General features: G+C 34.6%; 3 protein-coding genes across 3 annotated transcripts; 2 read left to right on the forward strand and 1 right to left on the reverse strand.

The window, feature by feature from the left end:
- Nucleotides 1-12,508: 12,508 nt before the first annotated feature.
- Nucleotides 12,509-30,270, forward strand: LOC138318659 (sialin-like). The gene is made up of 11 exons (XM_069261238.1): nucleotides 12,509-12,640; nucleotides 15,737-16,368; nucleotides 19,120-19,353; nucleotides 20,101-20,188; nucleotides 22,778-22,873; nucleotides 23,251-23,378; nucleotides 25,968-26,117; nucleotides 26,457-26,589; nucleotides 28,271-28,421; nucleotides 28,978-29,068; nucleotides 29,363-30,270. The coding sequence occupies exons 1-11, from the start codon at nucleotides 12,622-12,624 to the stop codon at nucleotides 30,167-30,169; spliced, it is 2,529 nt and encodes an 842-aa protein (XP_069117339.1). The 5' UTR covers nucleotides 12,509-12,621; the 3' UTR covers nucleotides 30,170-30,270.
- A 4,651-nt stretch (nucleotides 30,271-34,921) lies between these two features.
- Nucleotides 34,922-47,049, reverse strand: LOC138318662 (uncharacterized transporter slc-17.2-like). Its single transcript, XM_069261253.1, has 11 exons — nucleotides 47,022-47,049; nucleotides 44,761-44,981; nucleotides 44,000-44,233; nucleotides 41,883-41,970; nucleotides 41,324-41,419; nucleotides 40,828-40,958; nucleotides 39,852-40,001; nucleotides 37,963-38,095; nucleotides 36,767-36,917; nucleotides 36,516-36,606; nucleotides 34,922-36,217 (listed from the first exon to the last, which is right to left on the reverse strand). Exons 1-11 carry the CDS (start codon nucleotides 47,035-47,037, stop codon nucleotides 35,987-35,989), a joined length of 1,542 nt encoding a protein of 513 aa, XP_069117354.1. The 5' UTR covers nucleotides 47,038-47,049; the 3' UTR covers nucleotides 34,922-35,986.
- A 1,024-nt stretch (nucleotides 47,050-48,073) lies between these two features.
- Nucleotides 48,074-52,162, forward strand: LOC138314387 (sodium-dependent phosphate transport protein 1-like). The gene is made up of 4 exons (XM_069254730.1): nucleotides 48,074-48,092; nucleotides 49,893-50,122; nucleotides 50,685-50,918; nucleotides 52,028-52,162. The coding sequence occupies exons 1-4, from the start codon at nucleotides 48,074-48,076 to the stop codon at nucleotides 52,160-52,162; spliced, it is 618 nt and encodes a 205-aa protein (XP_069110831.1).
- The last annotated feature ends 14,401 nt before the right edge of the window (nucleotides 52,163-66,563 follow it).

Consider the following 66,563-nt stretch of genomic DNA (forward strand, 5'->3'; position numbering starts at 1 on the left):
ACGTCGCGTCCAGTTTATTTTTCATATCGAGCATATATTACATCCTTAAGACAATGTCTGTTTAGCTTCTTATGCTGTATAGCATAACACTGTTCAATTTCAGTTCAGACTCCGATTTCTTGAACCAAAAATGGAGACTAAGTCAAAATAAATATTATTTTTGAAAGCGTGATTGCTGTTTGGTGATTTGACTCGTTTGTTGATTGGTAAATAGCTAATATCGCAAATACCGTTTAAAGTTGAGAGCACCAGAAAAACATAAACACCAGTTAATTGAAGAAACTAATCATAACAGTCATTTTTATGGCCAGTCGCCAAAAACTAACAAAAATTGATTGATACACATAAATCTGCGTTAATCATAACAACATGAAATAAGATCAATGGCCCACAAAGCAACGTGTCGCGTGATATATCCGATGGGGTGTACAAGGTTCTATCTATCATGTTCGTTTCCACAAGACGTATATAGTTACAGCTGATGTGTCAGATCGGTCTCAATTATCAAAAGGATAACATTAATTTTGTAATTGATCACGCTTACTAGAACAACATCGCCGCTATGTTATGGTATGAGTGATGGATGAACAATCATGTCACTCGCTGCTGCTAACTTGTATAATTGCATATTTCATATTAGTTAATCATGCGCTTTGATAATACTGATATCACCAACCGCACATGCATTACGGACTAATTGGTTTCATCACAGAATAACGAAAATCATATTCCATGTTTTCATATTTTCATGCGTGCTAAATAATCTTGCCGCATCCCATTATTTGTAGTCTTTCTGAACAGACCACACCGTATTCACTCTATGCCACGTTTATGATGCTAAAGACCAGAAGATACCATTGAATTTAAATATTTAATAGAATTTGTTGACTGGAGGTTAAGTTAAATAGGCTTGATTCAGGTTTTATTAATATTCTTTCTTGACACTGTCTCACTTTTGGCTTTCAGTTTAGTCCTCGCCCCAGGGTTTTGGGTGGTGTTCCCTTGTCGATATACACCATTGTCTATACTAGTAGTCGTTTTCTCCTGCTTAGCGCTCAGCATAAAAGAGTTGGACGAATTGCTTGCCCGTAGTCAGTATAATGTGATCGGGAGGTGTGTATTGCTTGGTGTCTTTGGTGATACAACACTATATAAGGGCACCAGTTCCACTAGGGAGACACATCACGAATACACCACTGCCTTTTTTTTTTTTTTTTTTTTTTTTTGCTGTTTTTGGAACGTTAATAATTTTGTTATTTTGTTAACGTCATATTAACAGCTATGGTCATGTAAGGACGGCCTCCCATGTATGCGATGTGGTGCGTGTATGTTGTGTGATGTGCGTGTTTAGGGAGAATGCGGTATATTCATGTTGTGCATTCTTGTATAGTGGAACTGTTGCCCTTTTTATAGTGCTATATCACTGAGGCATGCCGCCGAAGACACCAAACCCGGTCACATTATACTGACAACGGGTGAATCAGTCGTCCCACTCCCTGTATGCTGAGCGCTAAGCTGGAGCAGAAACTACCATCATTATAAACTTTGGTATGTCTCGGCCAGGGGACAGAACCCAGAGCCTTCCTAACAGGGGCGAACGCTCAACTCAAGGCCAAAAGTGAGGCAGTACCAAGGGAGACGTCTATTAGGAAAAATAAAGTCAATTAGGAAGAAGAGAAAAGATTAGATCATAAATTTAGTCGCCAAACCAAACCAGATCGAGATAGTACAGCTAAGCAGTTATCTAATTGAAAACTACCGAGGGAACTACTGGAGGTACACATTTACAGGGCAACGAACCCTTATCTCATTAGGGAATCTATTCGTATCATTAGCGTATTCCGTTGTAATTATCTTACTATTTTGACACCCAGTTTTAACTGTTAAGACGTTTCCAACAAAAAATTCTACTTGATGTATAAACTATGGCATCTTCTCTTATTAATTTCATCCACAGATGTATTCCCGCATGAGTGTCGCGTGTCAAAACGCCTCTCAATCATCTCAAATATATTTCCATTATTATTTGGCTCTGAAAATGACAGCTCTGCGGTTTGTTTGAATTAAATTGCAGGATGAAGCGACTTTGCCTTTACCCATTTAAGCTGAAGTCGCTTTACGAGTTGGACTTTGAAATGATGAATCGGACCTTGCGGAGTGCGTGGAGTGTGCTATGTCGCTTCTAAAGACACTCTTGAGCGAAACACACTCCTCGCAAATCACAGCGTTCACTCGTCGCGTTGATAAACGACCTCAGTTTTGACCTCGAGTTTAGTCGATATTGCTTCTCCGCTGTGTATTTTGTCTTATAATGAACGGAATGAATGTTTGCCAGAATATAGCACAATAGATTTCTTTCAGGTGAATCTGACATTGGCCCGGCAGAGCAACGACTCCCAATAGAAGCAATGAATGATTCTCCCGGCGGATGATCTGTCATCGGAAAACATGATACATGTAGCTTTGATTTCTGGTGCTGTAAAATGTGACAAACGAACGCCAATAAGTTACGATTACTGTGGAGGAAATCTGGATATGTTCTGAAACGTGGTACTAGATCTAGTTAAATCACTTGGCTGATACAAGGCATTTAATCAACTGATCAAACATCAAATACGTTATTCATTTTCACCGTCGGTGATATTAATCAAATCCAATATTTTTACATATGTACGTCTGTTTTACTTTGCAGTTTATTTTAATGAATTGATTTGTTTGTTTGTTTCATTGATTATTTAACTTCCGGAGTTACGAGTTTTAAAAAAGTAAATATGTGAAGTGAATTTGAATATGGAAGGGGACAATTTTTCCGTCACATGGTAAATATTTTATAACTATTTCATCGCAAATGTGAAATTATTTTATATTATTTTTTTCTTTTAATGCCAGTTGAAATGGCAAGCTGCCTTATATGTAATATAACGTTAAGTATTAGTGATGTAAATATTCTTACAATCAAGCATCTTTGGAAAACTTATAAATAAGGCATCAAGTCCAAACGTGTTTTTGTGTGTGTCTTTTCTTCCATTTTTCTGTGTTTATCAACATTTATTTATTTTGGTTATGCATGATATTGTCTCTGTACAACTTGAACTCATCTGAGTTCCTACACAGTGATACAAGTTCATCATCACTGTATCTACCATCCCTTATGCCACTAAATCTGGATGGTAGAAACGTTTATGGGCAAATCTAGTTCATTGATTTTCTCCTGCAAAACACTGGCTGCTTTGCCTGTTGATGCAGTTATCCTTACAAATTTTCTATTTTTCAAGACATTTGTAACTATTTTTGATAACAAAAATGTTTTTCCGGTACCCGGAGAACCTGTTATCAATAGATTGTGTCCTTTTTCGACCGCTTCTAACACACAAAGCTGGGCGCAATCCATGTGTTTGCATTTTCCTGTACTTTTCTTGACAATCCTCGTGACTTACCTTCACTTGATGCTTCCATTCCGAGAACACCCGAATGGCGTTTTATTCAGTCCGGGCCTGCATCTCGTTCGGGTCAAGGTCGCTGGCGACCCAAATCAAAATGGCCTGAAATGAGCAATGCACGTCCCGATTACAGTAGGTGTGAACACTGGTATGGATGAAAAAATTGAACCGTTATGAAGATATCGGTGTTATAATTACGTAGGAGGTGACGATTAAGTATGGAAATACCGAGATAGAAAAAAAATAGGTCAGATTTCTGGCAAGCGATCGATGAATCCCTTGTGTTTATTTATATGTATTTCTGGCTATTTTTTCATATAGAGACTATACATGGCCCTGTGTTCTCTGTGTGCTGAACGCTAAGCAGGAGCAGAAACTACAAATTTTATAGAAAATATTCTAAATTAAGTCGCCTCTTACGATCAAGCAATAGGGGCAACGGGTACAATTCTAACACCCCATATGTAAAATATTCATTGTTTCATGATGAATTAAAGTTATATTTATCATGGGAGATGAAAACTCATAAATTCTTCACGAGTGGGAACCTCCCTCGTGATAAACAAAGAATATATATAGCACATACTGTGCTTATTAATCAGTGATGGACCGAAACATAGTCTAACAATATTGATTCTTACTTGACCTATTATCTTCAAAATGGGAACCAATATATTTGCAATATTGTACAACGTAGGAATCGTAAATTGTCCTCTATGTAAGATTAACAAATGCTAGTATTTACCGAAACTGCATTTGATGTTCTTTCATTAGCCAAAACTGCGATGCAAGTACAATGGGAGGTAACTCTGGTTCATGTTCTATTAAAATTGCTCAACAAATAAGACTAATACGTTCTCTTTTCGACGTGTATCATCTTTTCTCTTTCAGAAGAGCGACACAATCTCAGCAATTTCTCTGATATTTGCTGATTTTATTATCTTGCATAGTATGTACTGTTGGGGGTTGTTGAATTCTATTTTTTAATGGAACAGCACATGGTTCATATAAACACATATTTGAAACACATGAGTAAGCATAAAAAACATTCAATTATTTACCTGAATTTGATATTCACGGAAACCAAATTATAATTAGTGTTTGATTAATAAAGCCGACATCAGTCCAAATTTCAAATCGGACTTTAATTTTTTACTCCTAGATACACAGCTTACATTTCCTTCATTTCATGTGCATATCTAATACCTTGACCCAGATTTGACCTGTGCTGTTTATATAGTTGAGGAGAACGCTTACACCCTAATACGTTTGGGTTTCCGACTTGTATGGTTTCGGAGGTTTTCATACAGATCACTATTATCATTACGTATTTTGCCAAAATGAAATCAGAGAATTCGGATAATGATTGCATTTCTTAACGGTTTAACGATGAGACATGCTAGTCAACCGAGACAGTCAGTCTATGTGGTGTATTTATAAAGAATATTCTTAACCTGTATAATATAAGTAAATTGTTATCTTAATTGCAGTGACATCCATGTTGTACTTGATTACTACAGTATATACGAACAATACGAGTTACCGCCCTTTCAATATGACAACATGTGTTGTTACTGACGTTCAGGTTATTTCTAAAGATATTTTTTCATTTTTAAAGATGCTCCACCGCCGACGAAAAGTACAGCTATACCGTTATTATTTAGCGAAACTTGTAACGGTAAACAGATTGGATTCCTTTGATCTCTCACACAGCTCGGCGACGATCAAAACGTTTCTGACTGGCCGACCAATTATGATAAGGGAACAGTATCGGCGTGAATGCGACACTTTGATTGATAATAGTTTTGCTTGAAGACGGAAGCAACGTCTGACTTTTATTTACAATTGTTTGGAAAATATTCAAATGTTAACATTCGCTTAACGCAGCGTGCAATTTGAAACCAACTTCTTTTTATGTGTAACTTAAAGCAGGGAAATATCATCTTAAGATATTTCATATACATTTATCAATTATTGAAAAAATAGTACACCAGGGGAAAATAACCTTTTTTAACAGTTATTAAAAATAGTTCAACCATTCATTTTTGTTGCTATGATATTAAAATTTGCAAATTTGGAACTTTCGAAATATTCAAAATATGATGGAATTTTAACTTTCGTTGTTTGTTTGTATGTTTGTTTGAGATTTACGGCTTATCTGAGGTCATTTAGGACAACACTACAAGGCAGGAATTAATATCGGGATACAAACAAGGACTCTAAAAGATCAGAATAAGAAAAGGACATTAAAATATCCAATATTTCGACAGTGATATTGTATATCTGCTAAGCATATTTCAAGCAGGGCTACAAAACATCCTATTTTAATTTTTAAAATACATGTATATATGTATATCGTTCCTGTTTGGTTACAGATTTCAGTTTACAAAACGATTTTTAAACAGGATGAATATCTAGCCTACATCTAGGCAGAAGGAAGAGAGAAAAAAACAATCAGCAAATCATTCAATTTCTGATATCGTTCAATTGTGTGTATCTTTGGTACAATTAAGGACGTGGATCAGTTATAAAGTCATTTTAAAAAAATGTGACGAACGGTTGCCCGGCCTTCTTCCCAAACTATTAATCAATCAAAGTGTTAAACTCACGCCGATACTGTTCCCTGATTGGTCAGCCAAGCAGAAAAAAATCGCAAACTGATCGTCGCCGATCTGTTTGGGAAATTAATGGGATCCAAACTATTTACCTTTACAACTTTTACTATAAAATGTAAATAATAAGCGGTGTCGCTGTATTTTTCTCTATCAAAAACATTGGCAGACGAATTAGTATTTTTCTTCAGTTACAAAAGTTACTTACTTTACACCATTACTATCATTGAAAAGTTCGAGTTTCTTTTTTCATTTGTTTGTTTGTTTGTTTGTTTGATTAATTAACGTCCTATTAACAGCTATGGTCATGTAAGGACGGCCTCCCATGTATGCGGTGTGTTGTGTGTATGTTGTGCGAGGTGCGTGTTTCGGGAGACTGCGGTATATTCATGTAGTGTCTTCTTGTATAGTGGAACTTTTGCCCTTTTTATAGTGCTATATCACTGGAGCATGCCGCCGAAGACACCAAGCAACACACCCCACCCGGTCACATTATACTGACAACGGGCGAACCAGTCGTCCCACTCCCTTTTTGCTGAGCGCTAAGCAGGAGCAGAAACTACCACTTTTATAGACTTTGGTGTGTCTCGGCCAGGGGACAAAACCCAGAGCCTTCCTCACAGGGGCAAACGCTCAACTCAAGGCCAAAAATGAGGCGGTGCCAAGGGAGGCATTAGGAAAGATAAAGTTAGTTAGGAAGAATAGAAAAGATAAGATCCTAAATTTAGTCGCCTTTTACGATCATGCAATAGGGGCAGCAGGTACAATTCTAACGCCCTACCTGCAGGGCAATTTTTTTTTTTTACTTCAAGATTAAAATATTATAAATAATTAATTGCATGCCGAAAAATTCTGTGGCACTAGGTCCTATAAGGAATGAAGTTCTGATCCATCATGCACCAAAAGCTTTTGTTTGTTTGTTTGATTGTTTGATTGATTAACGTCCTATTAACAGCTATTGTCATGTAAGGACGGTCTCCCATGTATGTGGTGTGTTGCGTATATGTTGTGCGAGGTGCGTGTTTTGGGAGACTGCGGTATATTCATGTTGTGTCTTCTTGTATAGTGGAACTGTTGTCCTTTTTATGTGCTATATCACTGAAGCATGCCGCCCAAGACACCAAGCAACACACCCCACCCAAAAGCAAAATGAATATTATATTTTCTTGTGTTAATTAGACATATAATATCCATGATTTAACACCAATTATTATTCAAATGATGAGAATAATCGATGTTCTGTCGGCGGTAGAGCATCTTTAAATATTGATCACTAACAGTGACAAAGCTAATTAGTAACAAATTTTATCAAAATATTTTTTCTGACAATGGATGTAAACTGTATATGATATTGACATTGTAACGATTGTCGGAATAATGACAACTTAACATAACACCACTTTAAACAAAACGAATCCTGGAAAAATTATGATTATCTGTATGTTTTGGGAGGCTGCGGTATATTATTGCTGTGTATTTTAGCAATAGTGGAAACTATGGCCTATTTTATAGTGCTATGTCATTGAAACATATCGCCAGAGACACCGGACAGCACACACCCCCAGCTACATTATACCGACAAGGTGCTAATGACTCCTTTTATGCTGAATGATAAATTGAAGTTTTGAACATAGGAGTTTATACAAAAGCTGACAAGGAATTGATGCTTATATGGTGACGAGTTTGAACTACTAGGAATCAAAGATACCTAGCTCACACTAGTTTTGATCATACAAACTTTTTAATCAAGAATATTAATGTTTAAAAAAGTTCTCTCTAAAACCGGCATACAAATCGAATGTGGGGTTGGGGGATGCCAGTGTACATTTCTAGTTAAAAATTCAAAACACGTGAAAAAGTAAAAACGAAAGGTCTAAAGTACGTAATGTTAAACTTACATGATTGTGTTAACAACAGTCGAACTTGATACACTTGATATTGTAACAGTGTGTATTTTGTTGTACTTACGGGTATCCGTTTACGGGTTATTGTGTCTGGTTGAGGCCGCAGCAAGTATGTTATCTGTGTGGTGATTGGCTAGCGTGAACGTGCATTGTATGTGAGCGGGTATTAGAGCAGGTGTAATTCGTGCACAGGTAAAGAGTGGATACCGGCACCAGTCGTGCTGTCACTCTCTCACCTGCTGTCTATACGTTGCTGTCCTGTGAATGTGCGTTGTCCTTAATCTAGGGATATTGTTATACTAATTTTGTAGTCATTTAGTTTGGTGTGTCGGGAGAATGAGTGCGTAAGTTGACCGTTGTCTCGTTTACTTTACTATTAGTTTTCATGTTTCATTAATAAATACTTATTTGTTTGTCCGTCTCTGTCTTATACGCTTACTTCAAATTCTTCAAACCTGAGGGACGAGAGAGATAACTAAACTATCCTCCTGTTACAATTTAATTATATATATATGAAGTGGAAATCTGAAAATTTTGAAGTTAAAAAGGTAAAATTTTGACTCTATAGAGTGTAAAAATATGACCGCCAAATGGGTCATTTCTTAACTGTTGTAGCGGAAAAGATATCACCTTCTGACTGACATTTCCGCTACTGCAAGGTCCCTCTATAAAGTTGTGGGAAACCAAATCAGGTACGACCGACCATCGATTATGTCTTGTCAAAAAACTATTCCGATCAAACACGGCTTGGACACATACCTGGATGTTAATAGGGGATGTTATTCTAGCTGTAGACGTCGAGTTTTTAACTTTATCACCATTATTTAATCAGGTAGATGCATTTGAATCTAATGTTGACAATTTCTCAGCTAAAATCGACCGACATTTTGTAAGCTGGCGCCGCGCATGCGCCAACCTCCAGGAACATTACCTGTGAGGCCCATATGGGTCATGATATTTCCATTACGTCTTGTATGCCTACAAATGTCCATGAAACACATGCAATGGATAGACAGACATTCTGCGTATAAACAGAAATTTAAAAAAATGTTAGAATGAAAAGAAAAATATTTTTGATTTATTATTTAAGCTAAAAATAAAAAATAAATTAATCTTTTTTATAAAAATTCATCAGTAGCATGTGTATTTTTTTAAATGTGTTTTTTAGAACTATTATTGATAATATTTAATAATCTCTTAAAGTGAACAGTCGGGCAAGGATGACTAAATTCGGTAAAAATGGTGTGAATGTATCCAGTATAATTTCTTATGAAATGGAAAAATAAAATCTCTCGTAAAAATCTGTCTGCGTACGAAGAAATAAATTTAAAGTATGGAAATTCTAAAACGTCCTCCCGGCTCACTATGTCCGTGGTTACATTTCCACGCAGCCTCGCTTTCAATGCTTTCAACTTTTCTTTACTTTAATGGTCAGAACTGGGAAACTAAGCAGAACTTGGTCGTCGTATTAATATGCGAGAACTTTTGGAAGGCTAATGAACGCATTTAGACTGGTTTTCTTTGCCCGACTATTCACTTTAAGGCCAATGTTGTTGAATTGGTTTTTATTTGAAATGTGTATTCATGTGTTAATTTTTTTTGAAAACTCCATATCCTTACAACATTAAAGTTGTATTTCTGGTAATTTTCACTGTAACGATATGTCGTTTTAACATTTGAGTTGTAACATGTAACTTGATGATTTAGCTCCCCAAAAGCATATGTCGGCCTATAAGGGAGCCGAAATCTAGGGATAATATATTCCTGGTTTTGAATAAAACACCTCCAATCTCCGCCATAATCAGTACCTTCGAGTTTTGTCGGAATTCCGAATCGTATCACGTGACTGGCGTCAACACGTCCTGCACGTGGAGATCCAGGTAACTAGCGTAAGCCCACATGTGTTTGTTTACGTTTTCCTTCTGGCTAATATGAGCAAATCGTGCTGGTTTATGTCCACAGAGCGATAATTTGAAACATCTCATTCACACATTGCCGTAATTCAATATTGTGTGTATCAAAAATCGTAATGTTTTAGCATTAATTTCTTTGTACATCCAGTCTGCTGAGGTCGACCACGTGTTTTGTTTACGAAAAATTGTTGACATTTTTCTTGGTTTCACAACTCTCGTATTACTTCGAGATTGTCGCGACGATGTTCGGAAGAGATCGGAATGATTCGGTATCTTTCGAGCCTATTTTTTTACGTGTACACGTTAAAAAGATTTTTTTACTTTTGTAATTAAAATACTCCCATTGCTGCAACTTTATAAAAAGTGGTAAAATTAGAAAGTTTAAACCTCGGACAGACGGAGAAAAATGTGTATAGCACCTATACAGTTTTTACTATGACAAAAAGAACGAAAGTGATAGACCATACAACTTTAAACTTGATAAACAAAACCAATTTATCAAGTTTAATGTTGTAAGGATATGGAGTTTTGAAAACAAAACCAATTTTGAGCGTTCGCCCCTGTGAGGAAGGCTTTGGGTTCTGTCCCCTGGCCGAGATACACCAAAGTCTATAAAAGTGGTAGTTTCTGCTCCTGCTTAACGCTCAGCATACAGGGAGTGGGACGACTGGTTCGCCCGTTGTCAGTATAATGTGACCGGGTGGGGTGTGTTGTTTGGTGTCTTCGGCAGCATGCTTCAGTGATATAGCACTATAAAAAGGGCAACAGTTCCACTATACAAGAAGACTCAACATGAATACAACGCAGTCTCCCAAAACACGCACCTCGCACAACATACACGCAACACACCGCATACATGGGAGGCCGTCCTTACATGACCATAGCTGTTAATTGGACGTTAATTAATTAAACGAACAAAACCAATTATAAAGTTTAATCTTGGCTTGATTTGTTGGTGATTTTTTTTGATGTCAAATTATGATTGATGAAGATGATTGGAATCTAATATTGACGTTTTCATCAACACACATGAACATTGTAAAGTTATTTGATATAATGTATCATTTATATCGACGGAAGAAATATACATGTATTTGCCTGGTATTTTCATTTATTAATTATAGAAATATATGAGATTAATTCAGATAATCAGGAATAAAGTTTTCTGATACTAGAATTTATAAAAATACATGAAACAAATTTCCATTCCTAAATGATTACATCATTCAAAATAAAAAAAAATAATAATAAAAATTATATTGCCAATGCAATTTACAATATATAGATACATAGTTATAAAAAAAAAAAAAAAAAAAAAAAAAGATAAATGAATAATAAATAGAAACCAAGGAAAATATGTCAAGACATCGGAAACAGGCAAGATAAAAGTTATAAAAGCGATGAAAAGAAATATGTTACAAATCTTTTTGTATAGGTATTTTTCATTTATTTTATTTATTATGCCTATAATTTCGTTTCTTAAATTTACAAAATTCCTTAACACCAATTTCATTTCTCAGAATGCTCATAGAAATTTTAATATTGTGTATTCATTGTAGTGATTTTACTATTTAATTTCATTTTTAAGATGATAGTCCTGATAAATGAATGCATCGCCAAAACACATGATTCACATTGTGCATGTCCCCATATGGGCCTCACAGGTAATGTTCCTGGAGGTTGGCGCATGCGCGGCGGCAGTTTACAAAATGTCGGTCGATTTTAGCCGAGAAATTGTCAACATTAGATTCAAATGCATCTACCTGATTAAATAATGGTGATAAAGTTAAAAACTCGACGTCTACAGTTAGAATAACATCCCCTACTAACATCCAGGTATGTGTCAAAGCCGTGTTTGATCGGAATAGTTTTTGACAAGACATAATCGATGATTTGGTTTCCCACACCTTTATAGAGGGACCTTGCAGTAGCGGAAAAGTCAGTCAGAAGTTGATATCTTTTCCGCTACAACAGTAGCTATTCTTAACATACAGGCAATACTCTTTCGCGTCAATTCCACGTGAAGAAATATTACCTGTGTATTCATATTAAGAATTGATTTCTTCTATACGAAGTCTTAACTGATTAAAAAAATATGTTCCAAATACCGATACATAATTAGACGACTTAATATCTTAAATGCGTTTCTACGGCATGACATGTGTTACAGACGTTCAAAATTAGATTAAAAACTAAAATTCAACAAACGTGTCAAAATATGAAAAGGCATCATATTTCCATGCATGGAACAATCTAACCTGGACTTAATACGCATATTTGTGCGTTTTTCTTCGTGAATTGGAAGGTCAATTTATGTTACATGTATACTTTCATTTTATAATCACAATGCAATCGCACAAAAAGTTTCATAAGTTTGTAAGAAAAAAAGCGGGTGAAGGGCGTATTTTACCAATCTGACTATCTACCTACATGTATGGCGCGCCCATGTAATGCAAATCTGAAAATTTAAACATGTTGATCAATACGATACTGAAACAGACTTTAAAAGTGTGTTATATATGTATACTCACGTGTAAGCTAGCAGTATTTGTAGGATGCAAATAAGCTAGCTTATTAATGAAGGAAAATTCCTTAACGCTGAAGCATCTCATTATGCAAAACCATACAGTATCCTATATGTTCACCCTTTATTGTGAAATTCGATTATTTCATAAGATTGGTGAATGGATATATATTAAATTGAGTGCTGATATGAAATCAAAAGGCTTTAGGTTAGTCTGCGTGTGAAGCCATGGGATCCTTACAACCAGGTAGGTTCATATCATCATGTGTTTGTTATAAATCGATTATTATCACTTATGAACCAAATATTTACATGGCATGTAATGCATTTGGCAGGATTTTTATTGGGAAACACTGAGCAATGAGAAAAAATAAATATAGATATATATATATGTTACTTAGATCTTTGTCGAAGGCTGTTACACATAGTTAACACAAAATGGCAACAGAATGACGCCTACATACTACACTTTGACCTGGTCGATGCTAACACTTTAAAAAAAATCTCGAAAGTTTTAAAATCAATCGAATATTGATCAGACGAAAGTTTGAAAAGGCGAACATAATTTTCTAGCCTGAACACATTTTTAATATTTCATTTTTTTACTATGTTATAAAACTTACTCCACGGGAAGAAAACAACATTTAATTACTTTCCGACAGGACAAACCTACCCACATTAGCAGTGAATAAGTATAAACTTAATACATTTCAACTTTTAAGTTAATTTTTTAGACGGGTTATACTCATCAATACATATTAGAAAATAGGTTATTGAGGACAATCCTATGGGTCATAGCATCATTAAATGGAGCTGCAGTTTATGTAGCAAATTTGGAGTGTAACATCTTGTCGTAGTCTATTTAAAACACTGGTGTCACACGCGTATATCTTTTTGTTTGTTTGTTTGATTAATTAACGTCTTTACATAGAATGTACTGCATATTTTACATTACATACATTTGAATATTATATTCGAACCACAAGAACTAGGGCATTCTTGGTTGAATGTATTGATTCTATTCAAAATTTTCTCAACAGTCAGAATGTTGATGTAATACAATCCTTAAATTCTGTTGGTCATCTTAATGTCAATATGTTGCTTATCGATGGTGTCCCTTCATTTGATTCTAAAGTCATTTGGGAGGTAGCATGGAATGCGCTTCTTATTGTTCAATATATCCTTTTAACTACAACGTAAAAGATGAATAAAAAGAGTTGTATATTTATAATGTTAAATATGAATATACAATTCTAAAACTAACTCTGGGTTATATGGAATCTAACATATAAAACATAGAACGTAACTTGTATAAATATAATTTATTTTTGATTGTGGAAATAATAAATGATGTTTGGTCCGTATAGAAGGAAAAGTATGTGAGATTAGTTTCTGGTATATTCTGATTGCCAGAACAAGGCTGTTACTGCAGATATGAACTTGCAAATCTGATCACTCGCCTATTCCTATAAAATTGGAATTAAACAATACCATGGGAAAGGGATATGGTATGATAGTCGTCTCATGGATACGGAATATGTAAACCTAAGAAACCACTAATGTGCTATTACTGAACGATGTTTCTAAAGCAAAGGCCAAATTAAAATATCAAGGGAAAAGAAAGGAAAAAAATATCACTAAGCCATAGGTACTATGTCCTAATGTGAAAAAGTATGTGAATATTCCAACAAACGTGAAAAACACAATTTAATTTGAGAAATCCAAAGCTAATAGATGACAATGGAGAAGAAATAAGCAATTTACATTATATACTTAAACAACCGCCATTTTACTCAATTTCATAATGCAAAAAAGAACACAGTTTAATTACCTGATATCGTTCTTTGTTTATAATAACCCGTTTATCACAGATAACCAAAGTAATACTGTGAGTAACCCACTACAATTTGAGAAATTTAAAAAAGTTTTGAAAAGTAATTAATGGGACATCCATAGGATAAATAATATAAATTAAATGGCCCTATCTTAGTCTTTCTGTAAAGATTCATTTCCATGCAAAAGTGGTAGCATATATGAGGATAATTAGTGGCAATATGAAAAAAGAACAGAAAGTAATCAATCCGATATTTTATTTACGATTTTGAAAAGGTCTTTGATTCATAAGTGGCCATTTATTGATTAAAGAACATTTCTGCCTATGCCAGGGTGACCTTTTGTGTCCGTATCTGTTGATTATTTGTATTAAATTACTAAATGCAACATTGCAATTCGCATCTAATGTAAAAGGTATAAGTTTGAATAATCCTGAATATTTCATCAGTCAGTACACATGTTACTATACATTTACGATTAGCAAAGACAGTATATCTGATCGACATCTATGGAGAGTATTTTGCTCTCAAAACAAATTTTGATACAGGTCATGTGCTCTATGGATTGGGGAGGAGATCGAAACAGCATAACCTGTCATGAAAACTAATGTTATCGATGGGAATAAATTATTTTAGGAGTTAAATATTAATTATCAAAAGCTCTATATAGGAAGTTTTACTAAAAAAAATCAGTTAAGTCTCTTCAAATCTGTCGTATTGGTAATTTAGAAACAATTATATGACTGATCTATTCGAATGTTATTGTGAGGTTTACTAATGAATTGTGTTGTGAAAATATCAACTATGATTCCTAGTCCACATATATATGACGTAGATCTCAAACTATACAATTTAGGTCCTAAAAGGTTATTGTTTTTTTTTTTTTATTTCATATGGAATATTGATAATTTCAAGAGCAATTTCTTAATTGTTTATATTATTAAAGACAATATTTTGAAAGTTCACTTATTTATTTTGGTAAAGACATGTGTGACAAGTTATTATGCGCATTCAAAAACATGACTTGGAGATATCAAGAAAGTTAGAGGAAATAAAATATGCCCCACACTTATCTGAGATGGAACTTTAATTTTATATTTTGAATACATTGTGACCCATGCTGACATACCGAGTACTTGTCATTTATGTCTTGTATATATGATTATAACAATATTCAAAAGACAGAAAGGCTTTTAAAGCAAGGTTAACCGTTTCCTATCCGTAGACTCCGTCATATTATTTTATATTTATATTTATTTACTTTATTTTCTATAGTTTTACCTTTTAACTACTGTCGATGCCGTAGGTATCTCTAAGTCATTTCAAAAGTTTGCGCTCCTTTTTCCCTTACGCGTGCATACATTTTGTAATGTGGCGTTTGAAGAACAGATATTGTGAAACTAATAAATAGATTCAACGTTAGTTCAAACATTCTTTTTTCCTTTTTTGAAACAGTTGGGGGGAATATATAAAAGACTGCATGATTAAAAATATGCGTTTCGTTTGTCTAGAATCAGCTAGTGATGTTCATTACACGAACACGGAAAGGTCATCAAATCTGAGCATTTCTTCCAAACTTCCCGACTTAGAAATGTCCGTTTTACAAAATGGAGTCGTTCTTCAAGGGATACCCGACCAACCGAATGAAAATGAAGGAGGGGGAAATGCTGCTTCAAATGGAACCTATAATCCCGGATTTGTGCCAGACGATTTCAATGATATATCCCTGGGACCAAAAAAGGATACAGGAATTTCCTCTCTGTCCAATAGTCAAGACAATTTGTCAAAAGGCAATACAAATATTTTAGCACCACCCTACAAAATCAACCCGGACAGTACCGCTTCAACACCAGTGATGCAAAGAAGTCGAGCTCCTTCTAAAGTTTCATTTTCTGGTGAAACTAAAGTGTCAATTTATAAACGAACGGATAGTGTTCCTGGGGGGGAGAAAGGATTTTGCGAGAAGATTACGTCCCTAAGATGGCAGGTAGCGCTGATGTGCTGTCTGATAGCATCTCTGACTATCACCATTCGGCAGTGTATGAGTATGGCCATCGTTTGTATGGGTGGACAGACCTTCGAACCTCTCACAAATGTCAGCCAGCAAAATGATTCCTTCTTCTCATCTTCTCCTGTTATAGACGTAAGTGGCTTTTTTTCTCCTTTTATCGTCGGAAAATTGTTTTGTTAATTCATTTGGTCGGTAACGTATTTCGTCCGTCCGTTACCAATCGACTTCTTTATAACCACTGGTTAGAATCTGCCAAATTGGACTGAAAGAGTTTTTACAGGGTGTGGACTCAAAATTATATAAATCAGGCTGAATCAAATGAAATCTGAGGAGCGAGGCCAAAAAGGGTCATTATGTAATTTTCATATTAACAACTTCTCTAAAGCCATGTTTTGGATTGCATTCATATTGTACCAATACATCCGTATTGGCGGGGGTTCAAAATTTTACAAATGGTTAGTCTGACCCAAGGGACCTGATGATTGGGGCCAGATAGGGTCTATGTTAGTAATGTTTGACTATGACCCTGTATGTAGAGCGTAAGAATATGTATTTTGCCCCTTTAATCTGATCTTTATAGAGACAAAATAAAGGATCATATCATTTTTCTTCTTCCTAACGTATCCTATGTCACTGCCTTACTTCTGAACTCGGGTTCAAGAACTTCGTCCCTATGAGGAAGGCTTTGGTTCCGGTCCCTCGTTGAGACGCACGATAATATAACTCGCAGCTTCTGCTCCTGCTAAGCGCTCAGTATAAAGGTAGTGAGTGGTAGGACAGGATTGTTTTTCCGTTATCAGTATAATATAACCAGGTGGGGTGTGAAGGGTGGTTTCAAAAGTAGCCATCTTCATGTAAATGGATCTGTCTCCTCTAAAATGAGCTATGGAGATGTCCTCCATATCTAATTGGTAACATCACTATTGGATGGGGGATTCAAATTGAGAATATTTCATGAATTAATCATCTTTCATAAAATTACAACTCGTGTGAATTTACAGAGGTTCTTTTTGACGACAACAAAACCATGGGTTAATTCAGATTACGGAATGTATCAATTTTGTTTTATCAATATTTTCGACTGTTCTTCAATTATGTATACTTTTGCGTTATAAATACTATTGTGTTTTTCTTTGCTGCAAAATTCTTTTATTTTTTTTCAACAGCAAATTCAATGAACGCATTTAAGTGATAAATGAATTAATAATCATCGACGTGAACAACGTCACATATAGATAAGCATACCGAATACAATATCCCAACATGCAAAGGATGGTGGTGTTTTTCGGTCATTGTAATGTCAACAGATTATCACTTTGTCCCCAATCGCAGGAAAAACCGATTTACGTGTCTCTGACCATCAGTCAATATACGTACAATGTAATTGCCTAGGTTGCACCAAACAATACCTTCTGTTCTGTGTATGCTAACTAGGATGTTTACGTCAGGTGAACTTCCAAGTTTCACCTATCTAGAACCATATATCATAACATCTGGCTTCACTTCCTCGGTCAGATACCTACATTACTAATGAAACAGTTTGCTCCACGTTGAGCATAAAGAGAGTGGCGGCAGACTGACTTTCCCATTGTAGTAATAATGTGTGTTTAGGTGGAATACACTACATATACCACCATCCACTATGGTCAGTTTGTTTGTGTATTTGATTGATTAACGTCCTATTAACAGCATGTATGTTGAGCGAAATGTGTGTTTTGGAGACTGGTATATTTATGTTGTGTCTTCTTTTATAGTGGAAATGTTGGCCTTTTTATAGTGCTATACCACTGAAGCATGCCGCTGTAGACACCAAGCAACACACCCCACTATGGTCAGATATAACTACAAAATGGACAAGATGTCCCCTTTTACACGGAGACACTACAGTAACATACACCAGTCTCTGGGTCCTGTTCCCTGGTCGACACAGTCACCATAGTCTATAAAAGTGGTAGTTTCTGCTCCTGCTTAGCGTTCAGTGTAACGGGAGTGGGACGACTGGTTCGCCCGTTGTCATTATTATGTGATCTAGTGTAATGTGTTGCATATTGTCTTAGGCGGCATATAAAGCACTATGAAAAGGGGCAACAATTCCATTATAGAAGAAGACACAACAAGAATATGCCAGTCTCCCAAAACACGTATCGCACAATTCACACACACACTAGCACATACAAGGGAGGCCGTCCTTGAATGACCCTGGCTTTTGATAGGATTGCTTCTTATAGAATGTAACGCAAACTATTTTATTTGTAAAACCCTTACTTATCAATAGTGTAATCGTTAATTATTTTTACAGTAATCATTGATTGGTAACTATGTTAAAAACTATATTTAGGGATCGAGCATAGACTTGACTGATATTGCGGCATAGTCCCCGACATTCATGTCCATTTCTGCTACAGAGTAACCTTTCGTTGGTTTGGATAATATTTACTAAATAAAACCGGTATTACTTGATTGTATGCCCAATTCTCAAGTATCAATATGAAGCAAAAATGTGTACTGACATGTCAAACTGATAGCAAACCGATTCGTAATTTTAAGTTTTTCTTTATAAAGTATTTGCTATATACATGTATATATACTGACTTTGAATAATATATAATTAAATGACTATTTTTCTTTTGTAATTTGATACGTTTAAAATCTTTCTTCTGAATTGCTGAATTGTTCTGTTTAAGATGGATTTCGGTTTAAGTCAAATATTGAGTAGATTTTTGCATTATTTGCTATTCCGGCATTAAAAGAAAAGACAAGATGAGGTATAGTAATTTTAATACGTGTATTTACGGTCGCAATGTTTTTTAACATGTTACTACAAGCAACTGGTTTGACATAACACGGAGCATGTTTATTTTTTCCTTCTTTCCTCCTCGACAGAAATACATGGTCCGGTGGAACCCGGAAACTCAAGGACTTGTATTGTCATCCTATTACTACACTTTTCCTATCACGCCGCTTATTGGAGGATTTTTAGCGGGAAGATTTAGCGGGAAATATACCATCTTCATTCAAGTGATCGTCATGTGTGGAGCCTCGATAGTGATTCCTTTCATCGCCTTCCTGAATCCAATCTATGTTATGATCGCCCGAGCTGTAGTAGGCTTGGCATCGGTAAGCATGATATGATCATTTTTCAATTGACAGATATATAAGATCTTATAAGGTGCTCATTTCATATGAAATTGTATGAAACGAGTCTGAAAATTTTGTCTGCAAACCTTGGCCAAGAAACCTTAAAATGTCGATACGAGTGTTAAAATCTCATTTGGAATGAACTTTTAGATAGATTATATTATACAACTACATTAATCTAAATTTCATAGAAATTCATATTGGGGTGTGCTGCAAAGATACATCATTATCCACCTATACAGCCGTCCTCGAATCCTGACGTCACGCCATTGTGTTCTGGCATCACATCAGTTTTTCTGTCTTAGCGTCCTTTCCGGTACAATCAATACATTACTTTAGTGACATGTAAAATATTACTTGGACAAAGTCAACAGGCGGATTAGCGTAATAATAGCGTGTGGTGAATATGCTTAATGTGCATAGAGTGCCGATATGGGCAGTTGCCTACGGTCACACGCGAGTATGGGTTCGTATACTAGCATGACCAGGTGTAAACTAATCGTTAATGGTCACGGTCTTCATACCATCACCTTATGGCGAGTTGACTCCCGAGAGGTGAAACCCAACTCCTTGGAACACCAACCTGCCCAGTATCCTCACAACAATAGGATGGAATGACTTTGGAAATGTTTTTCCTGTATTTACAATATTAGAACAAACCAATTAAAGTCGTAGCCCTTTACATTATTTCTATAGATTTATCTTAATTTCTTTATTGTGTTACAGGGTGGACTGATGCCATCAACTGTCCAACTATTATCAAAGTGGGCCCCACGATCTGAACGTTCCCGAATGTTATCAATCGTCAACTCAGGTAGGGATATAAAACTGAACTATTCAGAATGACAAAAAAAAATTGAAATTCCGATAGAAATACAAAAATTACATTCAGATAAAAACATGCAAGAAGACATAATACGATTATTATATTATACTACAGTCTACAAAACAGACATCTCGTATTTCACACACGCGAGACAACATAACACGAATTTACTACAGTCTACAAAAACACGCATCTCGTTTTCACACAGTATTTCACACACGTACAGAATATATTACAGTCAACAAAACACATCTCGTATTTCAACACGGAAGACAACATAACACGAATATACTACAGTCACAAAACACACATCTCGTATTTCACACACGAAGACAACATAACACGAATATATACAGTCTACAAAAACACGCATCTCGTATTTCAACACGGAAGACAACATAACACGAATATACTACAGTCTACAAAAACACGCATCTCGTATTTCAAACACGGAAGACAACATAACACGAATATACTACAGTCTACAAAAACACGCATCTCGTATTTCACACACGGAAGACAACATAACACGAATATACTACAGTCTACAAAAACACGCATCTCGTATTTCAACACGGAAGACAAATAACACGAATATATATACAGTCTACAAAAACACCATCTCGTATTACGAAGACAAATAACACGAATATACTACAGTCTACAAAAACACATCTCGTATTTCAACACGAAGACAACATAACACGAATTTACTACAGTCTACAAAAACACGCATCTCGTATTTCAAACACGGAAGACAATATAACACGAATATACTACAGTCTACAAAAACACGCATCTCGTATTTCAAACACGGAAGACAACATAACACTAATATACTACAGTCTACAAAAACACGCATCTCGTATTTCACACACGGAAGACAACATAACACGAATATATTACAGTCTACAAAAACACGCATCTCGTATTTCACACACGCAAGACCACATAACACGAATTTACTACAGTCTACAAAAACACGCATCTCGTATTTCACACACGGAAGACAATATAACACGAATATACTACAGTCTACAAAAACACGCATCTCGTATTTCACACACGGAAGACAACATAACACGAATATACTACAGTCTACAAAAACACGCATCTCGTATTTCACACACGCAAGACAACATAACACGAATTTACTACAGTCTACAAAAACACGCATCTCGTATTTCACACACGGAAGACAATATAACACGAATATACTACAGTCTACAAAAACACGCATCTCGTATTTCACACACGGAAGACAACATAACACGAATATACTACAGTCTACAAAAACACGCATCTCGTATTTCACACACGGAAGACAACATAACACGAATATACTACAGTCTACAAAAACACGCATCTCGTATTTCACACACGCAAGACAACATAACACGAATATACTACAGTCTACAAAAACACGCATCTCGTATTTCACACACGGAAGACAACATAACACTAATATACTACAGTCTACAAAAAACACGCATCTCGTATTTCACACACGCAAGACAACATAACACGAATTTTACAGTCTACAAAAACACGCATCTCGTATTTCACACACGGAAGACAATATAACACGAATTTACTACAGTCTACAAAAACACGCATCTCGTATTTCACACACGGAAGACAACATAACACGAATTTACTACAGTCTACAATAACACTCATCTCGTATTTCACAGAAATCCTAATTTTATCTTTTATTATTATTTTTTATTTTTATTTTAATTTATGATAGTAAATTTATATTCAGGTCAAACTGGAGAGGTATTGAAATTCAAACAAACCATGCGTCTTAATTTTCCTTGTGTCACAAACGTTCGCGTACAACTTAAAATTAGATTTTTAGGCCTATACATGCAATAAATTGTAACCTTTTATTTTGATAGGCAAAATATACTAAAAAAAACAGCCCCATTTGCAAAAAATCATTTCTCTAGATTTATAATACATATATTAAACCAGATATATAAGATGAAGATGTCTACGTTTACGTACAGTACTACGAGTCGTACATTACATGTGTGTGTATATCCAAACTTGAACTGCATGCAGTGTAGATTTTACGTATAAATCATAAGTTTCCTGACCTTCCCGAATTCATATTGTCGATAATGAAAACTAAGCCGGGTACTAATTAATAAAGAAAATAACCCAAACGACAATTTGATTAATCTAAGAATATTATAATTGTTTATGTTGACATATCATCGGTCCTCGCTGATACATGTGTACATATGAAAGTCCCGTCCATCCTCGGCACAAACACCAAATTGTAACATCCGAACACCTTCAAGTCATATTTAGTCCCGCCCATCTTTTAAACGAACCATCCAATGAGAAAACGTTTTGATTCTCGACGCCGGAGAGTACTTGTCTTTGATCATATACTATTTATACTTTTCGTAATTGTATTATACTTTTGGCGTTCACATATAGGGTTCAACGTCAGTAAGTGGGCATCATTTTGTTTATCGTATCTTTTAATTTTAAATGGCTGTTTTAATAAAATAACGTCAAAGCTTAAAATTGAATTTTTTCTAACATACCCTTTTGTATTATCAGGACAAAGCATTGGAAACATTCTCACCTTTATGTTATCTGGATTCATCTGTTCAATACCTTTACAAAACGGGTGGCCATTCATCTTCTATATATTTAGTAAGTATGCTGGATATTGGAGTAGGATTTTATTTACCTTTCATTTTCTTATATTAGTGAGTATGCTGGATATTTTGATTTCATTTAATATCGTAACTCTCAGATATTCGTTTTTTGAGACTGGACTACTTCTGCAGCTATATTTGATACCGAATTTACTCTTAATTTTATATGATTTCACTGAAAATATTCTAACCAGATTTATTATCTTGACTAAACACCGTAAAATGCTATCAGAAACAACCTTTATTTTTTGCCAACACTGATGAAAAGTCGTGTGAATGCCAGATTAAACTAAGAAAAGCAACCAGGACAGAATACATTTCGCAGAAATCTATTTATTGTTTAATATATTGTGAATATTTGTATGGATGCAGCTTCATTGAACTTCTTGAGCATCTTCCTATGGCTGTTTGTGGTCTACGATTCACCAGAGGTTCATCCTAGAGCAACTGCACGAGAGGTAGCTTACATCTTAAAGGAACGAAGAAGCAGTGCGGCAAAAGTAAGTTGTTTTACCAGGAACAAACATTGTAGACAAAAGGACGAGGAGTGTCCACTTATGCTCTCTGGTGGCCATGACCGATAAGGAATATTTTTTGTTGACATAAATTAGGGGGTTAGGACATCATGATATGACATATTATTAAGCTCAGGTCGGCGTTCCTTGTGAATTATGGTGGGGTAATTAGAAGGGACAATTTCATAATTTTTGCAGTTTTATTGGAACCAAATGATATTATTGAATATTATATATACAATATATTTGCATATTACAATTTTGAGCAAAAAATATAGTTGACTAGATGGGATTGGGGAGGGGGAACACAGGGGATATTTTTAGCCATCATCAGATAGTGGGCTATTCAAATCGCTTTTCGTCCGTGCTCCGTGCTCCGTCCTTCCGTCCGTTATTATTTCTTGTTACCGCTATTTCTCAGAAAAGGGCTGAAAGGATCTTTCTCAAATTTCATGTGTTGGTTCCCTTAGGGCCGAATTGTGCATATGCATTTTGGGGCGATCAGTAAACAAGATGGATACCAGGATTTTGATAGTTAAATTTGTTACCGCTATTTCTCCGAAAGTACTGAAGGGATCTCTCTCAAATCCCTCTGGGATCTCTTGTTTAACTTTTAAAATTTCAAAACACCAATAATTGTATTACTATGTTCATAATTAAGATTAACTGGCTCAAATAGTATTGTTTTTCTGTAATTATTTACTTTTGAGAGAATTTAATTATATATAATACGATTCACATTTAAAACATTTACAAAATCATTATTGCATTTCAAGATGTTGTAGCAAAGTATTTGAGCACGTTTATGACCCTATGCACATAAGCAAAATCATTTATGGTGTTTTAAAGATTAAAAAAAACACCACTTACCCCTCCACCCCCTCTCCTTGCTCCCCCTCCCAATCCCATCTCATCCAGATTTTTTGCCTAAATTTATAATATACAAATATATTGCCCAATGCCATTGAATATAATGTATAAAACATATTTTCTGGTATATCATGACACCAAATGATAAATTCTTGAATAATTGACATTTAACAAAATTAGGTCACTATGACCTATTTTTGACACTAAGTTATCCACAAGTAGACGGATTATAATTCTTGAAAAATCATTCAAAAATATCATTTAGGTCATACAAAACTGGACGAAACAGGAAATTGCCCCTCCTGTTTAACCCCCCCCCACCAATAACTCACAAGGGACTCTGATCTTACCTTAATGATATGTCATATCATGATGTCCTAACCCGCGGGTATCTGTAAACAAAAAATAATACTTATCGGCCATGGCCACCAGATGGCCCAAACTGACACTCCTCCTGTTATATTGGATATTGTGTGAATGTCTCAGTGATCTCATTTGCTAATACTAGTTCTTTAAATGTTATTCTTTCATGCCTACCGGTGTAATAATGGCTGGTCTAGGGCAAAACACCATGTCGCCTGAGGCTGTATTGCATGGCTGCCCATGCAATAAAGCCTCGTGACGTCACGGCGTCAAAACATCGGTAAAATTTTAACATTGTTTTCACAAATATGACAGGTTCTAATATAAAAGATGCAAACAACGGAATTTATGTTGAAAATATCACGTAATTTTTCACGTATGGAAAATAGAGTTCCAGTCGTGGATTCTTTGAATTAATTTCAAAATTGTGGGATATTTTAGTTGTAAAATTGCAATTAAACGTCGAGGTATGAAAGAAAAATACTCTTTCATAAGTGGATATGAAGGATAGAGATATTCTACCCTCTGGATCATAAAATGTAGTAAAACCCCTCGGGATCAGGAAATGTTGCAAAACCCTCGGCAAGCCTCGGGTTTTACTACATTTTGTGACCCGCGGGTAGAATATCCCTATCCTTCATATCCACATATAAAAAAATCTTATAATATTTAACACTTCGGCTCACGTGAATCCATTTTAGAAACGCCGATAATTCAATATTGCTTTTGTGACGTCGAATTTCCCAGGGTGGCACCCTAAGGTTTTCACTATTATTTTACGAAGCTTGCATATCAAATGACATTGTCGATATCTGAAATCAACTTCATACCCAATATAATAATTAGGAACCTTTAATTTGATTGATATGGCATTATACCTCTCGAATAGAATATACATTTGTACATAAAATGATGAGCCTGGGCTACGCCGTTGGTTACCACTGCAAATCTAATTAAAGTCATATAGTGATAAGGTTGTCCGGCTGTCCGTTTTCTACTGTCCGTTTTCTACAATTATGTAAGGAACTGTTGCTCTGATGTCCATTTTACCTTAAGGATTCGTTTCATGACCATTAATTAAATATAACTTACTATGACAAAAATGATTTACGGTATTAGTTTTTAAATTGGTTTATTTTATTTATTTATTTTTCATATTTTTTCATATCTTAATTATACTATGTATCGTTATGAAGGAACTAATAAAATGGATAAAAGAGATATGTTATTGTAGACATTTACATGATCATTTAACAAAATAACTAAGTGAGTTAAAGCAAATGGTAGCAGTGCTCACTTTTACCAGATACCTTGGATAAATATTTCCGATATTTTTATCAGATGCCATCACCGCCATGGTTGCGCTTGATACGTTCGCCGCCATTTTGGGCTCTGCTAATCGCACATATGACCCACCTGTACATCTTTACTGTGATAGGAACATTTCTACCGCTGTACATGGAAGACGTTCTCAAGTTTGACCCCACTTCTGTAAGTAAATTAATCAACGGCTTCGTTTTTTATGTAATGTCGCTATAATTGCTGTGTTTATTCGATGAATGTAAAACTACAAAATACACTTAGAACAACGAAAATAACAAGAATTTAAGAAACATCATTTCAGTCCTTACAATACCCTTTGAAGGAAATCATTTATTTCATGATATTTCTTTAGGAATTTCGGATTAAACTACGATTATGTATGTTTTCGAAATAAATCAGTTTGATACGAATAAAATAAGTGATATTGATCAACATCTTATTACATTGCACTTTTTATCAGCCATTTGATTTAGTTGATACATTAATTAGATTATTTTGAATTGGTAGAACGGATTGTTGTCATCCCTGCCCTTCATTGGAAGATTTATTGGAGCGTTGTCTGTTGGCTTTCTTGCGGATAAGTGTACGGAAAAGAAATGGTGTTCGGTTGGAACAACCAGAAAAGTTCTACAGAGTGTCGGTAAATAACGTTTTGATATATAAAATTCAGCTTAAAAGTCGGATATGGCATGGTTTTCTTTAAAAAACGGACTTTACATGGTTTGGGCCCAGTTTGGCCCTCAAATCCATTGATTTTTTTTATTCAGCAATGAATTATTGCATTTAAGATATTACGTACATCCTTCATTTAATTGTAATAACAAAATTCTAATTGTGTAGCAGTTCCTGTTGTTAAAATTCTAATTGTACATTAAACGAAGCAATGTTGTGTATTATTATGATGTGGTGTCCTGTGGTAAATATATTGACTTATTGGAAATAATGCACGAAATTTAAAGGAAGCATTCAATGGTGAGAAATTATGCCATAAGGGGCTGTGAGCGAAAAGTTTATTGCGTTATTTACTTCTTCTCTAGAACTAATGATTACAAGGGGCATTCCTAGGTTGTTGAGATTTAGATTATTAGTAATGACGGGGGCTTCCTGGCCCCCTTGGGGCCTGAGGAGCGGGGTCTTTTTGGCTCTTTTCAGATAAACGACTTCTCTCTGAAACTTAGCATTAGGTAGAGCTAGTAATGCAATGGTAGCATCAATTTAAGGCGGAGATTCACAATTGTACCAATAATGGGGCTGGTCATAATGCAATGGATAGTGGATAGCATTGGGATACAGAATACATTGAACATGTCTGTATCCCATCTCGTTCATATTACCTTTAACGTAATCAACACAGTGTTTAATTTCTATATAAATGACTTCTCTGAAACTAAACATGCGATAGCAGTTAACATGCAATGGTAGCATTCTTATAGGGCGGGGATTCAAAATTGTACACAAGATGGGGCTGACTCCCCGAGGCATGAGGTGCGGGCCAAAAGGATCAATTAAGCTACTATTTTCATATAATTTACTTTTTCTCTGAAACTATGTATTGAATAGCACTCATAGTAATATTGTATTTATAGCATCGTTAATGGTTGGGATTCAAAATTAAGCAAATCAATGGACCTTTTTTTTTTTCTAATTGTAGTCTTTGTGATAATTATTTTTAAAAAAAAACAGGTAAGCGATACAGGCCCTCTAGGCCTCTTGTTTGATAATTTTTGTCTAAGAATCTATAGAGCGCAATTTTGGTACGTTTTGCTTATAGAATGGTAACCTTAGCAACTTCAACTGAAATGATACATAACTATATCGTACCTTTTCTATTATGGATATACTCGAAATAACAGGTTTGAAAACTTGATCGATAAAGGGGACTAAAAGTGCCCAAACTGTACAAAGTCCTTTTAATGCAGACGTTACGGTTAAATTTGAACATCACTTTCCTTAGAGCTCAAACCACTGGCGCTGCAAACAATATCATGAATTGTCGACCAATTGATGTTTTTCATCATAGCTAAACATGATAAATTACCAATACATTTTCAATTTAAAATATTGACTTCTAACACCGACACCTATATATATATTTTACATAATATTATGATAATTCAATCTTAAATATTTATGTTTCGAGCTTTCCAGAAATGAAACCAGACGCTAACACCTTTGAAGAATACAGTCCTTTTCCTAGTATCCATCATTTTCTTCATTGTTTACAATTGATTTATTTAACCCGTGGATGGGATTTCAACATCGTTATCATTTGATGGTATTGGTTTATATCTTATCTATTTACATCGCTAATTTGTTCGTAGGTATGATTGGATCTGCCCCCTTCTTGATCGGCCTGAGTTATATAACTATGGAGAGAAGGACATTAGCTGTGGTATTGTTAGTGTGTTACTGGACTACACAATCAACAACAAACGCTGCGTTTCGTGTCAATCATCTGGACATAGCACCGGTGTAAGTTTGGTTAAGTTTTTGAGGTTGAAAGTCCTATGAACAAGTATGGTCAATTAAAGTCGTTATTACTTGCATGGAACGTGTTGCATGTGTATAGATGCCTGTATGTCAGCGGTTTATTTATTCTGTATATCCTTATAGTTGTTTAAATCTTTTTTTATAGTGTTATCTCACTGAATCATACTATCAAAGACACGGATCAGCACACCCTACACGGTTACATTATACAGAGTACTATTATTTTAAAAGTTAAATACTCTAGATAATTTTGATGTAATTTACTAGTCATATGATCTTAACTTCATTGTAAAATATGATCTTAAACGTACAGTTTAATTCCACTTTAATCGACTATTCTGTATCAACATACACATTATAACTTTACGTTAAAACGTAAAACGAATTGAGTACATAGTTGTGTTTGATATTCACAATATGTCTCCAATATTTTGCAAATCAATTTGTTTTTACATTACGACATAAACCGTAAAAACATCATCTTGTAAACGAGAAAATCAACAATTATTTGAAAAAAATTTACGAAATATCATTACAGTTATGCAGGCGTTGTGAACGGCATCACTCTGACGTGTGCTTCATTAGCTGCTCTGGTGGCACCTGTTATCACGGCGGCCATTACTGTCAACGTAAGTTCTATATACTGTTTGCACTTATAAATAATCATCCACTTTATTCACTAAATATTTAATTACCATAAGCTTTCAGTGTGGACTGTGGAACAACTTACTTTAGATTCTGTAGACATTGTGCTGGTCGACATCACGATGAAATAAGCCTTCTGTTTGAGAATTTGGAATATGTTTTATATTAAATTAAAGCCATAGAACACGTTCTTACCATTACATTTGATCATTGACACATTAATACATTTGTGACTCTATTTTAATTTAAATCGTATATATTTTGTTAAACTCTTTCAGGGAACGCGCGAGGAATGGCAGATTGTGTTCTTCATATGTGTAGGTCTTGGAGTGTTTGGTGCCATAGTATTCTGTGTATTTGGATCAGGAGAAGAACAAGAATGGGCAAAAGATCCAAATCTTAATGTTGACATAGACATATCCCAGATACCTGTGGATTCACAGTCAAACGCTTCTAGCAAAGAATCCTCCGGGTTTACGTTGGGTGGTAACCGTAGAAAATCTAACCAAATGTCAATGGGTAGTGACTCTCCAGCTTCCTCAATGTACGAACAGAAGAATAATAATGATGATTGTGTTGATTCTAATTTAGAAAAATCGCAGTTGTCTTTCATAACAGACCCACATATAAATGGTATTTCAGCGACAAATAAGCATTTGCAACAACCATTACCAATTATTAGTTCCGATAACAATCCTAGTTCTGACCAAATTGAACATGTCAATATTTCTACATCGCCAGTAAGTCCGACTGTCTCCTATGTAAGTTATGGGTTTGAAGATGCACATGAAGTAACTCATCCGGATGCCGCTATCCTGCCTGAACAAAACAGCAATCCGGCAGTTGGCATCGAGGAAACTTTAGAAGCTGAGGAAACTGATGACAACTCTAATGCAAGAAAGGAGTCTTTAGAGAGCAGTACTTACAACAATCTACAATCAAACGTCTCCAATCCAAATACAGAAGCTGGTAATTCTATGCACAGCAAAAACTATAAAAATCTAACTGTTGTTATGGGTAGCAATAACGCTTTGTCGGAGACAAACACGTCATCCAAAGCTACATTAGAAGTCACTCGTCTCTAACAGATCGTCATTATACGCATCGTAGGCATTATTGACTCAATAATTATATCACGATCTTTATTGTCACAGTTAATGCCTAATTTAGTGGTAATAATATGTAAGCGCTTAGTTGGTTAATAATAATGTAAGCGCTTTTGACGTTAAAATGTGGTTATGCATAGATACATAGATTTTTTTCTGTCGAAATAGGAATCTGTATTCCTTTCACAGTTAGCTCTATAATACCATGCTTAAGTTTTTATGAAATGAAATAAAATTGTAAAAAAAATGTAATGCTAATTGTATTTTTCTTTATGTCTCTATTTACGAATACAGGAATTTATCACGGCGCTAAACAGTTAAATCACTTGCGCCAAAATCTATACGTGTACAGTACAAAATATTCACATAAGATATACACTTATAGAATAATGTTGCAAGCAAAGATCATGTTTCTGAAAGTGGTAGTCCCGCATACATTAAAAGCTGTTTTATTTATATAATCAATTGTGATATTGCGAAATTAATAAGACCTACATATGTTATGTAAGAGTGTGCTATTTAAAAACATGTAGTTTGTTTATGTTTTGGAAATAAATATGTAGTTTGTTTATGTTTTGGAAATAAATATGAATAGCATTGCTTTGTTTGGTGGTTAATTCTGTTTACAAAATTTTTCTAAAGTCATCGAATTGAACGGTTAAGAACATAAAATTAGCAACCAAAATTTGATTTGGTTTTGTGCAATAATGATTGTTCTCGTTTTGGATGCCTCTTTAATTTCTTAAGTTAAAAAAAAACTACCCAGAACGCATACGATAGGCCTACTCGTGACATATAATACAAAGTTGTCATCAGGACTGTTTTATCAAACTTTTTTATAAGTTATTGACAAGCCATTTCCATTATAGAGAACAACCAACTAAATAATTGTTTATAGACAACAATGTTAAAGTTTGTTAAAGTTTTGTAATGTATTATTAAAACAAAGGGATATTAGTTAGCTGTTGTGTTCTATAATCAAAGTCTAGGTTACCATATGAATAAATTCATAGCATAGTTATCTAGGAATAATTACCTGCCGGAAAGTATTTTTACTTTTCAAATTCATAATTAGCCAGCCAATCAGCGGCCGGGTTAAGTTCTATCCTGGGCTCAATCTTGTATACACAATGTCCATTTCGAAGGTCTTTTTTCATTTAGTTGATTGTTCCCTATAATTAAGGCATGATACAGTCTCATTGAGCATCGATGACTGACTTATCAAGTCATTATGTTGATAATGTCAAACAAATTATACATCACTCTGTAGATTACTGTTGGACATGTTTATTTTAAAACTATTCGAAGATATGAGACTGCCTACCAAGTTTTTTTTTAAAGCTCGGAAAATATTTACTTTTGTTGTAATGTTCAAACGGTCCAATCGTGTTTATTATTGTAACTTTAACGAAAACTGTCGATAATTTTTACTTTCGACGTCTTTCATAATCTTACTAATTCTAGGTTATATACAAAGTTTCGTAAAGATCATTAAATATTAACTTTTGTTACTTTGTTCCCAAGTTCTTATTATTATTGCAAAGGGCAATAACTCCATAGGTTGCTGTTGACAGCGATGTGTTTCTATCTTACAGAGAGGTGGATAAAATAATCTAAGCCAATATCAATTTTGATTTACTTTTAACCAGAGCAATACTATAACAAAGCCTAACATGACCCTTAGAAATATATCATTGCCAATTTCTTCATCCTCGAATAGTTATGAGAATAAATCAAAATGCAAATGTTTAATCTGTTATCAACTGTTTGATACGAAATTCTTTCAAGTGATATTAAAATATTGATATTGATTAAGTAGTATTCCAGTTAAAGCTGACAATGCCAGTTGTATAATGTCTATAGTATGAAAAATAATAAGAGTCCGGGGTCGGATTGTTTAAAACAGGATTAAAAAAAATGGAAAATTCTTGGAAACTTTATTGTTTACTCTTTAAACTATGGTTTTTCTCTTGGTCAGTTATCTGTTACACAAAGACATGGAGTTCTTGTATGTATACCTAAGGGAATTAAGCCGCGCCAATTTTTAGAAAAATGGAGACCAATTACTTTATTGAATATTATATATAAATAGAATAACGATAGTTTTAGATAGATTAATAAGCGAAGACCAGACTGGTTTTTTTGTCAGGAAGGTATATAGGAGAAATTATTTGAACAGTTTATGACATGATGAAATATTTAGATAATGCTGATATTCCTGGCATGTTAATGTTAATTGATTTTGAAAAAGCTTTCGATACGGTTTCTTGGGATTTTATTGATAAAGTTTTAAGATATTTTAATTTTGGAAATGGACAAAAGTTTTTCTTTGCAATACATATGCTTCAATTAATCAGGGCGGCAAAATCTCTAAGAAAATCGACATCAAAAGAGGATGCCGTCAAGGTGATCCAATCTCGCCATATATATTTATAATTTGTGCTGAAGATCTCGCTATTACAGGCATAAATTTACCAGTTGATAACATACCTATTTTGAATGTTCAATATGCAGATGACACTGGCATTATATAAGATGGTTCAGAGACATCACTAAGCGAGTCAGTCTTGGATATAGATTTCTTTGTTGATTTAGATATGATCCCAAAAATGATCTTTGACAAGATAATTGTGAAGCTTAAGGCAATAATAACCTCATAGAAAAGAAGAAATCTGACTCCAGTAGGAAAGATTCATATTATAAAATCACTCTTGATTTCACAACTTAACTAATATTTATATTGATTACACTTCCGAATCCTTCAGAAAAATACATTTCCAAATTACATTCTATCATATAACTGATTGAATTGTTATGTTTTATCAACTCTGTTAAATTAGGGTCGATAAGGAAATTAACTTGTGCATCTGGTAAATGGACATCCTTATTGAAGCTAGATATTGATTTCAATAAGTTTTACCAATGTAGAGAAGAATGTGTGAATTTATGTGTTTTAAACTGTACAAATAAATGTTGGATCGATGTTTCCAAAGCCTGGAAATTGCTAAATAATTCTGAAAATATGAAACAGCACAAAAAGAAAACTTTCTTAAATCTCCACTTTGGTACAACAATGAAATTCAAATAAAAATAGTAAATTCGTCTTCTTCCAGAGCTGGTACCTAAAAGGCATTTATATGATAAATGATCTCATAAAGGATAGTGATTTTAACAACTAAATATCCTATCATTTGAGGATTTTTTACAAAAGTTTAATGTTAACTGTAATTTCTTACAATATCATAGCAATTAAACAATATCTAAGAAATATTGTTACAAATACAGAAAATTACCCTTTCCTATTATACCGTTTAATTTAGAGTTGGTCATTAATAGTAAAAGAGGGTGTAAAGACTTTTGTAATTGTATGTTAGTAACACCACCGAGGCCTACTGGCACTACAAAATAGAATAGAGAGTTTGACTTAATATATGGTTTCAGGCAAGAATTATTCACCATATTTTGGTAACAAACACATTTCTATTTAAGATCAACTTAAAACCTAGTCCATTATGTACTTTTTGTAACTTGGAGAATGAATCAATGATACACTGTTTATGGGAGTGTAATAAGATTCAAACATTATTACAACAATTTGAATCTTTGCTGGATGTACTTTTTATTCCATTTGCTGGTAATAAAGAACAAAAAATTGTTGAACAAAAATGTAGTAAGGTTGATAATGAAATATTGATAATTATTAAACAATATATGTACAAAACAAGATGTCTTTATAATTCATCGAGTATAAATGCCTTAATTAATAACATTAAGGATAATTATATTGTTCAAAAGTATAGTATATCTTATCAGAGTGAAAATAAGATAAAATGATTGAGATGGAATGGAGAAAATGGAAACCTTTATTTAATCTTTAATTAGTTTTGGAATGATTGGTGCCCCTCATAAAGATTACATATTATATATATAGTAAGCAGTTCGTTTGTTATATATACTGGCCGCCCTACGGTGTCAAATGCATATGTCTTTTAATAGGTATATTGTTATAATGTCAACCCTAATTATTTGCAATAATCTATAATAATATGCTGTTCCTTCATTAAACCCAATTATAATAGACAGTGCATCCAACATCCCCCCTCCCTCTACTTCTTTTAACCCCCCTCCCCTTCATTTTTCTTTTATTCCAATCTTCTCTTTTCTTTCTGTTTCTTTTTCCTACCCATAATGATTTTATTCGTGTCCTGATTTTTGTTTTCTTCTTATTTTATTTATGTATTCATTTATTTATTAACTTTTGTGCCTGTCAATCAAAATATTTTATTTATATTTTATTTTTTTATTTTTCTGGTGTTTTTTTTGTTATGATCATACTATTAATGCAATGATTTATATATCCCCAAAAGTACAAAAATCTTCAATTCAATATAGCGCGTTAGCGCTACATGTAGAATATGTCTGTATCTCATTGCGTTCATACAACCTTTAACGCAATCAAAACACTGTTCAATCTTTATATTTACATAAATAATTTTACTTTTACATCAAATTTAAAACGGTGATGGATGCTAAGTTTGGTAACTACGTTAGTCAGGATGACCGAAGTAATAGTTCCGATTGTTGAATGTTATAGCTGCAGTTTGATTTGAAATATAACAATAACACCTTTAAATTATTTTTAAAATATGTTTTTTTTTTTGTTTTTTTCCAATTTGAAAATATATCAATAATGTTCATTTCGAATAAAATGAATATGCGGTCCGAATGTGGAACGAGCGGCCATATTTGATTTTCAACCGAGGAAAGTAACTATGATATAGCCTATTGATGGTATTACCATTGAGCTGCTGAATGTTTGTTATGTATGTGTCGGTTTACGAAAGCGATATAGACTAAATTCTTTATAGACATAACTTTTATTTTATTGTACGGGGGAAAGGCAAGTGTTTGCATGGCGTGTGTAGGCCTATTTTGAAAGCAAATACGGGAATAAAGCTGATGATACTGATTCGGAGAGGGTATTACATGTAATGTTTTTTTTCTTCTTCTGGAAACCTGTGCATGACCTGTTAAGCTATTGTTCCCTTAGACGATACCAGAATTGTTCTCCGACAATCAGATGTTTTGTATATTTATATAGGTGAAATGAGTGACCGTACACACATACTGACGAAACTACTGTATGGAATTTCCCCGAACGCCCCTCTGTTGTAGGCTCGACCAGCGATTCATTTGGTTGTTTATTACCGTTATAATGCTTGAACACATGTTTTGTTTTGATGTCAAATACATATATTTAATTGGATCTAATAGAAACGCTATTTATTGTTATTTTGAAATCCGTCGAGACTCAACTTATGACGCAAAATCGTATCGAAGCGTGAACTAGAAGTAGTCCCAAGCTGCACTGCGTTTTATTTCATACGTCGTTGCGATTACGCTTATTTGAACGCAACTCCCCTCCCATTGACTATATAGGGGCATATGTAAATATGTGTGTGTGGATGTGGTCATCTGCTGATGTGTAATATAGGTTTATTACTTTATGATATATATTTATATTCTCTGTGTATAAATAAGTCTAAGATGTTTAACAGGTGCACATATATTTTAAGAGTGTATATGCATGTGGGTAAGAATGTCTGAATGTAAATGACTGTTGGATGTGTATACAAATGTAAGTATACTGACTATGATATGTGTGTGTGGTTTTAAGAGTGAGTTTCTTTAGTGAGGGTATATGCGTGTTGTGTCATACATGTTTTGTCATGATATATGTTTAATGAAAACTTGAAAAATAAAAATAAAATAAAATAAAAAAAAGTTAATGTATATTTAACGGTTATCAATAAGCGGTGTTGATTCTGATGTCAGTGATGCCTTGTGAACACTACCGTTATCAGTAATGCTTTTATTAGTCACTATTATGTCCGCATCCCTGGTCACTCCATGTTCCTTAGCCCACTCCTGCTCCTCCCCACTTGCCAACAGGACAAACACTAAAGCGCCTATGATGGATACTCCTACACAACCATAGAACACTACTCTCCACTCTTCTGCGGTGCCCTGAAGCCAAATTATACACATGTTTGATTTTTTCTGTAATATTGGGTTAGTTCTCCGAATTACATTGACATGAGTAGGCATACGAGTACATCTGAAAGAATTGCACCTGTTTGGTGTTTAACATTCATACTATCTCTCTAGTTCCGTCTCTGAAATTGTAATTTATAATTTTATATTCAGATAATATTGATTCCTTAAACTCCCAGCTATTACTTGTCTTGCATTTAGCGTTGCTTCATTTAGAAAGGTTTATGTCGTTGTTACATCACACTATGCTAGGAAAAGGCTGATTACTTACGTTTGGTGTAATGGCAGTTATTATAATTGGCACAAATACGGATATAAACCCATTTAAAAACATACAGATCCCATTTAATAGTCCGGCATATCTGCAACAAGAAAGATATTTGAAATTACAAAAATCGCCATGAAAACGGTGTTGGTTTGGGTGGGAAGTAATGGCGGCAAATTTTGGTTTGATTTAAGCGTCTTTTAAACCAATTAACGATAGTGAATGAATTTAAATTGACATTTTTTAAAACTTGGTACCTCGGAGCAATATCAGCGAAATTAACTCGAAATCCAGAATTCATTGCCGTTAGGATAAACCAATATATAACCATGAGAACAACTGCAAGAGGCGCATCATCTTTCTCAAGGTACGTTATCCAAATCAGGAATGGCGCAGCTCCGACTAGGCCTTCAACAAAAAGAAGGCATGAAGAAAATGACATTCCGTGAACAATTAATATATGAAGGATATTCCTTGTTTCTTGATGAATACAAGTCATATTTCATCGAGTGAGGTAGAAACTTTGATAAAGCACGCGTGAGAAATATTAAAGTTTCCACTTCACGAGATGAAATATTAGTGGTATTCATCGAAGAAACAAGGAATAATCTATATATAGCTATTTGTTACATATTTGTTTTCTTGCTTCAATTTACATAAGACCATTACTACTAGTTCCGCCATTGTATTATACAGAGTTATTTGCCCTTGCGATTATTATGTCGCATTTTTGAGAGCATAACGTCATATTTCTGCACAAAAATATGACGTCATTTCCGTGCGCAAACCAATGACGTAACAATCAAGATGATTTTTTCACTGTATACTGCATTCCGATTGCCATGGTCAAAAACGAGTGAAAATAGAAAAAATTGTTATTTTTACTGGAGTAAAGTACATCGCTTTTATGTTCGCCGTAAAACCTTATATTTCTCTTACTTTTTTACATGACAATTGCTTTTAAGAACTTGAAATGGGCAAAGTCTGTACAATTGATCGACTAAAATATAAAATACTACGACATATACATATAAGTTGTATGTACAAATGTAATTTTAATTTAATCATAGACTTGGACTAAATCTCAGTGAACCTATAAAACTATTTTCTGTCTAAAGGTAGCGCAAACATCACAATCTATATGGTAGAAAAAACATCGTTATGTTCACAATATATTTCAATGTGTGACAATCGACAGATGACGAACATGACTTCTTTGATACATGTGTTGTGAGTAGGCGTACTAAGCGTTTCTTAAAAAGAAATTAAAATCACTCTAATTTTATATGAAATGGAATGTGAGTAAGGATCTAGAACTCAATCAGATTGCTTAAAACGTAATATTAATTTCAAATATTATACATATGTATTACATGTAATTGTTTTCGTGTTGAAATAAATAGACCAATCTTTTCCATGTTTCTGTTATCAGAGAATAAATCCATGTCTTTACCTATAACTTGGAACATCTTCCTCAGATTTGTTATCGACAACCATCGCTTAGAAAATATCCAGTCTGCTATGTAGCCAAACAGGATTGCACCAAATATTCGCCCGACGAATGGCAAAGCGGACACAAAACCATTCTAGAAATTATTAACATAACCAACAATAGCTACTGAATATACCTTTGATACATTCACAGTAAACAAAAAAGAAATAAAGAAAAATAATCATGAAAGAAGCATGCTAATTCTAAACATTGTTTGACAATTGCCAACTGTAGCAATATCGATCCAAATCTCATTTACAAAATATAGAATAAATAGAACTACCAACACAATATGTTTGCTCTTGTCTTGTTGTGGCGATAAAAGGTTGCAAAAATGTACACGAACAAATTGTTGAACATTGCTATCACTAAATGACCAATTCCATAGCGACTAACTAAACATTATCATAAATATGAACTATATGCCTGCTTGTGTTTCTTCGTTTAAAATTGTATTTCTTGTAATTTTCACCATCACAAACTGTCATAAAAGAAACAATGTGTGAATATGGATGTTTATATATGATGGTTCAGATCCATAAAAACATCAATATACTATTGAGATATTGGTAATTGTCGCTTGAAATATCACACGTTTTGAAAGAACCGCCACAGTCAACGCCATGTTTAAAACTTTTGGGTAATATCGGAAAACCGAGTTCCATCACGTAACCAATATCGGCATTACCAGTACAGATAGAAACGGATCGGAACAGTTCGGAGATTCCGAGCTATTTTAAAGGTATACACGTGTAAAAATAATATTTAAATTGAATTATTCAATAACTTTGCGAATACGAACTTTACAAATTTCGATAAATATGGGAAGTTTAAAACTGAGAGAAGCTAAGAAAAATCTGTAAACACTTTAAATGCTTTTTCTATGACATAATGAGAAAAACGTTACAGACCAATAATAACCCAAACCACTGTCAGCATAAAAACAAGCAAAGTTAAAGACCATACGACTTTAAAAATGTAACAATATTAGCAATGTTTAAAGATGCTCCATCGCCGACAGAGTATGACATTCATAATTTGAACAATAATTGGTGTTTAATCGTGTATATATATGTATATGTCTAATTGACACAAAAAGATAATATAAAATAATTATTTATTTTGCCTTTGGTGCATGCGCAATCAGTACTTCATTCCATATAGGAAATAGTGCCAAGAAATTTTTTCGGGATCCAATCAATTATTTTGAATATTTTTAAGTAGAATTAGAAGTTCAAACTTTTCAAAGGTGGTATGGTGTAAAGTAAGTAACGTTTGTAACTGAAGAAAAATACTAAATCGTCTGCTGCTGTTCTTGATAGTGAGAAAATACATGTACAATTTGTCAGCGGTAGAGCATCTTTAATAAACCAAACGTCCGTGAGAGATTTTTTTCCTGGCTATTACTCGAAAACCGTTCAACAAATCTGCATCAATATTTCTGTTTATATCAGACAGGTGCCCTAGTTGTGCCTTATGCTATTGCGAACCTTCCATGTTTGATGTTTTTTCTGTTACCATGGACACTTACTCAAAATACCAATTTGTTTCCGGACTAAAACTCCAAATCCCTTCAACGAAGCTCCAAGAAACTTTCTATATTTTTTAATTTATTTCTGTTACAATGGGAACTCAGTCAAAAACACCAAAATAACTGTTTCATTGTGTTACCTGCTGTTATTTTTTTCAGTTTTACTATACTCACATACATCGACTTGAATAGTTGTTACTTTGAACACTGTTATTGTATTTATGTTTTTATACCAACTGCGAAGCGCGAGGGGTAATGCCACGCTTTGCAGCTCCTTGTTTTAAATGGGTTTTTTTAATACAACAAATCCAATTCTTACCAATGTAGGGTCTAACTCTAAAACTTGTTCGAAGTACAAAGGGAGACAAATGGCGAGGCTGATGAATAGAAGACCGTAGGTGATGAAACCCAGCACGCATCCCCATACAGCTTTGGACGTAAGCAGCTGTAGCCAGGGGATGTGTAATGACTATCAACAGGAAATAAGAAACAGTTTATCTATTTAATTTACAGGCTTAGCTTAGGTAATATTGATTTTCGCAAGAATCTCGTTAAATACTTATCATGTCTTCTTTGTCTGAACATAGTATATTGCTGCGATTAGGTATTAGACCCGTAACATGAAGAATAACTGGCATAAGAATTCAATTGTGTTAATCTGTATTTTATTGCCAATTATAAGGATGGGCTGAATAACAATAATATATGCTTTCTTCGTACAAGTTACCAAGAGAAAAGGTATATCGCCATTTTTAAACTCTTCTTTTTACAGATAGTAGTTTTAACCTTTTCAATAAATGCTAGATAACGTTTAATTCACGTTAAATGACATGTAATCAACTTCAGGTAACATGTAATTTACGTTAGATAACATGCAATGTACGTTAGATAAAATTTATTTTACGTTAGATCACACTTTATACACGATTGATCACATTTATGTTAAGTTATATCACATGTAATATACGTTAGATCACTTTTAATTTACGTTAGATAACGTGTAACTTACGTTAAATAAAATGTAATTTACAATAGATAACATGTAATATACGTTAAAAATCATGTAGTTTACGATAGATAACGTGTAATATACGTTAAATAACATGTTAGATAACATGTACTTTACGTTAGACAACATGTAATTGACATTAGTTAACGTGTAATTTACGTAAAATAACATGTGATTAACGAGAGATAACATGTAATTTACGTAAGATAACATGTTAAGTTTTTGCTTTGTGTATCCATTCATTTTTCTTAGTATCACTGTATTATATATTATAAATGTAACCTACCTTCTTTTGTTCAACTGAAGGCTTTTGTGAGATAATATATAACCTTTCCGACGCCGTTATACGTGGGTGAATATTTGGAGCATCATATACCATAAAGGCCCATAATAGTAGTACCAACAAGTTCATTCCGCCTTGTACAAAGAAACATTCAGGTATCAATGACTAATTTTAGGAAAGGCGCCTATTAATTTCCCTCGTGTCATAGTGCAAACGCATTATGTTTTAACTTTGATAGCATCAGTCAGGTAAGTGGTGATAATTAAATGAAACACCAAAAATGTTTACATTATTCAACCCTCTTTTTTAACTTTAACATTATCGAAGTCAATGACTTGCCATTCAGGAGTGCGCTCATATCCCTACGTCCCCTTTGTCACGTACATTGTAGGTAAATATAGATACTAGTGTTAAAGTAAACAGTTTTTCTTGGCAAGTCAATGTGGAACTATAATTACAACCATTACTAACCGTCAACATACACGATCTCTGTACTTACTGAAGACAAAGAAAATGAAAGGCCAACCACCGATAGCGGGTATGGAACACAGTAGGCCAGCCAGTATATAGTTAGCCATTCCTCCAACACTTCTAGCTGTATGTTAACAATGTAATTATTGCACATACATGCACATTGAAGGTGTGTATTATAGACATGCTTATTTTTAACTAATATTAATAATTCAGTGTTTATACAATCAATATACAATACGTACAATTATATTTATAATAAGTTATAATGTTTTTATGACGGAAGACTGCTCTTTCAATGTACACAGCATATAATTTGTGGGGTGTGATGCTACTTTGCAATTTCCGTTTTGGTATAGTTTTCATTTATTTTTTTTACACAAAAAACAATCTTTAATACCCCAGACATGTTATAAATCTGAAGGCTACCAAGGTTGGGGTCTTGGTGTCAAAAATATAAACAAATGTCCCCACACAGGAGGGCTTTCATTCACCATAATACTTACATATATGTAATATAACTCATCACATAATCGTCCAATAACATAGACATATATCATAAAAACAATATATCATTATGTTCTTACCTGTTTCCACAAGAACCATCATTTGTGCTCGCTCCTGAAGAGGTGCCCAGTTGGAAAGAAGTTGCGTTGCGCATGGCTCAAGACCAGACTGGGAAGAAAAATTATCGGAGAAAAATATGAAACAATCCAAAAATACCAACATGTCTTCGTTATTTCAAAATTTAATATTGAAAATTATTAATTTAATTCAAAATCAAAATGTTTTGGTGGCTATTCCCCCTGTGATATTCACGCCGTGTATTCCATTTTAATCAGGGTTGCCTTTACTCTAATTTGCTGTCGCCTATCATCCACAGACTATTGACAGCAATTACAGGTCTAAAGGATGGAAAAATAAATATGATTGCATAGGTCAAGTATTATACAAATATTTCATGGGTTACTGTGCTCAAGTTCAGAATATTTACCCGAGGTGGTGGTAATCAACAAACGTTATATTGTACGGGGCCGAAGGCCTATTGCAATATAATATTTGTAGATAACCACCACCGAGAGTAAAATAAAATATATTTATATCCTTTGAGCAACAAAGAGTAGCATTTCTTTACTTTTTGTCATCAATTGGCATTGATGACAAAAAGTAAAGAAATGCTAGTGTGGAGTTTATATTAATTATATTAGTTAATTAATTCGGTCCAGACACTAGATGTTCTGAGATTTATTCTTCAAGTTAGAAAAGATGGATTATTTTACGGTAATTTAATATAACTTATATATACATTTTGGCAATTTATGTTATATTGTTATATCAGAACTGTTATGAATAACCTGCTATTACGTGTACATAGTAAGTTAAGAAATACATGTACCAAATATTTTTTTTTATTTAGTTTTTAAAACATTTTAAGACAGAAATACTTCACCATTGTTCACATATAGATATAGTTGTGCCAATTTGATAGCAACTTTACAATAAATATGTTTATTTTGAATGATTTTTTAAACGGTAATCACTACCATTATAACGTTACACGTGCCCAATTCATGCACATTCTAGTTTTCTAGTTGCAGAAAATCTGCTGCTGAAAACTTCAAGATTTGTTCCGGCATTCCGATCATCTGTGCGGCACGCACAAGGAAGTTAAACTGAGGGACAGGTGGCACTTTTGTATGAAATATACATGTATGACCAATAGAAAATCCGTATAGGGAACAACCAACTAAATAAAAAAGACCTTCGAAATGGCCACTGTGTATACAAGATTGAGCCCAGGATAGAATTTTAACCCGGCCGCAGATTGGCTGGCTAATTATGAATTTCAAAAGTAAAAATGTTTTCTGACAGGTAATTATTCCTAGATAACCATGATATGAATTAGGAAATTCATATCGAGATTTAGGTTCAAAATATCAATTTTGATATTGAATTGGTAAAAACATTAGAATTTCAGGATTTTTTAATGCAAAATGCGCCTGATTTCAATAAAGCTACCCTGGTTGGAGTTTGAGCAGAAGGAGACAAACTTTTTTTCTATCTAGTGTTATATGAGAACCTAGACTTATTAATTATAGAACACAATAGCTAACTAATATTCCTTTGTTTTAATAATACAGTACAAAACTTTAACAAAGCTTAACACTGTGGTCTATGCAAATTATTTAGTTGGTTTCTCTCTATAGGGAACAACCAACTAAATAAAAAATGACCTTCGAAATGGCCTCCGTGTATACAAGATTTAGCCCAGGATAGAATTTTAACCCGGACGCTGATTGGCTGGCTAATTATGAATTTCAAAAGTAAAAATGTTTTCTGAGAGGTAATTATTCCTAGACAACCATGATAGGAATTGGTAAATTCATATTGAGATTAAGGTTCAAAATATCAATTTTGATAATGAATAGGTAAAAACATTAGAATTTCAGGATTGTTTAGTGCAAAATGCGCCTGATTTCAATAAAGCTACCCTGGTTGGAGTTTGAGCAGAAGGACCCAAACTTTTTTTCTATTTAGTGCTATATGAGAACCTAGACTTTAATCATAGAACACAATAGCTAACTAATATTTCTTTGTTTTAATAATACAGTACAAAACACAGTTTAACACTGTGGTCTATGTAAAATTATTTAGTTGGTTGCTCTCTGTACTGTCACCGGATGTATTTATGCGTCATACCTACCGTTGCCATGCCGACAATAATTCGTAGAGCGAGGACAATGTACTCGCTGACGAAGACGAATCCCGGTGTGATTGCAGTAGACAAAGATATAATCAACACCATAGTAGCAATAATGTACTTTCCGCTGTATCGTCCAGACATAGACCCCAGCGTCAGGGCTGTTGCCACCTGGCCAATGTAGTTCCCAGAAATTAGCAGACCTTTCATGGTACTGTCCCACTCAACATAATACTTCTGTTAAAGTAGAGAATCGATACCTCTATTAAGTAATTCCAGTGAAAAATGGATTGTTTATCAATGAGATGTTTTCGCCGTTTTCGTTGCTTTAGTTTTGCATTTTGTTTATTTGTCTTTTAATTTTTTTGGGGAAGTGCATTGTCTCCAAAACATAATCAAACGATATAATCAGAAAATATCAAAAATGTAGTCATGAAATCAACCAATTATGCTCGATTTAAAATACAAAAATTCAATGTATAATAATCGTATTGAAAGTCATTAAATTTTGTTGAACGAAATTTAAATGTATGCTTGAAAGTACGATTTTGTACAGTCAGTTGATTTGGTCATCAATATGTATTGGAAATGCCCGTTCTATTCTTGACCTGTATTATGCTAGATCTGTCGTCCTGAATATGTTTATTATTAATTTGAAATGATTATTTCCAAAGTCTAGATGCTTTACTCCAAACATACATTCACTTTAGTCAAAAACCTCCAATTAACTTCGTCACTGAATTCTTTTGACCTTTAATCCTTACCATATAGTCATCCAAAACTGTAACGTTTGAGCCGTTGATGACAACAGTTGACGTCATGTTTGGAGGGTTCATACACACCACGACCATACTCATGTTCATACGTATCAACATGGTGCATGCCAGGGTCAAGCACGTGACGTAGCCGACTTGCCATCTGCATGACGTCAGACGCTCCTTCAGTGTTACTTTGTGCTTTTTAGTAACAATCAGACGGATATTTTCTGTGATATAAATACTTAATTTCAAAATAAATGAATATCCTTTCGTTTCATCTAACTCTTAGAAACAACTATTTATCATGCCGTATGCTCACATAAAAGGATATATTTACAAAAGCTGCAGTCACCCAAAACACATCGCATACAAGAGGCCCAGAGGGCCTGTATCGCTCACCTGGTTTGTAATGTCAAGTCATGTTCTGAATACAGGTTCATTGTTTCTTTTCTGAAGGAATTTGAATATTTGCCTCTTATTTCCCTATTTGGCCCCGCCCCTCCTGCCCCCGGGGGGTCAGAGCCAAAATTTTTACAAGTTCTGTTCCCCTTCCCCCAAGGATGTTTGTGGCCAAATTTGGTTACAATCCATGCATAACTCTAGGACAAGTAGTGATTTATAGGATTTACCTTTATTTCCCCTATTGGGTCCCGCCCCTCCTGCCCCCCCCCCCCCCGGGGGGGGAGGGGTCCGAACCAAAATTTATACAAGTTCTGTTCCCCTTCCGCCAAGGATATTTGTGGCCAAATTTGGTTACAATCCATGCAGAACTCTAGGACAAGTAGCGATTTATAGGATTTACCTCTATTTCCCCTATTTGGCCCCGCCCCTCCTACCCCTGGGAAGTCAGAACCAAAATTTATACAAGTTCTGTTCCCCTTCCCCCAAAGATGTATGTGGCCAAATTTGGTTACAATCCATGCAGAACTCTAGGACAAGTAGCGATTAACAGAATTTACCTCTATTTCCCCTATTAGGCCCCGCCCCTCCTGCTCCCGGGGGGTCAGAGCCAAAATTTATACAAGTTCTGTTCCCCTTCCCCCAAGGATGTTTGTGGCCAAAATTGGTTACAATCCATGAAGAACTCTAGGACAAGTAGCGATTTACAGAATTTACCTCTATTTCCCCTATTAGGCCCCGCCTTTCTGCCCCCGGGGGGTCAGAGCCAAAATTTATACAAGTTCTGTTCCCCTTCCCCCAAGGATGTTTGTGGCCAAATTTGGTTACAATCCATGCAGAACTCTAGGACAAGTAGCGATTTTACAGGAATTTACCTCTATTTCCCCTATTAGGCCCCGCCCCTCCTGCCCCCGGGGGGTCAGAGCCAAAATTTAAACAAGTTCTGTTCCCCTTCCCCCAAGGATGTTTGTGGCCAAATTTGGTTACAATCCATGCAGAACTCTAGGACAAGTAGCGATTTATAGGATTTACCTCTATTTCCCCTATTGGACCCCGCCCCTCCTGCCCCGGGGGGAGGTCAGGGTCACCATTTATGCAAAATCTGTTCCCCTTCCCCTAAGGAAGTTTCTGACCAAATTTTGTTAAAATCCATGCAGTACTTTATGACAAGTAGCGATTTAAAGGAAATGTTGACGGACGGACGGACGGACGACGGACGCCGCGCCATGACATAAGCCCACCGGCCCTTTGGGCCAGGTGAGCTAACAAGGACAATACCGTTAAATGGTATTTGACATTTTAAAAATGGACCTCACATGTACATGCATAAATTTAAAAAAATAATGAGTTTGACCTTTAATCGAGGTTACATATGTCAGATAATGTCTTCGAATGCAGATTTTCAATTGCTTCGATACGATACGTTATGTTCAAATATTTACACGTGAATGACTCTTACCTTTGCGCATGTTCGCACAGTTCAAATATATTCATAACAGTACATTATTTTGATAACCAAGATCCCATTGAACTGATAACATGTTGGTTAAAAATAATATAGGTAACAATACGTTAGATAGTTTTCTATATAAGAGGTGAAACGCATGGGCAAACTGATCAGGGTTTATTAAGCATGCAAATGATAGTTTGGGGATTATACGAGGAGAAAAATTATAACAGGTAACGGCTAAGGCTAATGGCCTCATGTAAAACATATGATACAATGTATTACACAATTTTGACTTCATTTCTGCAACTTAAAATATTAACATTTATTTTGATTAAACAATCAGCAATAGGTTATGGAACATGATCTTTAGTGCGATACTTTATATTTTCTTGGGGAATAGAAGGAATTATGAACTTACCGGTATCATTTGACATCGTGTTATAGACTTTGATTTCAACCCGAAATAAAATAATTTATGCATAGACACTCAATAGGTAAACGAACTTGAATAGGGCATGCCACGGCATAGGAATATTTACAAAACAAAACTGAGAATATAACCTCGATGTGTATGATTTTATTATCGAATTTGTGAAATTAGATAATTAAGAAAATTTACAAACACAATGAAGAAATATCCAAGAGATATTAATTGTTCACCTAAATCTAATTGGTCTATGTCACAATTTCTTCTACACCAACCTAAACAGTTAAAGAGACCCTCTTATGATATTTGTTGTTTTATATTTTCCTCATAACGTAAGCTGTGTCCACGGGGATACGAGTACAATTTTGTGAAATGGAAAAATACCACGGTCAGGGAGATATATATTTCGTACAGAAACGCGTTATGATGAAGTTTGAAATAATTAATTTAGTCGGTATTTACAACTCGGTCTCATGACGATTTGATGGTCTCTGTCATAAATGTTCAACATGGTCAACGTCAATGCACAAGGCTTGTAATACGATTACAAAATGAAAAATAAAGTTACCGCCTATGTCATATTCTTCGATCAGAAATGAGGTAGGAATGTTTATGACAATGCTGTACTGCGATACCAGTATGCTCACATAGATAATGACGTAGTTCGTACTGTAGCATGTCTTTTGCGCACTACTTGTTCATAGTGCTATCTCAGTGAAGCATGCCACCTGAGACAACAAACAGCATACCCGACTCGGTGGTATTATACTGACAGCGGGCGAACCAGTCGTCCCACTGAAAATATAGACTATAGTGATTGTCAGCTAGATGTGTGATTGTGGTGTAAAAGGACATGTGCTATTAGTAAACTCAAAGTTTGAAAGTGAAATCAATCCTTTAGACAAACATAAATTATAAAGTGTTTGACAATCATTTACTACGTATTTCCCCACTGAATGGCGCGTGTTGATACATAAATCACCGGTGTCATGTTTCATAAAGAGATATTTGCATCTCATTACAATGGCCGACAACAGCTGATAATGACACTGGAATCTTTAGGTGAGTTCGCCTTGACTTTAAAAATTGGTTGTGCAGTATTTAGACAATTTTAATACAAACCCTTTGTATAGTATCATTTTCAGTGATTTACTGGGATATTTACAGGTTAAGGTAGCTCCATACTTTTGGTAAAACCCATGTCATTTTTTTCGAATAGGTCTTATTTTCTTGCATTTTCATGTAGATTTCAAATCTGTATAGAAAAATGGGTATTCTCGAACTACTTTTTGAGATATTTGAGCTTGAAATATACCATCCGTACAAATTTGCTAGCCGCAAAAAGAAAAATTCATGAAAATATGTTTTCCGTATTATTAGGGTGAATATAGTCTCAATCCTGTTGATTTTTTGTCTTTAATTTCTTACGATAAAACAATATACAAGACTATTGTATTTTTACAAATGCTAACTAATATTCTTTATATCCGAGGACCTTTTCTTTACGTAATTATCATGTTTTGCCACGCTTTCGCCCCTAAAAAACAATGAATAGGCCAAAAAGAAATGAAAACCCATGTCAATTTCACAATATTTGTATATGATATGCCCAAGGTAATATATTTTACAAGTATCATATAAAAACATGGGGTCCTCGATCAAATTTTCACAATTTTGTAAGCTTAAAGTTTGTAACTCACAACCCTACCCCCATTTCATCCAGGGCTAAGATTGGTCATATTTGGCTATTTTTTTTTAAAATCTTGCCACAAAAAAGCATTCTACATCAATTCTTATTCTATCTAGTTAATGTCTGTTTATTTTATGATTTTCTCCAAATTTTGCGTTTTAAGGAAATCCGTAGGTTTTTTTTAGAATTCCGGAATTTCAGTCCGGGTGGGTCCCCTCTTATCATTTATTGCGACGAACATTATTTCCGGTGTTTGAAAGTCCATTCCCATTTATGACAGGGACCGCAAAAACCTCAGAGATAGCATGTTATATTCACTTCATTACTTTTATTTGATTTATTTAATGATTTCAAACATTCAGTATTATATGTAGACAATTTTCAATTTTCACCTATAGAAAAAAATATCCAAGTGGAATGTCGTAGCGTATCGGAAACCATTTTGGAATTCAAAACAACCGCGGCAGCTTCCGGTTTAGCGTCATATGAATTGGCGCGGTTGTCAAAAGTATGGACCTACCTTAAAGTAGTATGATTGATTAGATCTATGTCATTAATTGACATAATATATTTTTGTTCTAGACCTACTGTATCGTACATTTTAATCACATTCTAATATTAAGGCTTATCTGTTGAAAACTTTAAAAAAGAAACGATTGATCAATGGTATGATTGAGGACTCTAAAAGTCATAACCGGTACGTACGACCATTTCGTAATAGAAGATTAAAAGCTCAGAATGATTTTTGTACAATAGCTGAAACAGAATAGTTACCCTTTAGCTTTGTATCCAATTAAAACTCAATACAGAAATTCCATTCAGATTCTTTCGCTCTGTAAATATTTTTGTCTGCATATTAACAAAAAAGATAGGGCTACTCACAATCAGGCTCCTCTGGAAGAACGCTTTCATTACCATTAAAACTGTTTGACGTCTTAATCGTGTACTTCTAGCGAAGCCTTCAAAATTAAAAATATCATCGATTAGAAATATGAGTTTTGCTAGTAATATTACTTTCCACTTCAATCGAAGTATATTCCGAATTGGTTGAGGGTCAATTTCAAAGAATTTATCACGCCGTTTTTATCAGCAACCCGATATTGACGTCACAAATGGCGACGTTTTGAAATGATAGAATATAATTTGAACCATTGGAAAACCTTTCCTTTCAGAGGAAACTCCTCTTTTGGAGGAAAAGAAAAAGGATGGCTACAAATTTAGCCTGTGGGAGAAGTACACGTCCTGTCGCTGGCAGGTAGGGGCAACTGCGGCCTTCACCATGTCCTGTTCCATACTTTTGAGACTAAACATGACGATGGTGGTAGTCTGTATGGCGCCTGGGAACCTTACAGTCACCGTCGTACAAAATGGCTCAGAATTCTCCATACGTGATCCATATCTGGTGCGTATTTTTTGTATGCGTCCACCTTATTCTCTAGCACTTCTCTTATTTAGTAACATTGTGCTCCGTAAGTGTTTAATAAGATTAGTGCAAATATCAATATTTCAAGAATAGAATAATTACTTTGTCAGTACAATGTGACTGAACGGTATATTGTGTTAACATGTTTTGCTGTACACTGTGCTGAACCAAAAAGGGTAAAATACACAGCTTGAAAACCATACATCCAAGGAGACACAACCTGAATATACCGCAGACTCCAAAAACATACAGACATTCAATCACTGCAGCAAAATGCACACATGGAAGGCTTGTAGGCTTCATTAATGTCCGGCTGTTCATTGGAGGTTAAACCTTATACACAAAACATAAACAACATACAGAAAAACCGATGCACCAAAGGTTGTTCATAAATAAGTTTAGTTTCTAATCAATTCACCCCTGAAATTTGATAATGGGCTGTCCCAGGTCTTGAAGTAGAAAAGTCAAAATGTGTTTTTAGGGGGTGGGTGATAATATAACTATATTACTTATCCGTTCTAACATTATCTTTGTGTTGCAGGATAACTATGTGTATTGGGACAGCACCATGGAAGGACTCTTGATATCTGGGTACTATTTCGGGCAGGTCTTCACCTCCCTGATCTTTGGCACGTTATCAGGACGAGTCAGCTCTAAGAACTTCATCCTCTTCCTGACCTCTGTCCTCATCATCACATCCTGTGTGACCCCAGCCATAACCTTTGTCGACCCCTATCTTGTCCTAGCAGCACGGATTGTCATTGGCATAGCAACCGTGAGTGTCGTAGTGTCAACATGGACTCGACAAATATCAATGCAATGTATATATAATTGTGTATTATATGCTGTGTACAAATAGAGATACATGTTATGTATTTGTTGAACATTAGCTAATAGTTTTCATATATGAATATGATCTAATTTTAGTTTTATACAATATTTTGTTACATTTGAACGCTAAAATTCAAACGAGTGCTGTGAAAAAGGTCTTTTGGGTAGTCATCATCGATATTTACTTTTTTTGTTTTATTTTGCATAGAGATACCTTAATGTTAATTTGAAAAATGAAACCAATAACACGTCTGAGACCATTTTTTGAGCAACCATTTTCACCAGTCCGAGTAATGGAGTAACCTTTCTTCTTTAATCATGAAACAATACAGAACAGCCTGTTGGATTGAAGATGTCTTTCAAGTATCAAATAATGAAATATTAATACTATGTTTTAAGAGAAATATTTTCCAGTTTCTAAAAAATGAAATTTGGTTATATATTTACTGTAATATGAAATTTCTTGCATTAGGCACGCCAGAAATATTGAGATAAGATGTAATATGTACAAATCAGTGCAAACATACGTACATAAATGTAGTTAAATTGCTGTCCATTGATATATACCGCCAGTAATATTTATTTTGAGCAAGGTGTGCTGTGGGCTGTCTTTGGTGGCATGCTTCATTGATATATCACTATAAAAAGGTCAACAGTCATGTACTAAATTACCATATACTATATTATTATTGGAATTTAAAAACCGCACAACTAAAGCCTCTTTTTTAAATTATTTGACCGTAATGTTAGGCATAAGTATATATCGTATACTTTGTCAGTGACGCGGCGGAAACGTTGAATATCCAAACGCTTGACCAGATGGCCATTCATAGCCTCATATATCCCATCTGGTTTAAATTAAACGGTAAACTGAAAGTAGAATGGCAATATATAACAGATTAACAGCAGCCTCCCAAAACAATGCATGCGATAAAGGCCGTCGTTTAATTACAATAACTGTTATGTCGCTAAGGTAATCAGTCAACCCAGATATAAACCATCATTTAAAATGATTTATATCAGTTAAATCTAACATAATTTATTGTGTTGCAGGGGGGTTTGGAGCCATGTGGCACACAGCTACTGTCAAATTGGGCTCCCCTTCCCGAGAGATCCCAGATGATGTCGATTACCGAGCAAGGTAATTACAAGATTAGTTTTGGTTTTGTTAGTTTAACGTCCGATTAAAAGCCGGGGTAAAAACAAGTATTTTACCGAAGAATTAACTGTAATATTTTCTGCCTCAATTATCAAAAAATGAGTACATATATATTTATCATGGTAACAACATTAACATAAGTCACACCAGAATGCAAGGTTTTATGTTCACAATATGGTACATTGTTCCGTTAAAATAATACATATTTATTGTGAAAAATAGAACCTGTATTAATAGGATGAACACTGTAAAACATGAAATAAATTAGAATATGTTCTAAATTCCCCGATGCTTTTAGTAAAGATTTACCTGGCAATCATCCGGGGACGTATAGACACATAGGATGTTTTTTCACAAGCACATGTGCGAGTTTTATTTTTGTCTATTTTTAGATAATCATTTTTGTCGAAACTGAAAATTTGAACAAAACTTAATGAAGATAACATCATAAGTAATTTTTATGATTAGTTCGTATACATTTAAAGTGAATAGTCGGGCAAAGGAAACCAGTCTAAATGCGTTCTTTGGCCTTCCAAAAGTCATTGTATACCATAATGATGGTCAAGTTCTGCTTACGGTGTCCAGTTTTGACCATTGAAATTTTGGGGAAGCCCCGTGTAAATTTAGCACAGTTCTAAATATAAATTCTCCAAACTCTTTGAAAACGAGGCTGCGTGGAAATGTCAACATGGACATGTGTTTCTCAGTCGTGTCGGTTTCGTTTCGTGTGTGATAAACCACTAATGCGGTATGCAAATTGTTGTTTTGAGATGATACATTTGATGCAAATGAAGTATTCTTACATTAATGACAATGCTTTGTAATCATTTTTCGATAAAAGCATCTTGTACATGGAAATCGACACAAATATTCGGCCGATGCAGAGATGGGGCCCCGGCAAGGGGCAATTATTGCAGCATAGCATTCGTCGTATTTTACATCAACCGAATCATGAAGGTTAAATACAAATAATCGTAACATAATTTCCCATTTAAAACCACACGAAAACGTTCCATAGAACGTCCATGCATGTAGCTGTCAAAGATGTGAAAATAAATTAGCTCATACATAGATATTTTACAAGTACAATATATGTGTTCAATTATTCGTGTAGTTTTTTTGCAGAGATTTAATTAAATTATCTATGTCTCTGGTTTGTTTTTTTTTTTTGTAAACAATATTTGAGTTCTGGAGAGAGATGACATGAATGTCCAGCTGGAAGGAAAGAAACTTTTATGATGTATATGTATCGTACAATGTATATATGAAAACGTACATTCCATGTAGCTGCTATAGAATTACAACTAGGAAATTCTCTCAAACATTGATAATATTTAATTCTTCACATTCATGTAGGCCTATGCTGTGAGAATTAACACATCATATATATTTCCAGAAAACATATAGGCCTACATGTATGTTACTTTCCTTTTCTGTTGTTTCCTGTTCTTTTTTGTGCTCTGGAGAAAAAGATGATTGAGTTGAAGAAAAGTAATTAATTAAGAGAAATGTGTACCACAGTACTTTGTCTGTAGCTGAGGGGTTCTATACTGTTTTAATAGTCCAGTAATTAATAATTAAATTGAAAAATTTCAAAATTAAGATGAAATTGTAAATTCCATTTTTGAATGAAGTGGTTCCCCTCCTTGTGAGAGTACACAGTGTGTATACCCTTTTTTTGGTTTTTAGGAATAATACCCGAATAGGAACCTGAAATAACATGACAATCAATCAGGTATGTGTGTGTTGGGGGTTGGGGGTGGGGGGGGGGGGGGGGGCTAAAAGACAGAAGAATCATGAGGTTGGGAAGTTGTAACTTGAGTGGGGGGTTGAAATATAGAAGAAATAGCTACAGATAACTGGAAGTGGAAGGGTGCTTTATCATTGATCTGGTCATTGCATATTTGGGGTTTACATGGCTTTTTTTTGGTTATTTAGTCTCATTGATTTTGGAGCAACTTTGAATCCATATGGTACTGTATATCTTTCTTTTTTCCGTGTGTAGCTATTTCTTCTGTATTTCACCCTCCGCCCAAGTCACAACTTCCCAATAGGTACCACTTTTTTGTTTAGAACTCAAATCAAAGACAGATGTACATAGTACTACTTATACTACATTTTAGTCTATGTGTTTGTAATCAAACTGTTACTACAGTATTAATAACATAAATGGTCTATGTACAAGTTACACATAGACAATAAATGTGAAATTTTGGTTCAGACAAAAAAAGATTTTTAACATTTCAGATAACTTGCTAGTTTTATGGTTTTATTTATATGTTGAGTCTACTCTCTTGAAAAGTAGAATTTAGAAATCCTAAGACAATGTTATCTATATTGCTATATGTAAAAAAAAATCCTTATATTTTTAAAAGTAATTGAAAAGCTATCTCACAAGCCCTGACAAACAAATGGGCAGGCAATATGGATGCAAAGAATTTATAATCACTGGATCTAGAGGACTAATATGAACAAATTTATTTCTACAAAGTTAAACAATGAAAAAGTATTGCATCATAATTTTATTTAATGATTACAGTTGAAAGGAACATTTAAATAAATTAATACTGATTTTTAAATGTTCTGTTCATGATCTTCTAGGTCCATATTGGAAAAGTTTACTTTCAAGAGCACTCAAATCAACATTCTTCAGTCTTCATATGATGATAATTGTATGTATATGTATACATACACTTGTATACAGGTCCAAGGGATGAACTTGTCTGTATTCATGTCACTATGCATGCATGGTGCCTGAAAAAAAGAACCAGCAATTTTTTATATCTGTTGAATATGACAAAAAAATGAAATGATCAATTTCAAATATATATAGGAATGAATAAATGTAGGTTCATTCTACAGGTTTTTATTTTTTTTTATTTTAGAGAAAACATTTTATAAGTTGTGAATGTGTCACTGAGTCGGCATTTGATAGAATCAAATATTGTTTCAAAAAAAAGATACAAAATTCATTATCTATAGTTCCAACAAAAATCAGAATAATTATAAATGATACATGGCTGCAGTACATTTCAACTCTGTAAAGTTGTTCATATACATATGAAACCAGGTACAGGTTGTAATAAATATACAAACACTATTTATTATTATGACCAGAAATAATATTGTATGTGTCCCCAAATATAATCTAGAAGAACAAGCTAAAAACCTACATGAACATATGTGTAAGTGGTAAATGGAGAACATAAACAATAGCAATTTTTACGCATTAACCTACAATGGTAAAGTCCTTATACTACAATGTAATTTGTATAACACTACCAGAACATGTAACAGAACAAAAATTATACAAATAAAAAAATCTACTAAATAAATTACATCAGAACTGTATGAATTGACCGGTATCATACAGGTCATTCAATGTACCCCCTAAAGAGGCCCCACTAAAGAACCGCTATTTACCCCATGGTTTACGATTTTACGCTCACGCGATGGTGGGGAATCAGGTATGTAAACATTTGACCATTATGTGAAAAAACTTCAGTTGTACAATCCTGTAGGTTGTTGTTGCACACTGGTTTTGCACTCTTAGCCGTCCGGGAGGACTATCTCCTTTAAAACTGAAGTAAGGACAACGTTGGATCAGGGGGGAAGCTGTCAGATACCTGAGAAACATACCTTTAGTACTTTTTGAGAAACAACGAAAAACAAAGTTCAGTTACCAAAATTCAAGATAGCTACCTGTCAGCTATGCTTGTGCTCAACTCGGTGGAGAGAAAGGGGAAACCTACAAATGAAATTTCAGAAGGATTCAATCATCCCTTCCAAACTTTCTAAGAAATAGTGGTAACAAACTTCATATTTCAAAAATCACTCGACAATATTTCCATGGTTTTTTTTATAATTTCATAAAAACTACAACTAGGGACCAAGCGGAGCATATCAACGATATAAAATAGAGATTCCTCCTGTACTTTCTTATAAATAACGAAAGAAAAAATATTCAAATTCAAGATGGCTGCCTGTCGGCCATATTTAGTTTGCACAATTACAAACCAAGACAATCGCAAAAAAGATTTTCAGACAATGGTTTATTATCTCCTTGCTAAGTTTGACCTGCACAGCAAAAGACTAGGATTTACATTCTTACCGGTATATATTCTTTGAGACAGGGACGATTATCGTACTCTACTGAAGGAAGAAATGGTCAGGCGAGAAAATTATAGACCTCTGAAAACATTTCTAATGCTTTTTAATGCTTTGAATGTGTTGCTGTTTTACTTATTGTAACAGAAAGATAATAACTGTCAATATTTTTACTACTAAAAACTGACTTAAAGGCCCACTACCTTTCCGAAACGGCTTTTAATCTTTAGAATGGGAATGTAAAACAAGATCGATAATTTTTGTAGAGTCTTAAAAAATTATTAACTTACCGTTAATACTACATTTATCATCACCTTATGAACGAATTGTTTAAAATAAATAAAATGTTTATATTTTCATAACGCGGGTCGTATTATGTTTCCCGCCGTCGTCCTAATTACCGCGCGGTAGTTGACTATCACTGCGCCAGACGGCAAAATAGCGAATTGACTCTCCACTGTTTTCATATGTTACGCAGGAAATCTTGCATATGTTTGGTGTCGTAACCTTATTTTAGGTCATTGGTATGCCTTTTCTGGTGTTATTAATGTTTTTTAAGAAACCTTTATATTTTGCTCCGGAAAGGTTATGGGGCTTTAAAGGCCCAATAATTTTCCAAAACGGCTTTTAATTTTTAAAATGGAGATGTAAAACGAGATAGATAATTTTGTAGAGTCGTAAAAGTTAGTAGCTTACCGTTAATACTACACTCATCGTCACACTGAACAAATTAATTAAAATAAATTTTATGTAAATTTTCATAACGCGGGCCGTCTTCCCGCCGTCGTCCTAATCACCGCGCATTAGTTGACTATCACTGCGCCAGACGGCAAAACAGCGAAATGCATCTTATTTGTAAACATATTATGCAGGAAACCTTGTATGAATTTGGTGTTGTAACCTCAAATTAGGCCATTAATGTATATTTTCGTCCGTTATTGTTGTTTTGAAGAAACTTTAGATTTTTGTTTCGGATATTTAGTGGGCCTTTAAAACAATATTTTATTAAAGGCCCACTACCTTTCCGAAACGGTTTTTGATTTTTTAAATGGGAATGTAAAACGAAATTAATAATTTTGTAGAGTTGCAAAAGTTATCAACTTAACGTTAATACTACACTTATTATCACCTCCTAAACAATTTAATTAAAATAAATGAAATGTTAATTTTCATAACGCGGGTCGTCTTATGTTTCCCCCGTCGTCCTAAATACCGCGCGGTAGTTGGCTATCACTGCGACAGACGGTAAAACAGCGAAATGACTCTCCATTGTTATCATATATTACGCAGGAAATCTTGTATATGTTTGGTGTTGTAACCTCATCTTAGGCCATCGGTATATATTTTCTGAGGTTATTAATATTTTTAAGAAATCTATATATTTTGCTCCGGAAAGGTAGTGGGCCTTTAAAATACACTTGCAGACTTCATCACAATAGTATATCGTATTTTGGTAGAATTATAAAATAGCGATGCATATACGATAAAGAGAAAATCAAATCTATAGATTTAAATATTACCACCTATCAATTAAAAACTTCAACTTATTACCAATAAATCATTTTCAACCACAGGGATCTGAGAATTAGTTACAGTTTATATCAATAATGAGCCAACAGTGTCCATAGGGATCCAACAGTGTCCATAGACCGTTTTTAGACGCTTTATGTGTCTAGATCAAATTTCGACTAAAATAATATTTTTTATACTATTATACACCAAAGTACTTCGTAGAATATGATTTTAACCGATTTTTGATTTAGACTCCTAAAACGTCTAGAACGGTCTGTGACTCTGGTGGGTCCTTAATAATATAAAATGTAACTAATACTCAGATCCCTGTGTTTTCAACGTGACTACTTATCAGAGATGGATATGACGTTGACAATTTAGCGTAACAAGCCCCTGCGTTTGTTTTCTTAGTAATGCACAAATTCCAGAAGAGATTTGCTTCCAAGGCTCGTCTCGAAAAAAAGAAACCTTAAATTACAACAAACGTTTAAAGAAGAAAAAAAAAACCCAACAAAAACACAACAACACAAAAACGAACAAAATCAAAAACAACAACAGTCAAATATAAGTGAACTTTTATTAGAAATTACAGCTGTATTACTTTTTCACAAAATTTATATGATCCCTGCATCAGTCAGAAATCCACTATTACATCATAATGACGACTGAGCAAATACATTGCTCCAAAAAATTATTTCACTGCCTTGTCTTCAACTGCAGTTTTTTTTCATCAATTTTTTTCCAAAATCTCTGAAAATACATGTGTAATAAAACACTTGTTTTCTCTCGCATTTTAGTCTGAAACTAGCTTTATGAGAGTAGATAGAGGAATTTGAATTCATGGCCATTTATTTTTGCTTTCAACATGCTAAAACTGGTAAAATTCAATAGTCTGATCCGAGCGTTAACCTTGACTCGCTATCGTCGCCCGCGGAGTTATAACATCTTATTGTAACATAGGTTCAGAAGTTCACAGCAGCCGACTATTAAATATTCTAAGCTATATCTCTTGTCCCTGGGGTCGTATTCACGATAGTTATAATGCTTTTACCGAATTATGGACGCTTAACAGTCAAAAGCAAATTCAATTTTCTCCCTGCTTATATGTTGTTCTGTTTGCAAATGCTTATACATGCATAAAAAAACACCGTTTTGTGAAAACATAGGTTTCTTTTAACATCGATTTTGCCATTTTATTCAGTATATTTCTTTTAAACACCGACAAAAAAATTCAACTTTACACTGTATTAAAAGAATATATTTTTGGCAAGCAGGATCTAGAATTATCAACATACATGTATATGTAAGAGTTGCTGCCCTTGACTCATAAATTACTTTATGGCGGCTTATTTTTAGATGTATTCTGTATTCAATCGGATCCCCTCGGAGATATTTCCGACAATCTTCGGAAATGTGATATATTTCCGAAGATCGCCGGAAATTAACGTGTATGTGGTAAATTGTGATATGTTTGTTATATTGGGATGTATGTGATAAATTATAATACATGTGTTGTATTGTGTGCGGTATATTGTGATGTGTGTTACATTGTGATGTGTGTGGTATATTGTGATGTGTGTGGTATATTGTGGTGTTTGTGGTATATTGTGGTGTTTTTTTTATATCATAGTGTGTGTGGTATATTGTGATGTGTGTGGTATATTGTGATGTGTGTGGTATATTGTGATGTGTGTGGTATATTGTGATGTGTGTGGTATATTGTGATGTGTGTGGTATATTGTGATGTGTGTGGTATATTTGGTTTGTGTGGTATATTGTGATGTGTGGTATATTTTGATTTGTGGTATATTGTGATATGTGTGGTATATTGTGGCAATCGTCGTTTGTGTGATGTGTGGTATATTGTGATGTGTGTGGAATATTGTGTCAATCGTCGTTTGTGTGGTATATTGTGATGTGTGTGGTATATTGTGGCAATCTTCGTTTATGTGGTATAGTGTGATATATTGTGATGTGTGTGGTATACTGTGATGTGTGTGGTATATTGTGATGTGTGTTGTATATTGTGATGTGTATGGTATATTGTGATGTGTGTTGTAAATTGTGATGTTTGTGGTACATTGTGGTGTGTGTGGTATATTGTGGTGTGTGTGGTAAATTGTGATTTGTGGTATATCGTGGTGTGTGTTGTATATTGTGGCGTGTATGATATATTGTGGTGTGTGTTGTATATTGTGATATGCGTGGTATTGTGATGGTATATTGTGATGTGTGTGGTATATTGTGGCAATCTTCGTTTATGTGGTATAGTGTGATATATTGTGACGTGTGTGATATATTGTGATGTGTGCGGTATATTGTGATGTGTGTTGTATATTGTGATGTGTGTGGTATATTGTGATGTGTGTTGCAAATTGTGATGTTTGTGGTACATTGTGGTGTGTGTGGTATATTGTGGTGTGTGTGGTAAATTGTGATTTGTGGTATATCGTGGTGTGTGTTGTATATTGTGGCGTGTATGATATATTGTGGTGTGTGTTGTATATTGTGATATGCGTGGTATATCGTAATATGTGTGTGGTATATCGTGGCGATCGTCGTGTGTACAGTGTTGAGGTATGTGATGTTTTATTTTGTTGCATTTTCCTGTATTCAGTCTTCGGCGGATGTGTTCCTGATCAGATTTTTCTTTATTTTTTAATCCTTTTAATTAGAGATCACAATTGTTCAGATGTTTTTGACAAACATGAAAGGAGCTGGTAGTTAAACCATTTTTTCTTCAACACTCGTTAAATGCCGAACCACTAATTAAAAGGATTAGGGATATGAAGTACAATCGTACAATTAAGCCGGTATCGTATTTTCTCATCTCAACACCTAATTATGAGATCTCTAATTATTTGTCGCGTATTCCTAATTAATGCCCGCTAATTTTTAGACTGAAGTACATGTCGCAGTGATAATTGAATAACGACCGGAAAGCACAGCAGAAGTATGCTGAGTGCAATATCTTGTTTCTGATACCCTTTTTTACTGAACCAATGGACATTTTGTAATAGACATAATCATTATGTACACGCAACAGCTAGCTTATAATCCCAAATGACAAGGAATCGGTTTAATCAATGTTGCTTAATTTTCCTGAATTTTAAAGATTTTCTTAACTTAAACTTCTCGATAGAATATTATTTCAGAAGTTAAGGGAAAAAATGAAATTAAGGAAGTCCTTTAAGTTAATGTTTGTTGATGAAACTTGGTACAGTCTGGATCGTGGAGGCAGGGTGGTTAAGGTGTCTACTAATTTACTGCCTTCCAACTTAGGGTAACGGTGAGAGTGTCTGGCATTGTACCACTCAACCCCACTTTCGGTGGCAAAGTGGTTAAGTTGTCTTTTTTTCTATGTTAATTACCACACCGATTCTGGTAACATAACATAATAAAAAACAACTGGACTAATATTGTCATCCTCGATACTCCAGGGGTTCCGATCACTTACGATCTCTACACATCTGGACTATCTCATAGTAGCATTGGAGGCAGCTCAGTGGAAAACATCTGAACCAATCACATGCCTGCAAAGATTTCCATTGAAGACTACTGAGAAAGCGACGCCTAACTTCAAAGACACACAGTCAACCACAGTATACCGTTATACGGTTCTTTCGATGAACATCAAACGACTTAATTACCTATTCTCTTGCCTCCAATTTTACCATGAGATAGTCTAGGGGTGTATAGGTCGTAAGTGATCGGAACCCCTGGAGTATCGAGGATGCAGTAGTGTATGTATACAATGTAGCTATAAATAAGGGCATGGATGTTGTATTAGTCTAATTATATAAAGTACATTTCCAGGTAATAAAGGCGATGATAAGTTATTTTCCTCAAATGGTTTTGACTCATGCAACAAAGCCGCGCATCAGTATCACCGCATTCCATTTCAATTTTCTCTGCTGATATTATCCCTATCCATTGGGAATACATATGTAATTAAATACAGCAGGATATGGAAATTAGCATGTTGTTGTACCGAGACAATCGAAGACTAACAAAGTAATCTCCAGTGCAATAATCCCAATTGGTGTTCGGATGAATAAATTGCTCATTTCTCGCACAGTAATTAAGTGGTGTTAATTGAAATATAAAGATAAACGTCGCTATCTGTACTAATCACTTATGACTCGTTCGGCCGCCATATGTGTCCACATCTCCCACACATCGACTTTCATGACGTAGCGAGGTCCATTACAATTGTATTGTATTTAACCAAATAACAAACAAGATAGAAAGGCAGACAGACATTGCCATGGTCCTTTCTTAGTTATTTTAATTCGTTGAAGAGAACAGCTGTTTAGTTGAATTAGAGGGTAAGAATATTGTAAATGGTGCCCCTACCTATCGCAAGATAATAAAAGGCGACTAAATTTAGGATATTATACATTTCGTCCTAATTGACTTTCTTTTCCCGAAAGTTTCCTTTGACACCAGCTTATTTATTCGCACCTGCGGGGAAGGCACCAGATTTTATTCCCTTGCCAAGACACACCATAAGATATAAAAGGGTAGTTTCTACTCCTGCTTAGCGCTCACCATAAAGGGAGTGGGACGACTGGTTTGCCCGGTAGAATGTGCTGATTGGTGCTTTGGCAGTATGCTTCATTGGGATTGCACTATCAAAAGGGCAAGGATCTCGCTAATACAAAGAGATCCAACATGAACATACCACAGCCTCCCATAACATACAAATATCCACATATGTAACACATTGCATAAAGGGGAGGCCATCTTTAAATAACCATAGCTGTTATCGGGACGTTGAGCTACCAACCAACCAATTAACCGATCCTTTCTTTTGTATATTGCAACGAGATATATAACAAATACTTGTATATGAAGCTATGGTTGGGAGATACGTGTAAAATCTCGCGGGTGCAATATAACTGTCTGTGTTCCGTTGTCAATGGATTTCCAATTAGCTTATAGGAAGCACGAACCGTAAACAAGTTTTCACAATTGAGATTACCAATATAGCGGTCGTTTTCCTGAGAAAAGAATAGCTTGAACTGACCATAACTTTTGCTGGCAACAACAAGGGGTCACGTTCTTATGTCTGAGTAATACCACTGGGTTATTAAAAAAAACTTTCCTCGATCATCGTCTTCTTTTCATATAGTAGATTGCTTGATGTCAAATTCTTCATATGTTTATGGTTAGATATTGATTGCATTTCATTTAACAAAGGATTGTTAGATTGCATTTATTGGAGATATAAATGCAATCTGGGTGGGAGATAAATAGAATAGCGGCCTAACGGGCGTTATGAATATTTATCTGCCACCCAGATTGCATGTTTTTTTTTCAATACCTTTTCAGTTTACTTTCAATTATCCAGACATTGATTTTCTATAATTTCATAACCAACAAGGTTTCATTCAACAACAATGTCAATTTTCCCTGCGCGGACTAACAGTAAACAAGACTCACATTTATTCATATAGACATTACTACACCAAGTCTAAGCTGCATTTATTGGCTCATAATGCAGAGCATGTTTATCATTAGAGTAACGGGAGTCGCTGTGGCAAAATGTAAATATATCAATATAAAATACAGGGTTTATAATAACTCATACTTCAGGGCGTCTTCGACTGTATTACGTTATGATGTTTTTGTTTACAAAAAATGTTTCAATAGACGAGATATTTTATTGGGATTGGCCAGCTGGGTAAGAGGATACATCTGTAATACTGATACAGATATAAAGAATTGGAAAAGTAGCGAACAAAAGTTTGTTTGGTGCTTTAATGCAGAACTTTCACAAATAAAACTACGTTACAATCAAGCATTTTGCATACTTCCTATCTGAATGGCCATGAATGTCAACCGGCGGACCAACGCACTCTACAAAGGGAATCGAAATGGACATATGGCACAATATATTCATTAAAAAGCACATACAAGATTTGGTATGTATGTTTGGTATGAGAACATATTTCTTGAACATTTATGTGAGAATGCCGGGTACATCGAACATGGCTGACATAGTTATATTACCAAATATCTCTGGTTTCAATGATGGTTCGGTTTCATGTAGGCATAATTATGAAGATCCATGGTAATTGGAGCCTTATTATGAAACTGATGAGGTCCTTGGGAGAAAAGTTAGGTTTAATATCTTCCTAGACAGCAAACAAACATCTGGGAGCCTATTTCGTTATTAATGAACACAGGCGCATGACATGGGTATAAAATGAGACAGGTATATTATTATACCCTTAATGAATCGTGACCTTAGGATGCGTGACAATTCCCTGTGCAACTGATGACTGTAATTTAAAAATACTGAAATTAGTATCAATTTACATTAATTCATCATCGAAATTTATATTTTATTTGATTCAGTCTAATCATGTCGGTTTTATGGGGTTAATGATCTCAAAACAACAGGGAGTTTCAAAATTACTTTAAAGTAATCACGTATAACGTATAAAGTGAATCTACCAACGACCCAGATCTCAGTGTGATACAGAACCAGATTACAAAAAAAAAAAAAAAAAAAAAAAAAACTGATCACGAGACAAAATTAATTCATCTTACATGGAATAGCAATGTGACAGTAATTAATTCGGAAAACCGTCTCCATGAGAACTCACTCACAAACTCCATACGCGGAAGTCTGTTTCGCAAAGCGAGTTTTAGAAAGCAAGATGTATCTTATGTTTTCCATATTAACACAAGAAGAGTTTAACAATGCGCAATGGTACGGTGGCATGGTAAATGTTTTCAGACATGGAAAATAGAAGAAAAAATACATTTCCGTGTGAACGCAAAACTATTGTGTATGAACGCAATTACACACGCAACGCTTATGCGGGCGAAGGCAATACTAGTCAGATCGTGTTATTTTAACTGGAATGGAGAGTGATGGTATAGACTGGACCAGATAGTTTATAAAGCCAATCAAAGATAACATATATCGAACAATGGCGTCAAAAGTAACACCAACAATTGGGCTCAAACGTTGATGGAGGATGAAGAATACATGTATATGAAAGTCGATATCATGTTAAAGATCATTTTATTTACTAAAGGATTTCTTTGTTCATATATGGATTGTATCTCATTATTGCTCAAGATCATTTTATTTAATATAGCATTTCTTTTTTTTTCATTTGATACCGCAGTCTTCCAAAATTCCCAACCGCACTTCATACATGCTGCATCCATGGGAGACCGCCGTTACATGAGCCTAGCTGTTAATAGGACAATATGTTAATTGTCTCTCATTATAGCTCAAGATAATTTTATTTTATATAGTATTCCTTTGTTCATCAATGGCTTGTTTCACATTTTGTTTATGTTTGTTTGTTAAACTTACGTCCTATTAACAGTCAGGGTCATGTAAGGACGGCCTCCCATGTATGCGGTCTGTAGCGTGTGTGAGGTGCGTGTTTTGGGAGACTGTGGTATGTTCGTGTTGTGTCTTCTTGTATAGCGGAACTCTTGCCCTTTTTATAGTGCTATGTCACGGAAGCATGCCGCCGAAGATACCAAGCTACACATATTGTTCAAGACAATGACAAAGAGAAAGTAAAAAATATAACTTATGTAAATATATAGTCTGTTTTCCCCAATGGGCGAGTTTGACCTGCTTTTTCCATCCATCTAGGAAGTATTCGAGGTTGGTAACACTGAGCCCGGAAGTATCTAGAAATAATTTGAATTCTATTTTAACAAGAGGAATGATTTGATTGAACACTTCGTCGGAAGCCTCCGAACACATACCAGTGGAAAGTCCCCTAATGTGTGACCGACGGAGCCAGAATATCTATAAAGTAGGGGCATTGACTTAGAAGTACACAGCCAATGTGACATTCCACGGAAGTGATGGTTGGTTGTAGTTGATTAGTTTGAAATAATGACAGGAAATAATGAGGCCCTTCAGAATCTGAAGTGCAGTGTGATGTTAGCTTCAGGGGTATTGCGATATAGCCCAGTGCTGACTTAAGTGATATCTAAGCTTGATAGCACATTTGATTTTAATTTGCAGTAATGAGATTGTCAGTGTTTAAAGTTTGGACTCCGACAACGAATGTAAACAAACACCGCGCGGGCAACTTAAACGATGGCGGCCGCGGTTTCAAACACTGTTTCTTTTACGGAAATTCCCGAATGATTTTTGTATGGAATACTTTCCAAATGTTTCATTTTCTGAAAAATGTCTGACCAAGGGCACTATTTATTTTTAAAGAAGGATATATTCACAATATGAAAAGTGTCAAAAAATGCATCTGAAATCACCGTTGGGGCTCGTTGTTACCGCAGTATGAGGAAAGGAGAAAAACCACATCTTCTCAATTTGTGTATTTGTTTGGCCAAAAAGCGCATTGAGGACTCATACTGTTCTTGCACTGCTGGGTAAATATCTAGCATGTTCATTTGTTGTTGTTTCTGTTTCAATAAAACAGTGTTTCATTAGTTTATCTTGTTGTCATCACGTACGAACATTCATTACTTTTTTCTTCCTCTTCGTTTGAGACTTTGTTTGGTTTGGTTTAGACAAAAAATACTTCAGCACTTTGCTACAAAACATAACATTATTGACAGAAACATATTCAACTTGAAGAAAAATTACTCTTATTTACTGTAGAGGCTTTCTTCACATGCCTTGTTTATAACTTACTAGTACAGATGATCAAGAAGACACCTATACATGCTGTACTGTACAGTAGGCCTAATATATATTCCCCTACTGTATATCATGAACATTGTTAACAAGTACTGTACAGAAGGCTACAGCTAGTACCATGAGAGTTTGAAGAATCCTCATGTCATGTTTATCTGACCTTC

Source organism: Argopecten irradians, chromosome 1 (assembly GCF_041381155.1).
Source record: "Argopecten irradians isolate NY chromosome 1, Ai_NY, whole genome shotgun sequence".
Lineage (NCBI taxonomy): Eukaryota > Metazoa > Mollusca > Bivalvia > Pectinida > Pectinidae > Argopecten > Argopecten irradians.

Excerpts from the sequence above, each read along its gene's own strand:
- LOC138318662 (XM_069261253.1), bottom strand. Across the intron at positions 36,918-37,962 it reads GAAGATGTTCCAAGTTATAG|GCCTAGTCGGAGCTGCGCCA; the intron begins GTAAAGACATGG and ends TTTTTGTTGAAG. Across the intron at positions 36,607-36,766 it reads TTCGCTGATATTGCTCCGAG|ATATGCCGGACTATTAAATG; the intron begins GTACCAAGTTTT and ends TTCTTGTTGCAG.
- LOC138314387 (XM_069254730.1), top strand. Across the intron at positions 50,123-50,684 it reads CCATACGTGATCCATATCTG|GATAACTATGTGTATTGGGA; the intron begins GTGCGTATTTTT and ends TTTGTGTTGCAG. Across the intron at positions 50,919-52,027 it reads TTGTCATTGGCATAGCAACC|GGGGGTTTGGAGCCATGTGG; the intron begins GTGAGTGTCGTA and ends ATTGTGTTGCAG.
- LOC138318659 (XM_069261238.1), top strand. Across the intron at positions 16,369-19,119 it reads CATCTTCTCCTGTTATAGAC|AAATACATGGTCCGGTGGAA; the intron begins GTAAGTGGCTTT and ends CCTCCTCGACAG. Across the intron at positions 19,354-20,100 it reads CTGTAGTAGGCTTGGCATCG|GGTGGACTGATGCCATCAAC; the intron begins GTAAGCATGATA and ends ATTGTGTTACAG.